Here is a 72,089-nt window from a genome sequence, read left to right on the forward strand (position 1 = left end):
TTTTACTCTCTAAAATATAAATTTAAAATTTAAAAAATCTAAATTACACCATTTATTAGTATACAAACCAACTTAGATTATTCGAATTGTCCATATCTTTAGAGGCAACGGAAAAAAAATACTTAACAGCACAAAAAAATCACATATACTTGATTTTCTCTATTTTTTTTATATTACTTTTTGCTTTAACAATTTCAAATGAAATTCTTTTCTATAAAATGCATGCATATTTTATTGTTATTGACTTATTATTATTATTATTATTATTGGTGTTATCATTAGAAAAGTTGACAACATAAATATATAATATTGATAATTTTTCATGACAATATTGCCCAACTATAAATAATTATGTATAAATAAAATTGTATGTACTTTACCTAAATATCTACAACTCTAAACACAATCAGTCTTTTGATCAATTAATTATTGTAATCTCAACCAAATAATTTTACATTCCTCCTCATCATACAGAATTTTAAAAATCTATCATAAAAGCTTTGTCTGACTACTAAATGCACAAAACTCAATGCATTCTCATTATTCATGGTTGACTAGTACTAATTCATTAAATTTTAAAAGAATTATAAATTCATTATTACACAAAATAAAAAGATAAAAAAAATTAAGAATTAATTTTTTTTTTTGCTGTCAAAAAATTAAATAAATAAATTAATAAAAAGAAATTGGTAAGAAAAAAGGATCTCAACTCTCAAGTCCGAACCAGCCAACCTGGTGCTGCTGCTGTTTTTGCAACTTACATTTTCTTCATCCACACCATGGGATCTGGATTTGGTGCTGCACCTCAACCTCAACCTCCACCGAGTTGACCAATCGGAACCTTCTAGAGCCCGCTACTTCAACGAGAGCTTCAACAACAGCTTCCTTCTTCTACTGTTACCGCTTACTTCTACTCCTAAACGACGATCCAACTCATTAAACGACAATCCAATCCATATCGATGGCGTATAGGAGGAGACCACAGCAAGGGTTTTCGAAGCCTTCTTCAACCTTCGAGTTCGACGACGACTCGTTTCGTAACCCACCGCAGCCACGCTCACCTTCATACTCTTCTGCTTCTTCTACTTCTGACCAAAACGACATCGATGCCGCTGCCTTTACCTCCTCTCCCTCTTCTCTCGCCGCGAAAGCGATTAGGGCTTCTTCGGCGCGACGCGATTCCTCGCTTTCTTCTGTGTACGGTCACTCCAATTTCTCACATAAAAGCAACAACAACAACAATAGCGTCAACGCTTCTTCCAATTCTCAACATCAATATAGTACCACCACTGCTCCCTCCCAATATAAGGTTTCTCTTTGATTATTATCATTTTTTTTCTGCTTTTTACTTTTTTTTTTTCGATTGCAAATTATTGTCATTCTTATGATTTACATCAATGTTCAGTGGATGCGGTCTGCAGAGTTTAATTAATAATAATTAATGCCTTTTATTCTGCTTGTATTCCTAAATTTTATTTTATTTTTTCAGTTATAGTGTAATTTAGCTATGAGATAGGATTCGATGTTTTTATTGGGAGAGATGGAACTTAGAAAGAGAAGAAAATGGCCAATAAAAAAGAGATAAAATTGAGAGAGAAATAGTCAAATAGTAGGCTTCAATTTCAAAAAAGGTGAGTGCTATTTCGCTTTGATAAGGTCTATTCAAGTCTTGTATTTACTAGCTGGAGGAGTTTTATCTATAGAAGTCCTACTTAGCTTGACCAGGTTAGTTGAACTCTAGTTGACTAAGGATAGAACTGATTTAGGATTGTAAGTGAAGAAAGAAAAATATCCTGCTAGTAAATGAAGATTCAGTGACTGAAACCTCTGGATTAGAAATAAGAAAGCTTGCAATATGGTCTGAAACTCTGAATAAATAGATTAGCAAATCTTCGTATGCCGGCCATAATTGTTAATGGAACACTGTAGGTCTGTGCAAGTGCGTTGGAGCAACAAGGGCCGCGTAATGGAAGAGGTATTGGTTGTAGGATGGATCCGTGTTGTCCTTGTGACTTGAGCCATTGTATGATTCATATGGAACTTTATAGATTTATTTTTATTCTTTTCTTAGTAAATTTTTTTGGGAGCATAAGGCATTGGGAGTATATGGCATTGAACTAGTGGCAATGTGAAAATGGAGATCAGCCTGGACCTGGAGGAGATAAGTTAAAGTGCAGTGGACTGTGGATATGAACTCTGTTATTTTGACTCCTTAAAAGACTTTATTACCAGCAATGTCTGGTCTTTTAGAGTGTAATATTTTTGTGTATGTCTGTATTTTTCTACTATGATTGTTTATGTCTGTAATACATTTGATGACTTCTTCCATTTAGATATTAGTCTACATGTTAAAGCTTCTGCCTGCTGTTTAGTTGCTTTGATGATGTCCACATAATTATAGTTCCAAGCTTGTCATGCTCAAAAAGCAGATGAAAATAACGGTAGATCTACCGAAAATATTATGCATTTTCTGTTTTTTTGAATATGTTATATCAATGCATTGAAGATTGAAGATGCTTGTTTAGCATATGCTTACATTCTCTTTGCTTCTCTTAAACTCACATTCTTTTGAGTGCACCATTCTGATTATTCAAAATGGTATTATTTGTAAATATAGGAGGCAAGAGCCTATGAATATACTTCCATGAAGAACCTGAATGAGTCCAAGAATGGATTTTGGGGTGCTCTGGCCAGGAAAGCCAAATCAATTATTGATGATGATAACATAACTCCACAATCTGAAGCACCAGGGGCGACAAGGTCACAAGTTCCTGGCATAGCGTCTCGGGGAAAGGTGTGCTTTGAATTACACTAGGGGCAAGATAACTCCTCATTATGGATCTTGGTTTATATTTTATACTACTGCAGCTTTGACTAGGCCTTTTCTGCACTAGGTGGGAATTAGCTATATGGATTAAACTATGTCATTACTTTGTATATTAAGCTGGGAAAAAATGTTTTTGTAGTTCAAGTTATGAACATGTAGTTGTAGTTGTTCATGAAACATAGGTGCATTGCATTTGGAAATGATCCACATCTTGCTTGTGATGAGATATATTAGAATTTAGACCACTAGAGGTTTGGCTTCAGAGTGCATGGAGAAAAAAGCTTCAAAGCTGTCTAAGCAGTACGTATGTCTAAAAGTGGTAAATCCATTAACTATTGGTACATCACTGAAGAGGGATCTACGCCATATTTTTGAAATTGAATTATTTTTATAATCTTTGCATTTGACTAGTAATTAGTAAAGTATTTACTATTTGAAATGTAAGATTGATACTATTTTCGTCGTCATTGTAGTTCCAAAATTCAAATCACTTGGAGGAAAGTAATCTCAAAAGGGATGGGCCAACATTTTTCAAGGGATTGGATGCTATCACATCTTCTCTTACTCAGATTGGTGGCACCATTGGTAAATCTCTGGAGGTGAGGTTTCAATATGGACATTTTTTTTTTCTAATGGATTATCTTTTCTTTGTAACGTGAGTATAAAGTATAAACATGAGATTATATCCTCCTAATGAGTGTGTTCATGATTCTGAATATCAATAAAAAGAGGCCCTCATTTCTTTTAAGGATATTCTTTGTGAACTTATTAGTCCTAATTTATATTTGCAGGAGGGTTTTACAAAAGTTGAGAATCGGACTTCAGATATCATTCAGGAAACTCGTAAGCATATCAGGAAAAAGCCTGGCAATTCCGTAGGACAGGATCAGGAAAGAAACCATTCTTCTAAGCTTCAGCAACCCCAGTTGCGGACCCAGATGTCACCAATGGAAACAAACCAAGAACTTCAATTGAAGGCTTCTCGCGACGTAAGGTGGCAACAACTGTATCACTTTTTGATGTGGTAAAAGTATTTGTGGGGTTAGGAGTTGTGGAATCTAAAGTTAAGATTCCATCTCCTAGTTGTTTACTCTTTAAATTTGATGCCCCTTTCATTCTTTCCTATGTTATTCTCTAAACCATAATGCATACTTATAATTATTGTAATGTAAATATCATGTGTATGAGAAATGTATATTAGTTTTTCAACAAGAAATGTGGATGTATATGTCAAATCGTTCCCAGGTTCTCAGCATAGTACCAGTTTGGTATCTTCACAAGGCATGATGAGCTTCTACAATTATTTTAATCTTCTGAACTGGATGCATTCTTTGCCTTTTGATTTTTTTCACAGGTTGCAATGGCAATGGCTGCCAAAGCAAAACTGCTTCTTCGGGAGTTGAAGACCGTCAAAGCTGATCTAGCTTTTGCAAAGGATCGATGTGCCCAGCTTGAGGAAGAAAATAAAATCCTCCGTGAGAACCGTGAAAGAGGAGACAACCATGACGATGATGATTTGGTATGCATTTATTTTCATTTCACAAATTCCCACTCAATTTATGTGTGTGCGGCTTTAGTTACCATTTACAATATGCTTATATGGATATGATGTTTTCTACCTAGTACCAAACTCTCTAATCCCCTGCTTGAGCCATGAGGATAACACTTCTTATATGTAATCTTCAAACCTCATAATGGGGACAGCCTCATACACTGGGTGGTGTTTTTTATACTTTATGACTAACTTAGAGTGCTTCTCTAGCAATTTGCATATTTTTCTGTTTTCACTTCTAGAATTATTTCTGGGTGATATTAGCTTCTTTTGTTAGACTAACTACAAATTTTTAGGAGCTTATAAAAAAAATTAAAATGGAAATGTGTACTTCTCTCTTGATTTAAATTTCGGTTAAGTTTAGGTCAGATTTCTGCTGGACCTGTGTCTTGACAGCTGTATATTGTGATACTTAATGTGCACAAATTGGGAAGAATCAAAATGATTGCAGCAAAAGGTCAGATAGAGTTAGGTGGGGCAATGATGTTACTGAGTGGAACTGAATATCTTAGTGAAATTGGTTATTCTTTTGAAGCTTGAGCTGACTCTCTGGATAAATACTTTAATAGTCCTGATGTATCAACTAAGAATGTCAGAATCCAATTAATCTCATGTCTTTATATATCTTCTAATATTATATAAAGGACTTTCCCCACTTGTTCTACATCCTCTCTAAACACATGATGAACAGGGAACCAAGTAACGTACCAAATTGATTTATTCAAATGAGGTCTTCCCTGATCAGGTTCTTACACCAATAGAAGTATAAAATTACAATTTTCTTCAATAAGTGGTTGTCTATGTGGATCAAACAATGCCATTGCAGTTTACAGTAAACTGTGTCTGTAGACAGCATATGTAAATATTAAATACTAGCTGGTGTTTTAACTCGTGAATTCCATTTCATGTTATGGATTGTATACTCTCATTTCGGAAAGTTTTCTCCATGTTCATGATCACATTTGTGTTTCAGATACGACTTCAACTTGAAACTCTTCTGGCTGAAAAAGCTCGCTTGGCCCATGATAACTCCGTTTATGCCCGTGAGAATCGTTTTCTAAGGGAGGTTGTTGAATATCACCAACTCACGATGCAGGATGTTGTCTACTTTGATGAGAGCAATGAGGAAGTTACTGAAGTTAACCCTCTGAACTTACCCCCAGTGCCTTCAGACACCAACATCAGCATGAGTTCAGAATTGGCAAGAGGCATCTCGTCAATCTCTGTAAAGGATGCAAAGATTTCAGAAGCTACTATAAAGGGCTCCAAAAGTTCTGAGGTGATTAAAAGTATTTCCTCAATTACAGGAAAGGATCCAAATTGACAATGAAATTCTTCTATTATTGTGGTTATGCACCTTTTTTCTCTTTTTGAAAATGCTTCTTTGATTTGTTATTATTTATATGCACCACTATTACAATATATATATCTTTGGGGGGACGTTCTAATGATGTAACTTTATACCTTATAATGTGCAACTTAAAAAGAAAAAAAAAAGGTTATTTTATTTGTTCTAAATTAGCAAGTGCTTGTATAGCAGTATTTTATGTTTGCCCTGAAAGTGTTTCTGTATATCCAATTCTGAGCAGTGTTTTTTACGAGTATAATGTATCAATTTCATGTTTGTGCATCTTGGTGTATACATGATGAGATTTATTATTTGCATTTATTTTTACTTCATACACTGACTTTGGTATACATGAATACATATCTCTGTACTTGAATGTGTTGTAGCCCCTGTGGGATCCGCATAGGATCATTTCCATGCCCCATTCATTCATTCAAGGATTAAAATGCAGTTGGTAAGGGACCAATGAGCTGGAATATGCATAACCAAAACACACTGAATTGAGTGGCAATATATATATAAGTATTTTATTAATAAAATACTATATGTTCATTAATAAAATACTCACATCTAGCAAGAGAATAATATATATATATTAATAAAATATTATATGTTTATTATTACCAATATGTCTTACTATTTTGTATTGATATTTTGTGTTCACGGGTTGGTGAATATAATTAAAAATAATGTGATGCATCTAAGTCTTTTTGTTAATCAAGTCTAATCAAATTGGTCTAATATCAATAAAAATCAGTTATAGATAGTATTACTTTAAGTCTGATTGTTTGATTTGGTTTATAAAAAGACTTGAATGTATAGTATTATTCTATAATTAAACTGCTATTTTCTTTTCTGTAACTAAGCTAGTGATTTTTTACTGTGTGTTGCTTCGTACGTGGATGATGTTGAAGGAGTTCTTAAGGTACCATCTATTTCAGTTAAGACAACCCACGGAAGATGCAAATTATTATAGGTGTTTGAAGTTTGAACTTTCACCAAATGAGATATAATTTTTTTGGAGAATATGCAAAAAAGAAGGAAACCTCAATTTCTCAATGGTGTAGTTTGTTGATGCAAGCTGACACAGTTATAAAGAATCTTGACGTTATAAAAAAAATTTGTATGTGAAAATAAAGAGCAGCCTTAAAACAATGATAACTCAGCATAAATAAAACAGTTAGGACCACAGTTGCCATGCATTGCATAGTTCAGGCTTATTAGTTATTATTAAGCGACACACTGTAGCAGTTTCACTTTTGTGACCTACTTTCTTCATTGGCTTTTTTTTATATGGAAGTAAAAATGGTGATATATTTTAATATTGTAATTTTTGGTGTTTTTTAGAAGTGTGGAAGATACATAAATCAGAGGGTCCAATTTCTATATTTTAAATTTTTTAATTTTTTTTAACAGAAATCTCTCGGTCCGATTTCTGTTCTCTCACAAATTTCTCGGTCCAATTTCACAAATTCTTTAGTCCGATTTCTGTATTCTCACAAATCGGACGGTCCAATTTCTATACTTTTCACAAATCGAACGGTCCGATTTTTGTTTATCTAATTAAACGGTTCCACATTTGAGAATAACACCCCATCAACTCATATTTTAAAACAACACCGTTGTTACTCCAATATCAAAAACAAAATATGTTCTTCCTTCTATGGCCACTTAAAAGAAAATACTAGGATAATATTACGGTAAAAAATGTTTTCTAATAAGTGAAGATCGTTTTTTTTATAAGAAAAAATGTTATAAAAAAAAACTAAAAGACCATGTGCAATGTACGTATTTTTTTATAAATTTAGTAAAAATATTAATTCTTTATTTAATTTTACTCTTCATCAAAGAAATTTCGAAAATATTGTTAGGTGTTTCTCATTTATTATGTGTTGTATTCATATTTAATAAAAAAATGTTAATCTAGAATACTTTTAATTTACTCAAGAGCTAAATTTTTAAGAATTATTCTCTTGTTAGATGTGAGTACACTTATATAGTATTTTATTAAACATATTCAAGAGATATAAAAAATCACTCATTAATTAGCTATTTATGCATAAATACAATAAAATTTCGAATAATAACTAATTTTTTATGTTAATAAAAATTTAATTATTTTAATAGTTAATTATTTTTCTAAAAATCTATTAAATATCTAAAATATACACAAACATATAATAATTAATTTTTAATATTTTTATATTTCATGCCCAATATCCCACCTTCAAGAACCCAGCTAAGCTGGTAGTTGTGGCATTGACTAATCTGCCTGCCATTAAATTACAGTTGCAATTAGGACCAGCTAATTCCATCTTTATGAAGGCACATGCTTTCTAGTTTCTAGTACCACCTTTTGTCTAGTGATCCCTGAACCCTAATTTGCAATAAATTTCCCAATACTGTATTACTCACTTTTCTTTGAGTGCGTGTTTGAAATCAATACAAACTGGAAATAGGTTTAATTTGAAAATTAAATCTTGTGTTTTTGAGTCTTGAAAATGAGTAATGATTAATCACCTAAAATTCTAGTGGGCTTTGATGACTTTGAAATCTCATCAAAATGGATTGGTTAATAATTAATTTGATTTTAAAATTTAGGAAAAGTATTGGTAAACAATGAAAATACTAAATAATGTGAACAATGGATATGTCGGATGTTCAATTTACTAGGTGTGCGGATGGTTATCCTAATATTAAGATTTAGGTGAATAATTTGGGAGTATAGTGTGTTTTTACTTTATTGGGTCAATTTTAGAGTCCATTATTCACATTGTTCACAAAAATCATTGTCTATCTAGCAAAGTCCTAAAATTTAAATACAAACCTAAAGAAATAAAAATATTTTTTATTTTAATAATTTTAAATACAAAGTAAAAGGTATTTTAAATATACTCTTTAAAAAATGTATTTTGAAATATAAGAATTGATTTTGAAATCAAATCAAATTTTGTTTTCATATAAAGATTTATCTTGTAAGTTGTAACCAACTTAACTCAAAGCAAATCCGTTTTTACTTTTTAGAATCAATCATTTCAAATACTAACACATAGATTTCTTAGGAGATCCTAGTATGTCTCTACTACAAATATTTTTCATAACTTGTCAAAAACATTAATCAATTCAATTAATTACACCATGAATAAGATATTCTCAGTTACTCCTACTCAGTTCGACTATTTTGAAAAATGAATTATGCTAGATAATATTCATTCAATAGACGTATATTTCATGCTCCAAAATCCACACAAAAAAATTTATAAATATAAGGGATAAGTACGATTTTGGTCCTTAACTTTGAGGGCCAGAATCGAAATCGTCCCTCTTGTAATTTTCGAATTAAAATCGTCATTAAAGTTTTTTTTCGTATTAAAATCGTCATTTTTAATAAATTTTTTTGTTTTATTCCTAAACTACCCCTATTCGTATTTTAATAATAAAAATTATAAAATTAAAAAAAAAAAAAAAAGAAAATGCGTAAAAACGCGCTGGGGGTGGAAGAAGAAAAGGGTATACGAAGGGGGAGGGGAGGGGAGGGGAGGGGAAGGGAAGAGGGGAAGGGGGACGGCGCCGGGGAGCCTCCGTGGTCACCGCCGTGACCTCATCGTCGCCGCCGCCTTCTCCAGAACTCTGATGATGATGACGATGAAGGGGGAAGGGAAGCCGCTGTCCCGCCGCCGCAGTCTCGCCGTTCCGCCGCTGCCTCTCTTCTGTCCAGATCTCTTCTTTGTGCTTTGAATTTTTGATTTGGCTTTGTATTTCTCTGTTTTGAATTTGTTAATTTGTTACTTGAGTTTCTGTTTCTCTATTTCTGTTTCTGTTTCTGTTTGGGGTGGGAGAAAGGGGAGGCGGAGAGGGGGGGGGGGAGTGACGCGGGGTGGGGGTGGGGGTGCTGGGAAGGGGAGACGGAGAGGGGGGGGGGTGACCGCGGGGTGGGGGGAAGGGAAACGGGGAGGGGGTGACGCGGTGGGGGTGGGGGTGACGGTGCTGGGAAGGGGAGACAGAGAGGGGGGTGACCGCGGGGTGGGGGGAAGGGAAAACGGGGAGGGGGTGACGCGGGGTGGGGGTGGGGGTGCTGGGAAGGGGAGGGAGAAAGGGGGGAGGGGGTCGGCGGCGGCGTTGGTGGTGATATTGGTGGTGCTGGTGGTGGTGTATGTTAGTGTTGGTGGAGGTTGTGGTGTTGGTGGTGGTGGTGGTGGAGGAAGTAATTATGTTGGTAGTGGTGAAGGTATTTTTGTCCAAAAAAAATAAAGAGGACGATTTTAATACGAAAAAAAACTTTAGTGACGATTTTAATTCGAAAATTACAAGAGGGACGATTTCGATTCTGGCCCTCAACGTTAGAGACCAAAATCGTACTTATCCCTAAATATAATAACAGCATAAAAAGTCAAAACTTTATTAAAAAAAAGTTATGAAAGGTTAAAGAAAAAAAGGAAAAAAAAAAGAAGATAAGATTACTTAAATATGATGACTAATACATGCTAGACACATTAATAAATGAGAGAACAAGATATTGTTAAAGAACAAAAAAAAAAAAAAAAAAAAAGCCTTGAAAGCATTAATAGAGTTGTAATCTTCAGCAATTTCTATAAATGAACATATCCTTAATCTGAATCTATTTATAACAGAGGATTGAATGAATTGTCTCTTTCATGCATATATCTGATTTTTCATATGATCTCTCTCAAAGTATTATATAATAAAAATAAATATTTAATTTTAATACTTCGTCAGTGTAAAATAATTTTATACGTACGTTTAATTATGTAATATCACGATAGAAAAAATGACTATTTTTTATATTGACTACATAAATAATTATCTAAAAAAATAAATACGATTGAATGATTAATACAATAACATTATGGAACACTTTGCAATAATAATAATAATTACTAAATTCATAATTCAATAATAATTTGAAATTAAAAAAATTATTATCTTAACTAATATTATATTCATAACTATTTTATATATTAAATAGTACTAATAGTAAAAAATGTAAAAAATAAATTAATATGGAAGCTTGCAATAACAATATTGACAATTAAATTCATAATATATTTGGTTATTTTGTTATGATTACCTCTTCCAAATATCCCTAAGAATAGTTCCTAATCCCACCGAATAACTTATAAAGAAATAAATAATAATGCAATGAAAATGAACCCAACACAAAAACAAAAACAGCAGAAGACAGGAACATGCTTAATTATGCTATGTACTTAATGTTATGTGTGCATGACACTATTTTGGCATCAAACTCACTTCCTCACTCTTCACCCTTCACTCCTCAGTCCTCACTCTTCCACCTAAATCCCCTCCTCAATCTAAGCTGAATATTATTTTTTGATTTTTTTTCCCAAATTGTTTTTATTCGTTTCCTTTTTCATCCATTTTCATTTTCTTAATTCTCATTTTTTTACCATTTTCCTTCAAAAACATCTTCTGCAACAAACAGAGCCTCTTTTTTGTTGTTTTCTTCTTCCTATGCTTCCTTGAATCCCAAAAACAACAGAATTTCAACATTCTCCCATCACCCATTTCACCAAATCAATTAATCAACCTTTTTCTCTTGAAAAAGATCTGATTTTTGTTGTTCTCTCTCTCTCTGTCTCTCTGTTCTTGAACTGAGCGAGTTCTTGTTCTTCCACCATTTCCTGCTGGATAAAGACAACAATGCTGAACCAATCTTTGGTCATTTTCTGCTCTGTAAAACTGTAAAGTTTTCAACTTTTTCCCTTCTCTTGCTTCGTCCTTTGTTTGTATTAGCTCTCTGGCTCTTCTTTCAATGTCAGATTCTTCTTTTTTCATTGTCATTATTAGCATTATTTAGGGTCCATTTTAGTGCTCAGATTCCAGCATTGGGGGTTGGGGTTTTTGGTTCAATTGTGAAAACTGTAACTGAAATGAGATCTTGATGAGGGTAATAACCAGTTTCATTTCAGTGTTCTTCACATTTCCATTTCTTCTCTTGATTCCACTCTCAACCCCTCAAGTTCTTCATGATTCGTCTAGCAGCAACAATGTAGCAACAATTTCACCAAGAACCCTTGATGCAATTCTTCAAGATTGTGCCTTTAAGGCACTAATTAGGCCAAAAACTGGGACACCCTATGATGCACAAGTCCCCAAGAATCTCTCTGGGGTTAGTGTCTCAGCATTGAGGCTAAGAAGTGGTAGTTTGAGGAATAGAGGCTTCAAATCCTACAAAGAATTTCAGATCCCAATTGGGGTTCTTGAACAACCCTATGTTAAAAGGCTTGTCTTGGTTTACCACAATTTGGGAAATTTATCTGAAAATTTTTACCCTTTACCTGGTTACTCATATTTGGCACCAGTTCTCGGCCTTTTAGCTTATAGTGGTGCCAATTTAACAGGTCAAGATTTGCCTGAACTCAATTTAGTTACTTCTGATAACTCAATTTTGATTAACTTCAAGGATGTGAAGAAATTTCCCATTGGTTTGGTTCCAAAATGTGTGTTCTTTGATCTACATGGTTCAGTTCAGTTTGATATTTTGTTACCTGGAAATGTTTGTTTCACAACAGAACAAGGGCACTTCTCAATTGTTGTTGAGAGCAGCAAGATTGCACCTTCACCGGAACCGGCTGCTGTCGCCGCTAACTTTGGCGACGAACACAATCATCATCATGGTGGGAACAAGGACATGTCTAAGGTTTGGATCATTGTTGCATCTGTGTTTGGAGGGTGCATTGTGTTCATCATATTGAGTTTGTTGACTGTTAGAGTTAAGAGAGCAAAGAGGAGCATGAGGATTCAGCAATTGGAATTTGCAGCTGAGAGCGATGAAACTTTGCATATGGCATCAATTGGTGGAACTAAAGCACCATTGGCTGTGGGAACTAGAACAAGGCCAATGATTGAAAATGATTACATTCCTTAGTTGATTTTTTGTAACTTTTTAGTGTCACATTCCTTTGTAGAATCATAAAATTTTTACCTTCATTGCAACCATTGATTTCTCATTGTTCATAGTGAGTTCAGATGTTTTAGGATCTCAGTTTGCTTGGTTTTATCAATTAGTATTGATTGGTTTGAATCTCATAATCTCAGCATACATTATATGACCAAAAGAAAGTTTCTATGGAATCATACATTCTGTTGTCTATTATCTTTGATTTTCAGATGAAATTTCCAATTTTTTTTTTGTTATAGATTCCTAACAATTTTTGGGTTCTTTTATTTTCTTGCCACAACTCTTCTTTCTCTCTTTTGATCAATTTAGGTGAAAATCTTTTAAAATAATTGTTTGTGGCCTTTGTTACCTAGTTTTGTATAACTGACATTACTTAAATAAGGAAAACTTGGGATAGGATTAGTGTGATTGATGTGATGTAAAAAATGATTTTTCATGCAGAAGTAAGAATATCTTAACTTTTCTTGTGTGTATTCTTTTCAATTAGAATATTTTGAATTGATGTGTATCATTTTTTGAAGAATGGGTTGATGACAATCACAAAAAGTTGATTTAGGTACAAAAGAGATCAATTGATGTATGAATTTATACTAAGTGACACATGTTATGAACTTATTGTTAATGTTGCAAGTGTGAGGAGTGTTGAAAGTTAGTCCCACATCAAAGAAAGTAAGGAAGAGTGAGAAGTTTATAAGATGAGAGACTCATTAATTTGACACCTTAAGGTTTTGAGTTGGATGTGGTGTTTTCTCATTTTATGTTCTTTCGCTTGATTCTTTCCTGAAGTCTCCCGATAGTTGAGAGCTCCCCACGGTTGATATCTCTCGGATATTATTTGTTTGGTGGGATGCAAACTTTTTATAAAATGGTTTATAAGTGCACACGAAATAGAAGGAATGATTGTTGTAATGTAAGAGTCGAATTGGTATTTGACGAAATTGTGATTTTTTAATTCATATGATATCTTCAACATATATGGAGTGTCATGCAAATGCAAGTTTAGTTCAGTGACAGACTACATTTCACATGTCATTGACGAATCTTTAAATACAAGACTAAATTAGCAATTAAACTAATCTAAAACTAAAATGTTCTGTTTAAAATATCAAAGATTAAAATAAATTATGTTTCTAAAGTTGTATATAATAATATAAATCTAAAAATCTATTTAATTTTGAATTGAATATAAAATCCACGTAAAAATAAATTTTGTATCTTGTCTAATAAATTAGTCTTTCATATGCTGCCAGCATAAGGAAATGCAACAATCAAAACTCTATTAATCTCAATGACAAATAAATGCTAATGAGCTATATTTCAATGGTATAGTCTTCTCTCCTCACTTAGAGGTCTTGGCTTCGAGTTTTATCCTTAACTTTGAAAAAAAAAAGTTCTTAATAAAGTATTAAATCTTATTATTCATTAATAATAATAAATATATATTGTATTTATGTTTTATTTTTATTAATAATTATTATTCATATATGTTATGTTATTTTATTTTTGTTATTTAAAAAAATTAGTTTAATAATATTTTAAAAATAGATAAGTTTAAAAGAATGAATTTTTTTTTATTAGAGTGAAAAAATAAGTTTTATTAATTTTTTTTTATAGAAATCAACTTTTTTTAATATATCTTTTTTGTGGATATATCTAATATTTGATCTTAAAATTTATTAGAAAAATATATATTAAAATATAAAATATATTAAAAATATATGAAATATATAAATTAATTTAGTAATTATTTTTTAGTGAGTATATAATAATTTTTATTCGAAAAAATTAACAGTAAAACCTAATAGTTTCAAACATTCATATCTTTCTTGATTTGGGATCATTATGTAATATTTTTTCATTAATCTTTTGGGTTCAACAACAATAAATACATAATATGTGGAAATATGGTTGGTGAACCATATATATATATAAAAGAAATGTTAAAAGGATGTTTTTAACTATCAGTTATTCATCAATATTTAAAAATATCAGACCAAATTCAAATAAAAAAAAATATGAATATTGAATCCAATCCAATAAATTTAGTGCTGATTGAATTAAAATTTAGTCATATCTAATTCGATTATCACCGCTAACTCCGAAAGACGCAGGTAAACAATATCATCAGACTTTTTCATTTATGGGCTTAATAGGCTCATGGGTTTGTGGCCTTTGGCCCATGGGCTCAAATAGGTTTAAAAGTAAGTATGAATGGGCAAAAGCGGGATTTGAGTGGGCTTATTAATATTAGTGGGTCGAAGATTGAAAAAGAAATAACAAACAAAAGAAGTTTAACATTAAGTTGTAACATGAGCTAACCTTGACCCTCTTGTAGTCTTGTCCCACGCGAAAATTTTAGCCTTAGACCCATTTACAAATTTGACCCTTAGAAGTTTAGAAAATACTAAAATAGAGGCCTTTGTATAGAACAGAACTAGTGTTAAACCCGTGCGATGCACGGGCTTATATTTAAATTTGATAAGTTAAATTAAAAATAATATTTTATAACCATATATTTTTTAAATTTAGTATAACACTATCATCGTCGTTATATAATAAACGTGTTAAATATGTTATTTTATCTTTATTCAAAGTAAAATATAAATAGAAGAGTTTGAAGTTTATAATATTCTTAAAGCATAAGGAGGGAGATATGAAAAAAATAAGAACATATATAACTGTAATAATAGCATGTTAATTTTACACTAAATTTTATATAAAAAGCTAATAAAAATTTATCGATCGATAATCTAGTATCTTACTAACTTCATTAGAAAAGCAATTGGCATAGGATGTTGGGCTCCTTGTTACACACTTCATTTCAAATCTGAAAAAAGAGTTATAGATAAATTAGTTATATCTATAGTAAATATTTGTACAAAAGTATAAATCATAACATGCTATTAAAATAAAAATAATATTATTCTTACCTAAATATTATTAAAAACCTCTTTGAACACAACATTTGTTGTTGATGACTTTGGATTGCCGTCTTCGTCTAGAATTAAAACCCTGAGGCCACTGCGACTCTTAACTCTTGACAAAGCAACATAAAGTTGTCCATGGGTGAACACTGATTTTGGCAAATAAAGCCCTACATGTGATAATGATTGACCCTGACTCTTGTTAATGGTCATTGCAAAGCATACTGTCAATGAAAATTGTCTCCGTTGGAACTTAAATGGCAATCCTGAATCTGAAGGGATCAAGTTCATTCTTGGAATGTACACTTTATCTCCAATATTTCTACCGGTCACTACCGTCGCTCCAATTACGTTGCTGCCAAGTTCGTTAACTATTAATCTTGTCCCGTTACATAAACCTGAAGTCTGGTCTATGTTTCGCAGTAGCATTACAGCGACTCCTGGCTTCAAAGTCAACTTGTGATTGGGTAGTCCCGAACATTTGATGTCATTTAGGAACTCTGGTGTGAACCACTCTTGTTGTACATCTTCATTCTCATCAGCTTGACATGTTGTGTCAGAGCTCAAATACTCCTTTTCCATCCCTGGAAAGATTGTCAAGACAAAATCGTTTACCTTCTCGACACTCTCAAGCGTGGGTGCAAGAATTGCCCTACTCTGAAAATACCTGTAATCTGACATATTTTGCAATAAATTTGGATATGCAAAGTCTACCAAATGAGGGAGAGGATCATCAGTAGTTGTAATCAATAGATCATTTAGAATTTCAACTTCTGATTCATCACCAACAACAGAGCCAATATTTCCATTTCTAACATCAAGTATCCAATTAGCAAATCTCTTCATTTCACCTTCATCTTGATCCGAAGAAGACATTAGAAGCCTCATATTCGTATGCAGTTTCAGAACCTTACAAAATGACCACAGATGGGATGAGTTAATAGCGGATGCCAATATATCGTGTCTACTTCCTTTCGGAATCACCGGAAGTATCTCATATAATAAATATCACCTGTACCCGGTGGAACATAATTTAACCCCCCGATAGAATACCCTCTTTTGCGTGGATGCCATTCCCTTGATTCTCTATCATAAACAAATTGATTTGGAAACTCAGCATACGTCAAAATTTGACCTGCTTCAAATTTTTTATTAGCTTCCATCCATGCTAAGAACATTGTACATTTTCCTTCCTCTTCTTCCACGATTTCTTCAAGATCATCATCATCTTTAAAGATGATATTTTGCTCTCCAGGCAAATGAAAGGTTAATCTCATCACTGAAGGCCACCTTTGATGAATATCATACGCTAAGGTTCTCCACACAGCCTCACATGCAGACAAATATCTGCAATCATAAAATTGTTTGATCTCATCAATAACCTGAGCATCCTCTCCACTGGAAACTTCCTTTGTAACTCCAACTGCTACCCTGTCTGGACCTTTATTCACGTACTTGAACAAATATTTGATAGCATTCGACTTGTTGCAGTACTCTACATTAACATGCGCTTGATAAGACATCAGCAGATATGCATTGTATGGAACCACATTCCTGTTATCCATATGGACTCCCTTCTTCTCAGTAACCACCCCTGTGTCTCGTCTTCTATATGATGGGTATCCACTATCATCGATAACTGTGTTTTTACTGAATGTCTTGGGATAATATTTGGTGCAATACCCATCTTTCATGCAAGGAGATTTTGAGAATGCTCTACCACATGGTCCATGAATCATATATGTAGATACAGCTCTAAACAATTTTGGGTGCTGAACAGGATCTACCAAATATATTATTCTAACCTAAAAACAAAAATGATAAAATAATCAATTTATTTTTTTATATGAAATCTACTTTAAGTTGTGCTTCGCTTTGTATTTTCTTTGTCTTTTAATATCAATTTTCTCTTCAATATAATCTTGCTTCTCTTTGGACTTCTTGCATCTTTCAATATATACCTAAAAATATTAAATAAATAAATTTTTTAACCAATTAAAAATATATATACATTATACATAATACATTTTTATTATCAAATTTTTTATATTATTAAAAAAAATAAAGTAGTACACATATGACAGCGATTGTTTTTGGTATACATGTCCATCAAAACATAGACACAGGAGTACACAGGAGTACATGTATGGTGTTTGTTTATTGAGATAAAAATGATGAAAGACATAGTCATACACAAACACCCATTAAAAACATGTATTTTGTGTCTCTCTAAAATAAAATGCTGAAACACTAATTTTTAACTTGAGACACTAATTTTTTTATAATTTTTTTCATGTCTAACTTACCAAATAGAATATGAAATTAGTGTCTTCTTATGTCTATGTAAAATCGCACAGGTTTTATTTTCAATGGCTGCTTTAATTTCTTTTTTATTCTCATTTATTTAGTTACTTAAACATATTTTACGGAAAATAATATATATTTTTCTACAAAAGTATCTTTTTTCAAAAAAAATATAAGTTTAATCTCACAATCAATAAATTCAACTTATAGTTAAAATCTTTTTTTTTTTATTTCCTTAAATAAAGAGATTGAAAATGAATAACTTATAAGTAAGAAGAGAGAAAAAGATGAAAGTACCTCTATTGTTGTACTGGGATAATCTAAAAAATAACAATGTAAAAGGAGTAAATAGAAAAAAATTATAAATGTGACAAATAAAAAAATTTAAATTTAAAAATCAAAACGGTTAAGAAGCCACTTAATTAGGAATTAGTATTAAAATTTTAAATTTCAAATTTTTAAATAGAGTTTCCTAATTAGCTAGTATAAATTTAAAATTTTTAAATAAACTTTTTTAATTAAACGTTTGCTATTCATTAAGAAAATAGGAATTTGTTAATTTAAAAATAATTTTTATTAGTTTCGTCATAAATAGTATCAATCCTATTATTTATCGGTAAAAATAAATAAAATTAAATATAATCTAAAAATTAATAACCTTATAAATTACGTAAATTTAGAAAAAAATACTTAAAAAAAGAGAAAAAGATGAAAGTACTTCTACAATCTAAAAGATAATAATAAAAATTTATAAATATGGCAAGTAAAAAAATTTAAATTTAAAAATCGAAATGGTTAAAAACTTAATTAGAAATTAGTATTAGAAATTCAAATTTAAAATTTTTAAATAAAATTTTTTAATTAGCTAATATAAATTTTAAATTTTTAAATAAATTTTTCTAATCAAACGTCCGTTGTCCGCTGTCCATTAGAAATATAGAAATTTGTAAATTTAAAAATGATTTTTTTTAGTTTTATCATAAACATTATTAACTTTATTATACTTTTTCTAAAATTTAAACAGTATTATATTTTTTTAAAATAGTATAAATAACTTCACATCTTAATAAGACTGATAATTCTATTTACAAATAACTTCAATTTATATTTAAAAAAATTCTAAATTCCAAACATAAAAATCGAAAAGAACCAAAAGAAAAATAACAACTCAAGAAAAGACAATGTTTCCACCAAAACAAACATATGCTTGGCATTATTCTATTAGATAGACTCTAAAAGGGATTCCAAAACATGTGCATCAAAATTCTCAAGTTTCTTTCTCAATCTTGATCTTCTTGCAAGTTGAGGTATCTCCTTCCACCTTCGAATCTTCCGACTCCGAGGATAGTCGCTTAGTTGGTGTAATAGCATTTTCCAACAATTCGGATTCATCATTGGCCGCAACTTCATTGGAATTCAAGCAACAAATTCTTTACAAAAAACCACGTTAAATTAAAGACTTCTTTCTAACCTTTGATTTTATCTCACTAATATTTTTTGAATAAAATTAAGATCTAATTTTGAGAGAACAAACAAAAAAAAATTATTTTTTGAACAAATACCTTAGCACCTTCTACTTTCTCCCCTTCAATGATTGAGGATGTCTTTGAAATTGGAAGCAAACCACCGATATAGTCAACATCCTAAAATTATAATTAATTATTATTTATAAATTAGATACTACTAATGACCAAGGAAGCAAAAAATAAATTAATTTTTAATAGAAAGTACACTTATATATACTCAAAATTTGAATAGGGTGAGCCTCTTTGAATTTATTTATGAGGTCCACATTATCAGTTATCTTCTTAACTTTATAAGAAGGTGAAAAATGTGGATTATCAGATATTTGAACTTGAACGATGAAGAGAAAGATCTTATCAATAGGAGTGGATCAAGTATCTCTACACAGCTCTTTCCCAAAACTTGTTTTGCCTCCTTGTCAAAGACTACATAACATGCATAGTCAGAATCATCAATGACATCAAGCTTTATTCGATACCTACTTAAAAAAGAAAATAACATAAAAAAAAGTTAAATATAGACTTATTCAATATCTAATCCAATATACATAGACTTTAATTTAAAAAAATAAATAAATAACCTTGGAGTCATGGATAAAAGGATATTAGTAGAAAACTTGCGTCTTCATCGAGCCAAACCATCTCAATTGAGTATGGCAATGGAGAATTTTTGTAACTTGATAGTGTCCATGACCGTATCACTCGTATACGTACACACAAATTGTCGATTGTAGGATTGATGTCAGCAATTTTGTGAATACCAGCCATTGGAATAAGTATGGAGATTTTGGATATATGTAAAAAAAGGGATTGATGTACTTTAAATTGTGGTGTTTTACATCTCTCATAACTTATCCTTTTATAGTTGCATCATAACTAAATTTTTTTAAATTTGGTTGACTTCAATTTAAAATTTAAAAAATAACAAACTAAGTAAAACAACCCAAACTTAAAATTTGAAAATAACAACCTAAATAAATAATAATTTAAAAATTCTAAACTAACGTAAATCTTTATTTATAGTAATATTAGTATGTAACAACCGAAGAATAATTAACGTAAATTTTTTTAAAACTCTAAATTTCTTTAAAAGAATTTATGTAGCTGCAATTTAAAAAAAATCAACAAAATTTTAAAAAATAATTCTAAAAAGAATTAACAGATTTTTAAAAGATAGTGTTAAAATATAAAAAAGAACTATCTAAGTAAAATCTAAATAAAATTTAAAAAATAATAACTTAAATAAAATAATTTGAAATTTAAAAAATAACAACCTAAGTAAAACAATCCAAACAAATAAAACAATTTAAAATTTAAAAAATAACAACCTAAGTAAAACAACCCAAACTTAAAATTTGAAAATAACAACCTAAGCAAATAATAATTTATAATTTATAAATATAAATCCAAAAATTTCTAGTGACGACACGTAAGCAAAAAAACTCCCAGACTCAACGTATGAGCGCCACGTCAGCAAATGAGCTTCCCATTTGTATACTATAAAGATTTAATTATTAATTATTTAATAATAGTGTTAAAGGGTTGAATTTCGAGAAAAGTCATAATACTTTCCATTGCCTGTGGGATTTCTGCCTGTAACCCACGTCAGCCAGGACAGAGAATCCCTATGGACATTTCTATTGGTATCATCCATATTGGAAAACTTCAAAACTTTATTAAATACTGCCCAATTTTACGATTAAGATTTAAATAATCTCTTCTTTTCTACTAATAAATATGCAAAGAACTGAATTGATTTATTAAATAATAAATACCTTAATTAATTAATCAAACCCGTGGGCGGGAACTGAAACTCACGAACCGGATCGTCATTCCCAACCGTCCGATTTGCTCCCACGAAATCCATGGGATGGTTGACACGTGGCGTTTATTACGAATACCAAGTCTTCTCAGCGCTACTTACAACTTCAAAACCAAAGCATAGTTTCCAATTTTCTTGTGCATTCCCTCCAAAACCGAATCATTTTGCTTCTTTCTCGGATCACACCACAACAATGGACGAAACCGCCACCGTCACCGCCGAAACCACAATTACCACCACCACCACCACTGTCAAGGGCGCCGCCGGAAGAAAAGGAGGCCAGAAGAAGAAAGCCGTTTCCAAGTCCATCAAAGCAGGCCTCCAATTCCCCGTCGGTCGCATTGCCAGGTACATGAAGAACGGCCGTTACTCTCAGCGGTTAGGCACTGGAGCTCCGATCTATCTCGCCGCCGTTCTCGAGTACCTCGCCGCCGAAGTACGTTTGGTTTTTCAATTCTGCATTGAATTAGCATTTACATTGATGAAATGAAAACGAATCTGTTATCGAATTTTGAATCTAGGTTTTGGAACTAGCTGGAAATGCTGCGAGGGATAACAAGAAAAATAGGATCAATCCGAGGCACGTGTTGCTGGCTGTGAGAAACGACGATGAGTTAGGGAAATTGTTGCAAGGCGTCACCATCGCTAGCGGCGGCGTGTTGCCGAATATCAACCCCGTTTTGTTGCCGAAGAAGAGTGGTGGTGCTGCCGCAGACAAATCTGCGGCCACCAAGTCTCCTTCTCGTAATTAGAAAAAAATATTAGGATTTAGGTTTAGCCGTTTAGGTGCTCCTTTTGTACAATACATTATCGTTTTTAGGGTTTGTTTTTTTGGTGTAGCTTTTTCAGTTACAGGTAACCAGCCTTAAGTCCTTAACTTTGGTTCAAATCTATTTTATTCTATTTTATATTTTAATATTTTATTTGTGTAAAGTTAAAATATCATCGGTGGTGGCTGGTTGAATGACTGAAGTTAACTAAACGCATGAATGGCTGGTTAAAATATCTTAAGCCCTTATACCTACCTTTGTACCTGACAGTGACAGAGGAGGCCTTGGCCACCGCCCCATGTATTTCCTAAGCAAGGTATTCTAAAGAGCAGAACTGAGGTACACGAGGTTAGAAAATTTGACTTTTGTTTTGTTGGTTTTATTTTAAAGTTAAGGCAATATTTTCAGGGCACCCAATTAAAATGAGAATGACCAAGCGATCAAGCAGATTTTGTAGAAATTTGACCTAACGAGGAGGATGACGGCTTATAAACCCTGCCATACCATCAAAGTTCAGACAATGGTCAACTTTTTGGTAGAGGAGGCCGGCAAACTTCCTGACCTCGAGCACACGGTAAAAGTTTCGTATTGACGGAGCGTCCAACCAAGCGTTTCACGGGGTAAGGATCACATTAGAAAACTCGAAAGGGGTGACTTATGAACAATTCATCAAATTTAAATTCTCAGTCTTCAATAATCAAGCAGAATATAAAGCTATAATTGGAGGCTTAATACTAGCAAAAGAGGTCGGAGTAACGAAGCTCAAAGTCAACCGTGACTCCCAAATCGTGACGGCCCAAGTAAACAGGACATATCAAGTTCGGACCCACTACTACAAAAGTACTTGAAAAAATTAAATAATTATGCAAGGGCTTTAAAGAGGTGATTGCCCAGCATGTGCCCAGGAAAAGGAATGATAGAGTGGACCTCTTATCGAAGTTGACTAGCACCAAGGCCAGAACGAAAAACCGATCTCTTATCCAAGGCTCGGTGAAGAAGCCATCGATGACCCTATGCGTAGCTCAATGCCAAGGGGAACCTCCATCCTGGATCGATCCAATCCAGCAGTTTCTCGAGAAAGATGAGCTTTCAGAAGACAAAGAATGAGCTAAGATCGTAAGAAGAGAGGCCGCCAAATATACGGCAGTGCAGGGTCAATTATATAAAAGAGGGTTCAGTCAACCCCTGCTGAAGTGCTTGTGACCCGAACAGACGAAATATGTCTTAAAAGAGGTACACGAAGAGTGTTATGGACACCACATTGGAGGGAAGTCTTTGGCCTGAAAACTCGTTAACGCCGGTTATTATTGGTCCACTATGATACGCCAGCAAATATGTGAAGAGGTGCCTCAAATGTCAAGAAAATGCAAACTTTCATAAGGCGCTGAGAGAAGAATTGAGCTCCATCATGGCCTCCCGACCTTTCTCCAGTGTGGAGTTGACCTGCTGAGCCCATTCCCGATGTCCCCAAGACAAGTCAAATACCTAGTTATGGCCATTGACTACTATATCAAGTGGGCAAAAGCAGAGCCTTTGGCAAATATATCGTTTATGAACTGTCGAAAATTCGCGTGAAGGCAGGTGGTCGCAAGGTTTAGAATCCCTGAGGTCGTGGTATTGGATAATGGAATGCACTCCTATAAGAAATTTGGAGAGTTTCTATCAGGCCTTGGCATAAAGTAAAAGTTCTCCTCTGTAGAGCACCTTTAGAGTAACGGGCAAGCAGAGACAACGAACAAAGTCATCTTGAATGGACTGAAGAAGCGTTTGGATAAAACAAAAGGTTCGTGGGCAGACGAGTTGGCCTTGGTCTTATGGCCTTATAGGACAACGCCACAATCTTTCACCGGAGAGACACCTCTCTGACTCACTTACGGCGTGGACGCCAAGATTCTGATCGAGATAGGAGAACCCAACGCATGGTTGCTATTGGGAGGAGGTGATGAGGTGACCAAAAAAGACATGGTAGATGAAACCAGGACAATGGCGCATTTGTCGGAAGCAACACTAAAGCAGAGGTTGGCACTACGTTACAGCTGCAAGGTTCATAACAGAAGATTCGAAGAGGGAGACCTGGTACTGCAACGGAACGCCATCGGTCCGCCGATCCCAGGGGAAGGGAAGATCTCCCCCAATTGGGAAGGACCTTATAGGGTGAAGGAAGTGTAAGGCAAATATGCATACAAGCTCGAGCGACTAAACAGGAAGGAGATACCGAGGATTTGGAATGCGGCAAACCTCAGAAGATTCTACTCCTAAGACTTAGATGGTCTCCTGACTACGTTCTAAATGCCGGTCACGATTCGGTTATTTTTCTTTCTCGTGTTCATTTCATACTTTGTGTTTATTTTTATTTACTTTATCTTGCAAGCCTACTTGTACTATCATGACATATGAAAGAAGGGGTACTCTTTTCCCTTACCGTTAGCACGAAACGATAACAAGAAATTTTGATGAGGCCCATTTTTGCAAACTAATTGTACTTTGTGTTAAACTTTATTGTTTCAAAATTATTACCAAGTTACGAGTATGGCTTCCCGTGACTGATCACCCTGGGAGCCCCATGCGCAAAGACACACAGATATCCATCGAGATACGGCAAAACGGCCAAATAAACAAACGATAGTGAATAACTGACGAATATCATACATGAAAATAAACCTACAAGTTTTAAGTACAAAGATCCCACAAATTGAGAGTTTAAAAAGGCAACGCACTGGCCCAACAACAAAAAAAATTTGAGAATTTCAAGCACAAAAGGGCAGCACATCGGCTCAATAACAAAAAAAAAAGGTTCAACATTACAAGTCTCATTACAAATTTTTCACTTTCTCGGCAGGTCGACGATCTAGCCATCCTTGATCATCTTTAAGGCACCTACAGTAGAAGTGTCGAGGTCGGGGGCAAGCAACGAAACTTAGGCCTTGATTGCCTCCTCAGTAGTAGCTATGGCATCCCGGGCGTCCTTGATGATCTCCTTGTTTTTCTTCTTCATGTTGGTGGCCTCCAGGCGCAGAGTCCGCCGACCTTACGGCCTCGGTTATCTCCTTCTCCAGCTCCTTCACCTTGGTGTCTATCGCAACGGCCTGACCTTGTGCATCGTTGAGTTGCTTGGAGAGGGAGAGATCCCGGTCAAGGAGGCACTCGATCTCATCGCCGCTTCCTTCAACTTCTTCTCAGCTTCGCTCAACTTGGTCCCCATGGTCTCTTCCTCAGCTTTCAACTTCGAAACTTCATGCTGGGCCATCTTGTACTTCCCTTCTAATACCTGTCACAAGGCCAAGACTGGATCAACCTTCCTCGAGATGGCGGTAGCTCAGAAAAGGCTCTGATACGTCCACCTAGCTTGGGCGGCCAGGTCCTCATCCCGAAAGAAGTTCTCAGTGCTCGACAGTAGCTAGGAGTTGATGAAGAAGCCCGCGTCGAAGTTTTTCTCCATTACAGAAAGAACTTGTCCCGGACTGGAGCTTGATTTCCTTTTCTTGGCATTGGGGATCATGAGCACTTCTGGATCCTCATCCTAAGCACTCGAAGACTGTTCAACCCCCGCCACTTTGCCATGGTCAACTTCACCACCAACACTGTGTCTAGGAGGTGTGTAACACCCTACCACACAAAGCTTTACGCTTAAGTCATAAAACAGAGGTGGTGTGGTATTACGACCTCTAAAATAAAATGAGTATATATATAGTAGAAGAATTATAATATGCTAGGAGCCTTGAAAAATAGATGAAATAAAAATTGCGAAATAAAAGCGCAAGTTCAAGGAACGAGTTAACTTGCGTGCTAAGAAAACTATATCCATCAAACATAAGATTGTAAAAATAGGAATAGAGTGCCAAAGATACAAAATAACAAGCTCCTAACTCAGCCTGCGAAGTCAAGACTGGCCGGAGAATATTTACACACACACACACACACACACACACACACACACACACACACACACACACACACACACACACACACATATATACACAACCAAAACCCAAATATACATAAACAAAATCTTGCCTCTCCATAAACCTCTAAGAGGATCAAGAGAATAAGTTATGCGGAGAGAAAACTAAGTACATATATATACATCACTATACAGCAAAACTACCCAGTAACCACTTCGCTTCAAGAGTCCAGACGCCTAACGAGACGCCTCTCGACCTGCATCTGAAAAACAACAACATCGTATGAAATGAGAACCAGAGGTTCTCAGTATGGTAAAGGTGTCACACACATAATATATAAGGTCCTGGGAATGCCAGAGGCAATCCTAGAATGTCGACACTCAGATTATAGAGCTTAAAGTATTAAACAGGAGCCATAAAAGGTGATTTTCTAAGAATATTTAATCCTAACTTAACTTAACCTTAAAATCTAAGTCCCATACTGCCATTCCTCCATACCTCCAACTCCATCATGCATTTTCACAGACAAATAAACAGATAAAGGCAAGCACAAGAAGGTTACAGTTACTGCAGATAACAAATACACATTTAACATGGCAAGTACACATAGGCACACCTAATTAAAGCACAAGCAAGTAATTCAAGTATTATGCATATGATGCATGCCTGTCCTATGGCTGATGAGGCTCATCTGTTGGTTATCCAGCCAACCCGACAAGTCTGAATTGTCCTTAGACTGTCCCCCGACATGCATCCCCAAGAGTCTATGCATATCTTTTTCTCAAATAATCAATATTGCTCAATGGGGGTAACATTTCCGGGGATTTATATAGTGTCCGGTCACACTTACGTCGTAGGGTCAACAGAGTATCGAGTTTTCAACCTGGTACACGTGGTGGCAAGCCACGGCACTTAATCTAGAAAATCTCGTATCTCAGATCATTCAAATTCATAAGCCATGTAAATAATTCAATTATAATTCACCAACATCCACATCATTCTCAATCGCATCTCATTCATCATCATACATCAATCATATTCAATCCTTATCCTTCATTATCACACCTCCCATTGCGTCCATCAATAGTTCCAATTCAAAACATAATTCATTCCTTTCTAAATAAATCAAACTTAAAACATACTCATTTTCTTAATAACTCAAAATCAAACCCTATAACCTTTGAATCTAAATCTTTTCAAATAATCATCTAAACAAAATCTCTAATTTTTATAAAATTTCGGCAGCATTTGCTCTAAAACTCGGACTTTGCCACCCTTTTCGGGTCCAAACCTACATTCTTTTCAATTCAACATACCCTTCCTCATCATCATAACAGTCACCATAATAAATCTACCTCAGATCAACAATTATACTCATACAATATTCAAATCCAACAACCAAAATTCAGCTAAGGATCATAGTTCACTAATCCTAGGCTTCTAACACAAAATACCTCATTATCACAACAACCTCCACAATAGTTATACCTCAAATCAATAATTCACCAAATCATTAGTTAATCAACAAGCACCAAACCAACCATGTTCATCAACAATAACATTCAACCATAATTCTCTCCAAATTAACATAACAACATTCACCATCCAAAATTAATAACTAATTATCTAATAAACTTCAACCAAATATATTCATCGACAAATTACTAAACATTAAACATATACCTGCATTCCAACTTATCCTATGGTCATCTAGCCTAAGTTTTCACAGAACATTATATATTAAATGCAAGAAACCTAAACCATACCTTAGCCGATTCCCAAGTATTATTCCAAGACAATTTTCCTAAAAGAACACAGCCCTCAAAACCTCAACTAATCCGCTTCCTCCAAGTTCCAGTATTTACAATTTCGAGCTCCAATTATTTATTCACAACCTAATACACATTTATAACACATATATATCCAATTTAATACTCAAAGCTCAAATCCAATGAAATTAAAATAGAATTATCATATCCTCACCTTACCCAAGCTTCACATAAGCAAGTGTGAATGTTTTCCTCAAGCTAATTGGATCCCAAAACATCAGAAATCAAAGAAATTCAACCTTCCCATTAAAAATTCGAAAATTAACAAGCACCAAACCAACCATGTTTATCAACAATAACATTCAACCATAATTCTCTCCAAATTAACATAACAACATTCACCATCCAAAATTAATAACTAATTATCTAATAAACTTCAACCAAATATATTCATCGACAAATTACTAAACATTAAACATACACCGGCATTCCAACTTATCCTATGGTCATCTAGCCTAATTTTTCACAGAACATTATATATTAAATGCAAGAAACCTAAACCATACCTTAGCCGATTTCCAAGTATTATTTCCAATTTTCCTAAAAGAATACAGCCCTCAAAATCTCAACTAATCCGCTAATTCCTCCAAGTTCCAGTATTCACAATTTCGAGCTCCAATTATTTATTCACAACCCAATACACATTTATAACACATATATATCCAATTTAATACTCAAAGCTCAATTCCAATGAAATTAAAATAGAATTATCATATTCTCACCTTACCCAAGCTTCACATAAGCAAGTGTGAATGTTTTTTCTCAAACTAATTGGATCCTAAAACATCAGAAATCAAAGAAATTCAACCTTCCCGTTAAAAATTCAAAAATTGGGGGAAATGAAGGCTGAGTGTAAAATAACGAGTTACCTATGAAATTGTTTCGGTAGAAACATAGAGCTTGACGCGGTGAATGCGTGGCCGCAAACGGTGCGGCGATCGGAGTTCGAACGGAGAAGTTACGGGAGTTGGAAATTAACGTAAGGGTTATGGGATATTTCTCGTTTCTCTTCTCCCTGGAAGCATTTCATGTACTACAGGTGAAATGAAGAAGAAAGGGGCTTTCGGGCTCTTTTAATGTGTTGGTCCGGTTGGACCGACAGGCCGGTTCGAGTCTGGTTCAACCGGTTCGGCCCGTTCGGTCTATTTTTAGACCGTTTTCTTCGAAATTAGTGTCAAAATTCTTGTTTCGATGAGCTCTACCCTAATTTGATATAATATTCTTGTTTTTAATCTTCCTTATTAAAAACTAATTTATTGACTAATTATCTACTAATTTAACGGGGTTTGCAAGGTGGCCCAGGCGGAGGCTAAGATTAAACCTCCGGCTTGTCGGCTTGAGGGATCTCAGCTTGAGGAGTTGGGAAACCAAAGTGGCCACATCCCCAGGAAATAAGTGAGTTATAAGGCGACTGAGCAAAGTGATCCCGACAGCCATCCTAACTACAAAAAAAAAAAAAGAAAACTAAGTTAAGAATTAAGTCACCAATAAAATAGCAGTATACAAATCAGGACATCGGGAGAATAACAGAAAGAAGAATGAATTTACCTACGCAATCCCGACCGGCTTTTCGGTCACCCATAAGGGGATGAGGATTAAGGGGATTGGAACCAAATATTTCCAACAAGACATCGACAATCTACTGGTACTGTCGACCCAAACCATCATAGGTCATTTATCAGGTAGTTGGAGCCGACACCAAAGCTCCAAAAAATTGGAATATGCATCTCCCCTTCAAGGGTAAGCCAGAAGGGATGGTGACCTCGAGCTGGCCGTACTTTGAAAAAAACCTCTTTAAAGCCATGAAAAGAATCTTTAAAGAGGTTGAAGATTTTCCAGTTCTGCACAGCCCAGAAAAAGAACTACCCCTTTTTATGGTTGCCCTCTCGAGAAGGGTTCGTGATTAGGAAGAAGAATAGGAAGACTTCAACGGTGGCCGGGAGCTCCAAGTACTTGCAAACCATTTCAAAGCACCGGATGACAACCCATCTGTTCGGATGAAGTTGCGAGGAAGCAACGTCACACTGATTTAAGAGAGCCAAGATAAAGGGAGAAAAAGGAAACCGAACACCCAGGATGGCGAACATGAGTTTGTACACCCACATCTAGTAAGGGACGCGAGGAGCGTCAAGGTTAAGTTGGCAGACGTATTTCCGGGGGCTCGACACCAAGAGTTCGTAATTTGCCTCCTCGGGGCCACCTCCGCACAGCGCTCCTGAGTCACGGAGCTCTTGTAACTCCTCCGCAGTTACCCTGGAGGATGTGCTCATGACATCGGTGGTACTGATGAAGAGATTTTTGTGTGGTTTAGAATTTCACAAATGAATTCTCGTTGCAAGTATAGTTTCTAAACCAACAATAATTCTTTCATACAAAAATTTGGTTGTCACTTGATGACATGTCATCATGTCATGTTTTTCTATGCTCTTTCATACAAGAAATTGATGATTTGTGCTTAAATATTAAATGCTTTGGTGCTTAAATGGTATATTTCTTTGATCTTTTGATTTGATAAACTTTGTAGGAAATAAGAAGAAAAAGAAGCAAAGAAGCACAAAATAAGCTAAAAAGGAGAAAAAAAGAGTTTTGGGGCACACTTTGAAGTTGGAGCACACTTTGGAGCCTTAGGCCATGCTTTTAAAAGTGGCCCATGACCAAATCAAGGAAGCTTGACAATCAGCACTCACAAAGCTCGGTTAACTAAGTTAACCTAGCTTTATCGTGAAAAAAATTCAGCTTGGAAGCAAGATTTTTCGCTAAGTTAAACTTGGGCGTTCACAGCATGACCATGCCTCCTTCAAAGGGCCATAACTTGAGCTACAGACGTCCAATTGATGTGCTTCCAGTTGTGTTGGAAAGCTGACATTCAGAACTTTTCAACGATATATAGAAATCCATATTTGGCATGAAATTGAGGTACAAGTGAAAGGCATCTTTAAGGACAAAAAAAAGCAAAAATAGACCAAAGTGGCTTCACCAAGATTCGAAGAGGGAGCCTCACTCTAAAGCAAAGGGGCGCTTCTAATAGCACTCACTTAGTGAGCACATCGCTCACTTAGAGAGCATTGTTGTGCTCTCTCCCAAAGAAAATGCAAGGAAATTGGGCAAGAGTGCAACCACCAAGACTCGAACATGGGAGCTCCACCAAAAACAAAGGGATGCTGCGCTCCTTCACTTAACCGAGCGCTACTCTCCCTTACACAAGGCTTGGCACACAACCAATTTGGCAAGGCAAACAAGGCAATGCTGCGCTCTCCTTGTCAACCGAGCCGTGCCCTGGGAGGTGTCCCACACCTCAAACCAACTTGAACTAAGCAACCTTGACCCATGCTCTAAACCAATTGAACCAAGGCCAACCGGACCCATCTCTCTCTTCAAATCCAAAGCAAGCAAAGCCCACATCATCACTCAAAGGCATAAGAACAAGTTAGAATAGGAATTTCATTTAATTGTAATTTGTTTTTAATTTCAATTTTATTTTTATTTTTGTAAAGCCTATATAAGGCATCATTTTCATTTTTGAAAAAAGGCTGGCTCCACTAGGGAGCATTAGGAGTAGAGAGCTCTCTCTTTTAGTTTTCCTTTTTGAATTTGAATTTTGGATTGAGATTGAAGGAATTCTATTTCATTCTTGATCTGAAACTTCTCTTTGTTCTTCTTCTGCATAATCTTAGTGAATTGAGAATTGAATCTGAAATTTCATTTACTGCTTCCATCTTTCTTTCTTCTGCAAATTGTTTTCTGCTGGATCAAGGAAGGAATTGAGATCTAGACTTATTTTCTAGTCTCATTGATCCCCTGAGATCTCCACTTGTCTTTTTGGATTTCACAATTGAGTTGAGTTTTCTTGCTGTTTTGAATTTTTCAAGCAATTTTCCTTTTCTGTTTAGATCTATTGCAAGTTATTGCATCTTTTACTTCTCTGTTTGATTGCTATTTACACTTTCTTGTTTGATTTCTTGAATCCCAGCTCCCAAAATCCTTTTATTCTTCCTGCAATTTAAATTTCCAGTTGCTTGATCTATTGCTTTCTTTAATTTCCATCTCCCACTCCCCTTTACATTCACTGCAATTTACATTTCTTGTCATTTAAGTTTCTGCAATTTACATTTCTTGCTCTTTAAGTTTCTGTCTAATTTACTTTCTGCACTTTAAAATTCTCTTGTCATTTACTTTCTGCTGCATCAATTAACACAATTCACTCAATGTTAGCTTGACTAAACTAATCACCCACTAAAGTTGCTTGATCTATCAATCCCTGTGGAATTGACCTCACTCTAAGTGAGTTATTACTAATTTATGCGACCCGGTACACTTGCTAGTGAGTTTTGTGTTGGAATCTACGTTTCCAACCCATCATCACTAAAACAAACCCCTATAAAATAAACGAAGTATTCAAATCTCGGGTCGTTCTCCCTAGGAATTGCAATAAAGTGTTCTTGTTATTGGCTATGAGGTATATTTTGGGGTTTTAGATAAGAAACAAGAAAAGTAAATTGCAAAGGAAATCAAATGACAAAAAGAGGTCTTGGCAAGGTTTGGTGATCAAGGATCTCTATCCTTATCACTAACCACAACATGATAATTGCAAGGATCAATCCCATTAAGTCATCCTCTAACAAGTAAAGGAAAGTCAAATGAGCTATATCAATCCAAGTCCATAAGTCTTAGCCACTCACTAATTGAATTAATGAAAGCTAGAGTCAATGGCTACCAATTATCAATCACTTGGACAGTACTGACTCAAGAATTCCTAAGTTACCTTCCCAAGCCAAGAGGAGAAAAATCTATTCTAAAATCCAACCAAGCATTTTGTCAAGCACTTGGAAGGCATAAAAGGAAATCATAGTAAAATTGCAAGAAAAGTAAATCTACACTACTCAATTGCAAGGAAATTAACAACAACAATTCAATTAAGCAATAAAGGAACATGAAACATGAAATTGCATTAAAGGAAAATGGAAGAACAAAAGTGCATCAACATAAAAGTAGAGAATTACAAGAATTAAAGTACAAAACTAGATAGAGGAAATGTAGAGGAATAAGAATTGATAAAGGAAAAGTAAATCAAAGTATGAAATTAACCTAGATCTAAGAAATCCTAATCTAACCTAATCCTAATTCTAGAGAGAAGATATAGCTTCTCTCTCTAGAAACTAACTTTCCCTCCAAAACTAAACTAAACTAAACTAATGTGATGTCATATGTTGATTCCCCTTCAATTCTTGGGTTAAATAGCATCAGAGATGAGCTGGATTTGGGCCTGGGAAGCCCATAAATTGTCCCCAGTGGATTCACTTTAAGTGGGTCACGTGCGAGCACCGACGCGTGCGCGTGGGTCACGCGTACACGTCGCCTGACAAATTGCTATCCATGCGTACGCGTCATGTACGCGTACGCGTCGCCTTACAACATCACTTTCCACGTGTGCGCGTCTGCTGCGCGTGGGCGTCGATCTCAGCATCCCAAATCCTTGTTTCTTCATGAGTTCTCCACTTGCATGCTTTTTCTCTTCATCCCTTTGATCCATTCCTAGCCTTTCCATCCCGGATTCACTAACAAACATATCAAGGCATCTAATGGAATCAAAGATGAATCAAATTTAGCTAATTAAGGCCTAAAAAGCATGTTTTCACACTTAAGCACAAATTAGGAGACAATCATAAAATCATGCTATTTCATTGAATAAATGTGGGTAAAAGGTCATAAAATCTCCTAAATTAAGCACAAGATAAACCCTAAAAATGGGGTTTATCAGGTACACCAAGCGTAACGATTCATAGAGGGTCACTGCGCCATACCTACAGTGGGGGCACCACTTAAATTGTGAGGTCAGGAGAAGGTTCTAATCCAAAACTAAGTTATTATACAATTAAACCAAAATCATTTTACACTAAATCATTCTAGCCTAAACCACCAAAGGGAACCTATGGAACCCCCCTGAAAGCTAACAAAGCTAGTTTCATATCCAAAAGGTAACAGCCAGGGACAACCGATGAGAACCTGAAGCCCATCCCACGGACTTGTGACCCGGTCGTACGATAAAACGTCCATCACGTGACACGATCTCCTTGAAGGAGATTTGGACACTGGTGGAAGCTTCTAGTGCTGTGCACGAGCAAGAGGGCCCACCCTGATGAATGGGGATAAAGGAAAGGGACATTTTTCTCTCCTCAGATACGTCACTATTACTCTAATGAACTGCGTTATCGTACAGATGCTTACTTTGGCATCGGAATGTCCTTGCAGGTGGCTCCACCTGCCGACCTACCAATTACTGCTGGTACCACATCTTATCTCAGTTGGACAGACAACTTAGTTTGACATTGTCTTGATGTGATGCACATTGAAAAAAATGTGTTTGACAATATCATGCATACAGTAATAGGCAATGAGCGAATAAATGACAACGATAAGGTTAGGTTAGAATTAGTGGGCATTTGCAGGTGAGCATATTTGAACTTAAAGAGACTTGATAACGGATGATACGTTAAACCAAAGGCGGTGTTCTCTCTAATGAAAGAGCAGAGACAAAATATTTGTAAGTGGATTAAAGGGTTAAGGTTTTCTGATGGTTATACCTTTAACTTGGGCAGGTGTGCAAATGTGTCACAGGGTTGGCTTGTTGGGTTAAAGAGTCATGATTGTCATGTCTTCATGGAGTCTTTGCTTCTTGTCGCGTTTAGAGAACTTCCAACCAACATCTGGGAACCCTTCACAGAAATAAGTGAGTTCTTTAGGAAGTTATGTGCTACGAAACTAAGCATTAATGACCTTACAGTCATGGGTAAGAACATTTCCATCATAATTTGTAAGCTAGAAAGTATATTTCCTCCATCTTTTTATGACGTTATGGAACACTTAGTATTCCACCTACCATACGAAGCTATGAAGCACGGACACTTCCTTGATTTGTCATTTTCTTGTGTCGGACACATTTCAAACATGACACACATCGACACTTGTTCGACTTGCGTGTCTTCTATGTCCAACTGTGCCTTGATAAAAAAAAATTCTTCTCCGAACACGCCTAAATACCATCACGTATTAGCATGTCCAGTTTTATTTTTAACATGTATTCTTGAAATGAGTTTGGAAATAGTATATATTATTAATTATTAAAATAAAATATATTTTAAATAATTTATATAATTAAAAAATATTAAAAATAATTAAAAAATTAATTTATATTTTAATATCAATAAAATACTAAAATATCATTACAATATATCTAAAAGGTACTTTATATTTTATATATATGCCGTGTCCTCGTGTCTTATAAGAATTTTAAATTCACGTATCTGCGTGTCTTATGTCTGTGTCGTGCATGTCCTGTGTTCGTGTTCGTGTCCATGCATCCTAGGTAAGAAGGAATACTAAGTGGGCCGGTCTAATTTAGGTGGACGTCCCCATTTGAGATGATGATTAGTTCATTCTATTTTCAGTCTCATATTGAGTCACAAAGAACAAGGATTGCAAGGATCAATGAGAGGAGAGAATTCTCATCAATCAGAACAACATACCCAATATTTTTGCTGGAAGGAGCCGCAATGGATGTGAGCAGTGACTGCTGGTTAGAGCAGAAAGAAATTGATGCTGCACATTTGCATGTGTTGCTTAACTGTGCCAAATTTCACCCTACTTCATGCGAGTTTTTTAAGTCTTGGTAAATACTACAACTAGTAAGATACTAACTTCTTAATATAATTAAAACTTCTTTATCTATGATGAATCATATAAGTTATTCCAAGAGACAAATCCTGATAACTCATTAAAATTTTTTCATGTTGGTTAGAATACGTCAGTGTGCAGCTAACTGACACAACAGATTCGAAACTAGTTTTACTTAGTTGGGGCCTAATGAATAAGGGCACTAGCTACCCAATGGACACTGTTAATGGATATTGGTTCCATGCCTTACAGTGATCAATAGGAAAGAAAATAGACAACACCGAAGTTTGGATTTGTGGGATTCAGGCAGGGGTCACTCTGATTAGTTTGGTGTATTACACAATATAATTGAATTAGAGTATTTTTGTCACATTACGTACAAGGTGTGCGTATTTTAATGTGAATGGTATGATCCGAGTTTGCGATACGGAACACGAAAGCACAAAGACTACGATATCACTGAAGTTATCATAACCAGGAAATATAGGCACTATGGTTCTTTTATTTTACCATAAAATGCACGACAGGTATACTATTTGCCTTATCTGAGTTCATACAAGTCTAGTTGGGTGGTTGTGGTTAAGACTAAGCCAAGAGGTCGCATCGAGTCTGATGATAAGACAGAGAGTCAAGAACCTTACCAGATTGATGACCTAACTCCTACGAAAATGGTGATTGATATCGGTGAGCTGATCACCCTTGGTCTATTGTTATGGATGATGATATCATTGACCTTGGAAATAGATGCCAACACACTTCCACCAAAGGAACACGATCTTCAAAAAGAAGACGGAGTCGATGGCGACGAAGAAGAGAAAGACAAGTTCGATGATAATCAGAAAACTACCTCGATAGAGGAGGATGGTGAACTAGAGGAAGAAGATGATGAATGTGAATAGAATTAATGTAAATATAGTTCTGTGATATGTATTTCTTTAAGAAAATTTGCGGAGAATGTAATATAGTTAATTAGATTTGTTTCAGATATTTCAATTTCAAGTCATTATGTATCTTTGATTTAAATTTTTGATATTTTACATCTGGTTTAAGATACTATTTCAATTATTAATTATCATGGGTATATTATGTAACACCCTACCACACAGAGCTTTACTCTTAAGCCGTAAAACAGAGGTGGTGTGGTATTACGACCTTTAAAATAAAATATATACATAATAATATTAAAAAGGACATAGTATACGAGGAGCCTTGAAAAACGGATAAAGCAAAATTGCAAAATGAAAAGTGCAATGCTCACGAAGTAAGATTACTTGCGTGAGAAGAAAACTAAAGTTTATAAGCATAATTAAATAGAGAGTAGGAATAGAGGGTCAAGAATACAAAATAACAAGCTCCTAACTCGACCTGCATCTGAAAAATAACAGCATAGTATGGGATGAGAATCGAAAGTTCTCAGCATGGTAAAGGTGTCACGCAGATAAGATATAAAGTCATGGAAATGCCAGAGGCAATCCTAGAATGCCGACACTTATATTATAAAGCTTAAGGTACTAAAACAGAAACTTTAACGGGTGGTCTTCTAAGATTTCAGCCTAACCAAACCTTAAACTAGATTAAGCTCCCTAACTTCCCCGCCTTTCCTCTAATCCTCCAACACTAGTGATACTACACAGACAAACAAGCAAGCAAGGGCAAACACAACTAGTATACAAATACTGCAATTAGCAAATATAACAATTAACATAATAATTCACTTAGGCATTCTCAATTAATGCACAACAAGCAAAGCAAACAAAATGCACATGATGTATGCCTATCCTATGGCTGATGAGTCTCATTTGTCGGTTGTCAAGCCAACCCGACAAGTCTGGCTTCTAAACCCTGGACTGTCCCCCGTTGCGCATCCCATGAGTCTATGCATAACTTTTTCTTTTTTTATTCATAATTCATACATATATAAAACTTTTCTCAATGGGGGTCAACCTTTCCAAGAATTTATAAGTGCCCGGTCACCTCTTACGACGTAAGGTCAACAAAATATCGAGTCTCAACCTAGAACACGTGGTGGCAAGCCACGGTACTTTACCTAGAAAAACTCGTGTCTCAGATAATTGAGTGCATAAGCCAAATAATATTCATAATCATTTGTAATTATTGCATAATCATATCATTTAAGCCATGGTACCATATACACTCCAAATATACCCATTTTCATATATAATTAATCACTTTTTCAACTTTGCTTCACCCCCAAGTTACCTCCATTTCCTAGCTTCACCTTATTACTAGGCTTACTACCATAATCTAGGGTTAAAAGAATAAAAATAGAGGTTTAGAGATTCAAAATTAAGATTTAAAACACAAAAACTCATTTGCTGAAAATAGGGGCGTCGCGTACGCAAGCACCTTGCTCGCGTACGCGTCCCCCTTGCTCGCGTACGCAAGATACCCACCCCGAATGGGTTGGTCGCGTCGCGTGCAAGTGGTCGCGTACGCATGCACCACCTCGCGTACGCAAAATGCCCAACCCGAATGGAATGGATGCATCGCGTGTGGTGGTCACGTACGCGAGTTATGCAGAGCTAGAAAAATGTTTAAGTTGCAAAATTTTCAGTTTTGCCCTCCAAACTTCTGATGCGCATAAATTTTTTGTTTTAAAACGTTTTTTATCCGTTTTTTCAAACGGTGTAAACTTCACGGACCTAATTTTCATTTAAAACTAGTTTGAAACAATTTGGGAGTCCGAAAGCCGATTTATGGCTCGCCAAAGTTCGGCCAAAAATCAGTTTTACACAAAAACTTTCAAACCTCAATTTTCATTAAAACCAAACTCAAATCCAAACTTCTATACCTACATTCAGCTCAACAATATATCAAAGCACACCAACACAACACTAAATTCTTCACATCACACCACTTTCAATCATACTTCGTTATTACACAATTTCAATCTAAATTCCTCATTTTACATCAACAACATTATCATCCGCTTACTCAATATATATAATCATATCATTCTATCATTCATCACCAACTCATCAATTAACATACTATTACCATCATAAACAACAATCATCCAATACATATTCAATTCACATCATAATCATCATCAAGGGTGCTAAGCATTGAACATTTTCATGCATTCCAACCTATCATATGGTCATCTAGCCTAGGTTTTCACAGAACATTATATATTAAATACATGAAACCTAAACCATACCTTGGCCGATTTCCATGTATACCCTATGGCAACCCACTTAGCCTAAAAGCAAGTCCTCAGTACCAAGAATTCAGCTCTAGCACTAACCAAGCTTTCACTCAAGCTTCCAACACATGCAATAGCTTCATATCACATATACATACACACCTAACACATTTCATAACATACACATATACAAAATTCAATACCCACATACTAAATCAATGAATTCCCTATGTTTAATGATTCTTACTGTACCCACGGACCAAACGAATCAAGACCAGCAAGCCCCGCAAGCTAAATCGAACCTATAGTATCAAAGCCAACAAATTCTCAACATGTATGCTCAAAATTTTTAAAATCAAAGGGGTAGAGCAACTGGAGTGAGAATGAGGCTTACTTATAAAATTGTTCTGATAGATTTGTAGAGCTCGATGCAGTAGTTACGTGGCTGCAAATGGTGTGGCAATCGAAACTTGGAGTGAGGAGATATGGTGGTTGGAAGGTGAGGTTAGGGTTGGAAGCTCTTCTTCCTCCTTTCCCTTTCTTGTGCAGCGTGGATATGAAATTGGGGAAGAAGAAGATGCTGAGCCTTAAGTTAATGAGGCCTAGGTTGGGCCTTTGGGCCCAGTTCGATCAGTTTGATCCGTTTGGGCCAAATTCTTTAAAATTAGTGTTGAAATTTTTATTTTAATTAGTTCTATTTTATTTTACTATAAAATTTACATTTTAATCTTCTTTACTAAAAGTTAATTTATCGATTAATTATTCGCTAATTTTGCGGGATTTACACATTACAAATAGACAACAAAAGATTATTTTAAAAATATAAAAAGACTACCCTCAGGGTATTCCAATGGTAACAACCCAACTATTTTTTTAAAAAAAATTTAAAAATTGTTTCTTGTCAGATTATTAAAAATTTATATCTTTTTAGTAATTATTAAAAATATTTATACATAAATATAACAAAGAATAATATAATAGGAATAATAATTAGAATGCCTAATTCATATTCTAATTATCCTTATAAGACTTAAATGAGTAAAAATTTTAAATATATATTTTTTTAAAGACATAAAAAAGATAAAAATACAAAACTTTTTTTATTTAAAAATTAGAAGGGTAAATTAGGATTCTTAATTATTTTTATATAAACTAAATCGATTAGTTAAGAATAAACTTCAAAAATATTAATGAAAACATAATATATATATGATGTAAAACAAAAAAGGCGAGAAACAAATTCATGACTCATGAGAGAATGTTCACTACTTGAACCAAAACTCAAAAATAATACATAAATAGAAAATAGATAGATAGATAGATAGATTTAGAAAAATTATATTGTTATCTCAATTATTATTATTACAAGTATAATAACTCATGCCATGCACGTGATAAAACTAAAATTATAATTTTAAATTATTCTATTAAAATTAATTTGAATTATAATAATTTAATTTATAAATAAATAATATGATGTGCATTGTTCGTATTTTTTTAAATATAGTATTAAATGTATTAACTCGAATGTAGCTATTAAGTGTATAAAAATTATGTTTGAATTATGAATTCTCTAAATGAAATTATCCCGTTTAAAATGTTTAAATTATGATTTCAATCATAAATTATAATTATGATTTAAAATTTTTTTGATATAATATTATATTTTTTTTTCATTTTACTATTAATATGTTGATATTGCAAGTCTAAATTACAGTATTTTACTTAATCTTGACTGAAAAAGAAAATAGTTATGTGTTTCTATCATTTAATTTATTTAATACACAATGTGCTAACACTAACGATATTTAAAAAATATATATATTGATAAAAATAGATATAATATAATTACAAATATAATATAAATAAATAAAATATATAAATAAATGCGAAACCAATATGTTTACTAAAGTCTTTGTTAAATTTTATAAATTAGAGAATAAATTATGTATTTGGTTGCTTAGTGATCACATAGATGATCAAGTAATTGGATTGTAAATTGATCTCATAGTGTATATCTTATTTTTTTCTCATTTTTGAATGAAAGCGAGAATTAAGGGAGTAAGTAGTAATATATAAAGAAAAAAAATTTGCACCACAACACATAATTATAACCTAAAGAAATATTCATATTAAAATTTTACATACTGAAAATCATGAAGATCAATCACAATGTACTAGTCACTTCTCTCTATTTTTGACCATGATATGAATTTTTCTTTTCTAGTCAAGAATCTAATAACATCTAATTGAACAAAAAAATTGAATTAAAAATACCAAATTAAGGACAAATGAGTGAATAATATAAAAAATTATAACTTCGAACATGTATAAAATAAAAATAATTTACTGATTTATTTTATATTAAACGATAAAATTAACAATAGTATATTAATAAAAGGATATACCTTTAAAAAAAGTCACAATACAATTTCGAATATTTTCATAAATAAACTGTTAAAATTTTTGTTATCGATAAAATGATGCTATTATACAATTTTTTGGCAAAACTTAAAATCAAAAGGAAAATAATTTTATGTGGGTTAATATAAATTAATTACGTACCAAATAAGTAGAATCATTCATTTGTTTGTTTTAATATATCAGCATGAGAAAGCAAATTAAAATGATTATCTAGAATTTTACGATCATCGACCAAATGTACTATACCTGACTCCATCTTAAAAGATATTTTGCACGTGTGTACAGTCAGAAGATATATTCCGCTTGATTTCTCGATCTCAAAATTTGAGAAGACATAGACTTTCTTTTCTACCAATTCATTCTCAAATATTTTTGTCAAATAATTCTTGATTGAACAATGAATTTTATCATATTGCAAAACAAATTAAATATAAAAGCTATTAGCATTTACAAAGTTATTAAAAAGAATTGTCTTTGACTTGATTGAACAATGAATTTTATCGTATTGCAAAATAAATTAAGTATAAAAGATATTAGCATTTACAAAGCTATTAAAAAGAATTGTCTTTGACTTGTGAAATGGTGTATTTATAAAATTAACTTAAAATATGAACTACAAATATTTATAAGAATTTAATTTTGATGCACTGACAGTGTAAAGTAGTTTTACACGTGTATCCAATTACGTAATGACACATCAATAAAAATAAATACATTTCACATTGACCGCGTGAATGGTCATCCAAAAGAATGGATGTGATTGCACGACTATGTAAAACGCTTTACCCTGTCAGTGCATCAAAATTAAACTCTATTTATAAATTGACTTAGCATTACTTGAAAAAAATTAGTAAATGAATCAATTAATCTTATCATCTATTAGAACTATTTCTATGTAAACCGTCTTACTCTTGTCAAACTTGAATGGAACTTTTTATAGCCTTATAATTCTTGTCTTTATTTTTCATACTTTCTCTTCGTATAATCTACTATAGGAGATACTATTAATAGGATCGTAGTCAATAGTCATTAGGTATGAAAAAAAATAGAATAAAGGCTATGTGAAAATTATAAATTTTTTACATAATAAACATGAAAGAAAATTTACTACTTATTATATATACTAATAATATGTCAATAATTTTAAAAATTTATTAATAATACTAATAGTTTAAAGATAATTTTATTATAGTTATAATAAATTTAGTTATTACTCTAAATAAATAAAATAAATAATATATTTGAAAACTAAAGAAAAAAAGATTAGCGGTAATCATGTTTAGAATGTTTCCATATTTTTTTTCATTTTTTTTGCTTGTTATTCTTTCACTGCAATGTTAGATCAAAGAAACTCTAAATTTGAAATATAATAATAAATATGTCATGTAATGAAAAAATAACAAACAATATATATATTTATTTTTGATATTGTCCAAAATTAAATTGAAATGATGTTCAAAGTCTTAATACCGTAATTGAGGTATAATTAATACCTAAAATTTTAATAAGTAAATACCTAAAATAAGTTAATTAAAGGGCAATTTACGTTATTAAATTGTTACACCCTCAATATTACGCAAATGCATTGTTTCTAAATCCAATACGCAAATACATTGATTCACAATTCTATATAAACCGCTACTGGTAGTAACGATTTACAGGTGTGCATAAACCGCTACAACCAGCTGCGGTTTACGTGTGTGCGTGTGTGAGGGTAAACCGCTGCTGGTAGCAACGGTTTACGTGTGTGGGTGTGTGAGTGTAAACCGCTGCAGGCAGCAGCGGTTTACGTGTGTGTGTGAGTGTAAACCGCTATAGGCTATAGCGGTTTACATGTAGTGTGTCTATTTTAAACAAAAAATTGACAATTAGATGATAAAATCTAAAGTTGTTCAGTCAACAATTAGATGATAAAATAATATATAGATACAATGACGGAACTAGGCAAAATATTAAAGAATAACCAAAAATTAATTTTATAATAAAATAAAATAAAAAAAATTTAAAAAAATAAAAATAAAATTTATATATAATTTATATGAAAAAAATTAAAAGTTAAAGGGATTATTGTCCCCTTTCTCAGTCTGAGATTCTGCTTCCAAATAGATGAAAAAGAAATCAAAATAAAACCAAAAAAAATTAACAAAAAATGTTAACTGAAAAAGTTAAAATTAATTTTCAATATATATATAGTTTCGTCTTCTTATATTGTAATTAAAATATAAATATTATACCAAATAATTTCATTGAAAATTAAATAAACAAAAGTCACATGTATATATTTTTCAAAAAATAATGTAAATTGTACTATCTTCTAAGAATTAATGGAGGTCATATATAGTTCAGTTAGAGAGTAAATTACACCAAAAAAAAAAACAAAAAACACTGTTTTAATATATTATGTGTATGATACACTATATATCTCCCTATTTTTATGTACTCACGTATCTTTTTATTTTGTATATGTTTGATTAAAAATATTATTTATATACTAAAATAAATTACTAAAATTAATTATTATATATTTATATATATTATTTAATTTATTTTTAATATCAGAATTTTTTGTTTGTCTATTTTTTTTTTTTAAAGACAAACATGACTTCTATGTTTTAACTCTTGTTCACTGGAAATAACTAAGTGTAGTTTTTACGTTCTGTTCAATTATTAAATTAAAAAATAATTTTAAAAAATATTATTTTTTGCTAATTTTGCCATTCGATTTTATTTGTAATAAAAAAAATCAAGAATAATTATCAGAATTTTTGTATTTTTTTCATAGCCATGTTTTATAAATAAATAATTTTTTGTACTATTATTTTTAGTATTCTTTTATAAGTTTTGATTTTTTTAATCAATTTTTCATTTATTTTGTTTGTTCATAGTAATATGTTTTTTTAGAATTTTTTTTTATATTCTCTAATGCATATTGTTATATTTTTGTACCGGAATTTTTAGTACTCATTATCCATATAAAATTTTTAATTATTTCTATTAATACATATTCTTTTGTATGGAACTTAGTTTTGTATGGAACTTAGTTAATTTTTATTTAATTTTGTATAATTTGACTATATAGGCAGCACATTACACGTAAACCGTTGTAGCTTATAGCGGTTTACACTCACACACGCACACACGTAAACCGCTGCTGCCAGCAGCGGTTTACCCTCACACACGCACACAACCGTAGCTGGTTGTAGCGGTTTATGCACATCTGTAAACTGCTACTGCCAGTAGTGGTTTATATAGAATTGTAAATCAATGTATTTACGTATTAGATTTGAAAACAATGCATTTGCGTAATATTGAGGATGAAACAATTTAATAACGTAAATTGCCCTTAATTAAATAACAACAATTAATACCTAAATTATTGAAAATGAATTTTTAATAAATGTGAGGAATAAAAATAAAAAAAATTAATAAATAATATTAGTGTTTAAATGAAAGAGTTGATAAAGAATAATAATTATAAGTAAAAATAGTATTTTTATTTTGGAAAAAAAACACATAAGAAATTGTTTAATAATCCGTGTCATGTATATGATAATAAATTGTTCAATAATTCGTACTATGTACGTGATAAGTTTGAAATTATAATTTTAAATTATTTTATTAAAATTAATTTAAATTGTAGTAATTGCATTTATTTTTTCTTAATCTAGTGTTATGTGTATCAACTCTAATATAGTTATTAATGGTTTTTGTTAATCTACTTTTTTTCTCTAAATTTATGATTTAAAATAACAATTATAAATATTAATAATTAAACAAATTATTATATTATAATTATTTACGTTTTATTCCCAAAATTAAAAACATACTATTTCTTTTTTATTTAATGGTTTTTTATTTATACTACCAGTATATATTAATCGATTAGTCAATGATTTTTTATTCGTAGAATATATTTATTTATTTTATTTAAATAATTTTAAATCTTTCCTTATTTAAGTACACATATATTAAGTCACATATATTAATTATTTTTTGATTTTTTGATTATAAATAATTTTTTTAGCCTACAATAATTATACTGATTTTGTTATTCCATTAATATTATCATATGCGTAATAATATTCATAAATCATACTAATTTTCGTATTTATTTATATATATATATCAATTGTTTAGTTAATAGTTTTTTTATTTTTAGAATTTATTTATTATTTTAAATAATTCTAAATACTTCTTTATGTAGTTTATATATATATATATATATATATATATATATATATATATAATTAATTGTATATAAATATATTTAAATCATATATATTAATTAATTGTTTATCATAATTAATTTTTTTTGAGTCTACAATCATTCAATAATTTTTTTATTCTTTATTATTAATGTCATCGTAGATGTAATTTTTATAAATTATAATAATTTCTTTATTTATCTATACATATATTAATTTTGTTAAATAATTCTAAATATTTGTTTGTTTATATATATATATATATATATATATATATATATATATATATATTAATTCTACATATAAAAATTTAAGTCACATATGCTAATTATTTTTTTGTTATGATTATTTATATATACATATATATATATATATATATATATATATATATACAATCGAGTAATAATTTTTTATTTTTTATATCCATGCATATTCCCCAATCCCTTTTCATATGTATGATTAACAATTTTTTTTAAATGGTGATATTTTAATTTTTTTCTTTCACGTATTTTTATATATTAGCAAGAAAGCAAAATCACGTATTGTGACTCTTTTTTCTTTTTCACGCCTTAATCTTAATTAATCAATCTTGTGTTCAAAACAGATGTTAGTTAATTTTAATTAAATTTTTAATCATTCTAATTTATTGATAAATTACATTTCTCTTAATAATTGCATTACTAATCTGAAATATAAAAAAAAGGTGATACATATGTCAAAAAAGAAAACAAACTTAAAAAAAATCATATTAAAAAGTTTAAAAATAACATATCCATAAAGAATAGTCATAATATATAAATTGAGACAATAATTTAAATTTCTCTAAAACTAATTTAATCAACTACCAATATTAGAACTAAATTATTTAAATAATATTTAATCTATTCTAATCCTTAGATACGTATAGATTAGAGTCATTCTCGTAACAATTAACCGAAATAACATCATAAGATCAAATACTTAGAATCGGTACAAATTCAGACTATCTTCTTGTTAAAATTGTCAAATTAAATTGACTTTTATTCTCTTCAATGGCATTGCATTAATGCACCAAAAGACCGGTAGTTTCTGAAGAAAATACAATATGTTATAAAATTATTTTTAATACAAAAAGTTTAAGAGAAAAAAAATTTAAATATAGTACCAATCTTTGAATTGCATCTTTAAGGTTGGCACTAATTTTTCAAAATTGAACCTAAATTGAGGAAATTCGATCTCATTATATGCTCCACTTCGAATATTTTTGGACATAACGTAGAAAACGTAGAGGGGATGTGACTTGAACTTGACCTACAAAGCTCCTTAGAAACAATTGTCCAATCAAAAAAGAATAACAGATTAGAAAAAAAATGCTTTGATTCTTAGACTTAGACTCACTAACCACAAAAAAATACTATATATAGCCTTTAGTAGTACAAAAATAATTATAGAAATTAATTATTGCAATATCAATTTACCACTATGAATGTTAGTATCATATTTATAGCAATTAGAATTATAAATTTATGTTTAACTTTTTATATAATTATAATTAAGATATTTTTTAAATCAGTATAATTATGCATTATTTATTAAATGCTAATTGTAATATAATTCTAATAAATATATTTTTTAAAATAAATTTAGAAGAGAGAATAGTGCCTTTATTTTGAAAAGAAAATAAATTTATGAGAAATTAACACTTTACTTTCATTAGTTGGGGGAAAATCTAATTTTAGTATATTAAGTAGATTATTTTATATAATTATAATAAAGATATTTTTCTAAATTGGTATAATCATGTATTATTCATTAAATGCTAATTGTAATATAATTATAATAAAGATATTTTTCTAAAAATAATTTTAGAAGAGAGAATAGTGCTTTCATTACATGAGAATAGTACTTTCTAAAAATAAAGATCTTTTCTTAAATTAGTATAATCATGCATTATTCATTAAATGCTAATTGTAATATAATTATAATAAAGATATTTTTCTAAAAATAATTTTAGAAGAGAGAAGAGTGCTTTAATTACATGAAAATAGTACTTTCTAAAAATAAAGATATGTTCCTAAATTAGTATAATTATGTATTATTCATTAAATATTAATTATAATATAATTATAATAAATATATTTTTTATAAAATAATTTAGAATAGAGAATAGAAAAATTCATTTTGGAAGGAAAAGGGAGTCATGAGAGATCGACACATCACTTTCATTAGTTGGGGAAAAACCCAATTTTAGTATATTAATAAGTAGAAGTAGATAGAAAATAGATAGATAGATAGATTCAGAAAAATTATATTGTTATATCAATTATTATTATTATTGTTATTATTACATTTGTCATTATTCGAAATACAAGGTCAAATAAGAATTTAATTTTAGTTTGACACATTTTGAAAGAAATTAATGCATTCAAGATAAAATGCGAATACATTTGTAACTTTTTTTTTAATGTTTGATATTTTAAATATATACTTTACTAATTTTGCCATGATTTTGATTATTGAAAATTTATTTTACTAGGCAAGGATATTATTCTAGTCAACCTAAATTAATTTTGATATAAATATTATATAACTTTTATTAATTTAATTTTTAAAGGTAAAATCTTATTTATTTATTATATAAATTTACAAATTTTACACATTAATTATGTATCAAATCGATCATATTTAATCAACTCGGCCTGTTCATGAGTTTATGTGCACTTCTTTAAGAAATGAATCCTCTCCAGTTTTTTAAACACTTGAGAGAATAAAGTGTGATCTCTCACCTTTAATTCTACAAGTGAGATCAAAATTAAAAAAAAAAAAGAGAACAATGAAAGATGAAATTAAATACTGAATACCATCCAGTTTTTATTCCACTGGAGAGGATCCACTCCCCCTATTTATACCTAGTAAATTAAGTTGTCTATTATACTCAGCTTTCTTTTATCTTTTTTCTCTGTACAAAGTCTCTATCTCGTTTTGACAAAAATATATTTCAATTAACAAACAATTTTTTAACTATAAGATGACTTTCAAAAATGCTCTTTTGATTCTTGGAATTTTAGCTGTGATTACTCTAATCCCTTCGGAGGTTCTAGCTCGGGACTTACCAGCATCATCAAATACTCTACAAGGAGGTTTGTTTTAGCATTTGTTATATATATATATATCATAAAAAATAATATTTATAGCATACGATATTTTCTTTTCAATAATGATTGTATTTCTCATGTTATAAATTAAAAATGATTCAACATGCTTTCCGAACTTTCATATTTCTAAAAAAGTGTCATTATTATTGTCTATCTGCAGCTAATACAATGGAAGAAATAAATCAAATTAATGGACCAAATGGGTTAGGAAGGCATGTTATTGACTTGGATGGTGGAAAATACAACATCGATATCAGATGTACCAGAATTTGTGGCGGATTGGGATTTATTTATTGTTGCTAATGACACACAAGTGAAAGACTATGTTAAATCTTGTGTCTAGTATCTATGAGAATAAAAATAAAATAAAATGGATTATGTTTATGTATACCCTATACCTAAACTTTAATCTGGTATACCATAGGTTGAATTAATTAATAGCTATGTGCTTATTAGTTTGCAAAAATTATGTAACTGGATCTATAAGAATTGCATAAATAATATTTTTTTTATCCAATTTGTTTCATTTTATATTTTTTATGTTTTATTTTATTTAATTTTCTCTTTTAAATATGATAGATGTAAATCGTAAAAATTTATATTTTTAAAAAGAATTTAATTTTGATATACTATCATTGTAAAGTAGTTTTACACATGCATCTAATTACGTAATGTCATATCAGTAAAAATTACATTGACTACATAAATAGTCATCTAAAAAAATAAATGTGATTGTATGACTGTGCAGTGTATCAAAATTAAACTCTTCTAGCAAGCCCTCAGTTTATACTATACTTTGTTGAGGCTTTATATGATTTTTTTTAAAAGTTCCTTTTTTATATTAAAAAAATTAAATTCTATCTATTTAAAATAATTTGAAGTATTTTATTCAATATTTTATACTGACTATAATTTTTTATTTTTTTTTAAACTGTATTTAGTATTTTTATTTTGTAAATTTTGTAAGTTCTTATTTTTTAATAAAAAAATGATAATATTTTTTTATATTTTATATTTTCCATTATATTTTCATTGTCCTTGATATTATTTTGCATGTAATTTATAAAATATTTATTTTTTATTGTATATAAATTTTTTTTAAATTAAGTTTAGAATTAATTTTTTGGTGCTATTTATTAAAATTTATTTATTTATATTTTTATTATTCACACTACAACAAGAACGGAGATTAGCGGCGGTAAAAATGCCGATTTGCGGCGGTTTTAAACCGTCGCTAGCCGCTAAACATAACACCAACGACGATACAAACACAGCGCATAAGGGGGCAGGGATGACATTTTGCGGCGGTTTTCAGCAACAGTCGAAACAATCGCAGCAAATCAATTATTTTGCATCGGTTGGTATAAATCGCCGCTATATCACCAAGAGAGATTTAGCCATCTTATTTGTGACATATTTTAACCGTCACTATTTACTTCCTGTGTTTTATATGGTTTTATTTGCAAAACCGCCGCTAATTGTTTATGCGTACTTTTTCTTTTATAAATTCTAAAATTTTATTTTGATTTATTTTATTAACCTGGGAGTATTTTTTAATTGTATGGAGTATTTTTTTATTTTAAAAATCTTTTCGTTCCCCTCTAAAATTCTATCACTACAAGAAAATAGAGTTATTTTAACACTTTATTTTTTAACATCATAATTAAATGTCAAAATTAATATATATTTTTAACAAATATTACAAATGTCAAATTTTTTATGTTTTCTTGATGAATAATTTGACCGTAGAAAATTACTCCTCAATTTTGATACTCATTTGTTTTCAATTTACTCCACTATTTTTCTTCTTCTTTGGGCTCTGTTAATTTTGACATCACACTGCTCTCAGTTTAGGATTATACTACTCATTCTTTATCTTCAAAATCTCAATTTATTCTTTAGTTTCAAGATCTCATTTCATTCTTTGTTAAAATTTTTTGTTGAAAATATTTTATAGTCAATAAGTGTAAAAAAAAATAGTATTTTTGACAATTAATAAGTATCACAGAAAATATGTTCTCAAAATTTTCTAAAAAATTATTTTTGACAGCCAATATTTATCAAAATAAGATTTAAATTTTTTTCACAATCACTTATATGTTAAAAATACTATTTTTGACAAAATTTTTATTAACATATTTTCATAGTTAAAATAGTGTCAAAATTTGTTTTTTTGACAAATTTTAATTTTCTTTTACACATTATAACCCTAAAAAATAATCTATATTGTTGTAGTGTATATTGCAGGCAAAAAACTCAAGAATATTTAACTGCAAAAAAAAAAAAAAAACTAACACATTTATTGTAATATCAATAAAGTATTTCAATAGTCACCCAAAAAAGTAAAGTATTTGGCTAATAATTAATGCTGCATAGTAACATAAACAAAACATATACTGAAAAATAAATTATCACATATATTCTAATTTCTATTTTCCGTCATGTCCATCCAAAGAATTCATTCGTGCAGCGATGTCTGGTGGCAGCTTCCCACCTTATTGTTGGACTACATAACTTAGCACACTCTCTAATATATTATTAGATAGTGTTAGTAAAAAAAGACTTAATAACTTTGAAATGATTTAATGTGGGTATTTGAATTGAGTTCTTACTATTTACATCGACTTTTAAAAAAATAGGAGAGAGAGAGTAGAAAAATTATATTCTAGATATAATAATAGAAATTATTGAATCATGGGAATTGATATTTTGAATAATAAGTATAGGGTTGGAAGGAAAATTTGATGATGTTTTCAAATTGATTTTCTCACATTCATCCATTTAAGAAAATAATATACGTATTCATCTTATTTAATTTACAGAATTTCTATTTTAGCTATTTTATTTAAAATTACACCGTTGCAATACAACTTGTTAACTTTTCAAGTAGGATCGAATAAATCATATATGAATATGTAATAAAAATTTATATATTTTTTTAGTAATTATTAAAAATATTTATACAAAAATATAATATAGAATAATACGATATGAGTAATAATTAGACTACCTAATTCATCTCCTAATTATTCTATTAATACTAAAATGAGTTAAAATTTTAAATATATATTATTTTTTAAAAACATAAAAAGGATAAAAATGCAAAACTTTATTTATTTAGAAATTAGAAAGATAAGTTAGGACTCTTACTTATTTTTAATAAACTAAATAGATTAGTAAAAAATAAACTTAAAAAATATTAATAAAAACATAAATTAAATAAATACTTTTCATGCCATATAGATATATACACTAATATATTATATTCCGTATATCATACATACGATATTAAAACAAAAAACGTGAGAAAAATAAATTCATGAGAGAATGTTACTTCACTTAAACCAAAACTCACAAATAATATATAAATAGATAGATTCAGAAAAATTATATTGTTATATAAATTATTCATTATTATTATTATTTTAACATTTGTCCCTATTCAAAATAAAAGGTCAAATGAGAACGAATTTAATTTTAGTTTGACACATTTGGAAAGAAATAAATGCATTAAATAAAATGTGAATGCATTTATAACAGCTTTTAATGTTTGATATTTTAAATAAGGATAAAATATATTTTTTATCCCTAAAGTTTGATAAAAATTTTAAAAATATTCCTAAATTTTATTTTGTTTTAATTTTATCCTAAAAGTTTTTTATTTGCATCAAATATACCCTTGACGGCTAATTTTTTAAAGAGTAAAGTATCGTTTTTGTCCCAATGTTTGGGGTAAGTCCTATTTGTGTCCCTAACATTTAAATCGTTCTATTTGTATCCTTAACGTTTATAAAAGTGATTTAATATTATCCTACTATTAATTATACTAACAAATCAGATTATATTTTTCAATTATTCTCACTTAAATGTATTCATTCTCAATTAAGTCTCACTTGGATGTATTCGATTTTAATATTATACCCACTAGTTGTCTTTAGATTCAATTATGTCCCTAGAAAAGTGAATTATGTAAATGTTATAGAAATTAGTTTTAACATTTGATGAGCTATTTTTCGGAGTATATCATTGATTCTATCCCAGACATTTGTATTCTAATTTCAAGAAGAGATTTTTAAAACTCAAACTAAAGCGCTCATGATGTGTAATTGACAGCAGGATAACATTGAATCACTTTTACAAACGTTAGAGATACAAATAGGACAATTTAAACGTTAGGGACACAAATAGAATTTACTCCAAACGTTGTGAACAAAAACGATACTTTACTCTTTTTTAAAAAATTTAAGACCAATTCAACAACTTAGAAGTATTTTTGAAACTTTTGCTAAATTTTAAGGACAAAAAGTATACTTTACCTTTTAAATAAAATAATACTATACATTTAAATTTTTGTATGAATCAAGTCAAACTAAGTTAAGGAATAAAATTTAAAATAATACTAATCATAATTAATTTTTATTATGTTAGACCAACTTAGGAGATTTAGTTAACAAAAAAATTTAGATATGTAATATTATTCTTTTAAATATATACTTTACTAGGCAAGGATATTTGTAATTTTGTTTAACATATTTATATCTAAGGGGTTTAATATCCAGCCTAAATTTAAAATATATTTTTTATTTAAATTTATTATTTTTATCTGGTGTAATTTTTGAAACAACTTCGAATATACTCGATACATCTAAAAGTCGTATTTTACAAATAAAATGTATATTTTACAGTAAAATTAATAATAGAATATTATATTTTTATATATCAATTATTATTTTTTATTTTATATAATATTATTTTTACTTTAAAATAATTTATTTTAATATAAATGTTATATAACTTTTAATTATTAAACTTAATTTTAAAGATATATAAAGTTAAAAAATTATAGACATTAATTATATATAGGGTCAATTCAGTTTAACAACCCAGTTCCCTATTTATACCTAGTAAGTTAAGTTATCTACTACTCTGCTACCTTTTATCTTTCTTTTCTATACAAAATAAAGCTCTATTTCCTTTTTGCAACTAAAAGATGGCTTTCAAGAATGCTATTTTGATTCTTGCAATTTTAGCCATGATTGTTATAATCCCTTCCGAGATTCTGGCTCGGGACTTTCCAGCAAAAGCTTGTCCTCCACCAGCAGGAGAAGGTTTGTAAATATTTATAAATGGCTTTTAATTACTTGTTAACTTTAAATTCTTCTTTTTGAACTATTTTCAGAACTGTAAAAAATTATGTTCCTGACAGTTAAATTTTTAAAAGGTTTAGGACTAATAATTTAATAATAAATTAATAATGCATGACAACTATATCTGATTTACTCGTATTGAAAGTTGTTCTTATAGAATTATTATTGAATTAGGATTTGTTTGGATGAACTTCTAAAAAAATATCTTTTTTCGAGTTATCTTTTTTTAAAAGATCTTATGAAAAAGTAAAAGTAATTTTATGTTTGGATATCTCATGCAAAAAAATCTTTTTATCTATCAATTATGTTTAGGTATAAAATATAAAAGTACTTTTTTGTTTATTTATTACATGAAAAACATCTTTTTTTAAGGAAAAAATATCTTTTAAAAAAAAGATGTAAATTACAGCTTCTCAAAAAAATGTTTTTTTTATTTTTCTAGTACTTTTACTTTTACTACTAGAAATTTGCCAAACACGTTAAAAAATAAAAAAAAAAAATCTTTTTTCATTGAAATGAAAAAAGATCTTTTTTTATTCAAATAATGACGCCTAAACAAGCACTTAGTCTTAAATCATTTCAAAAATTAGCCATCAAAAATATATTTTATACAAATCAAAAATTTTCGTAACAAAATTAAAATGAATAAAAATATTGTTAAAATTTTAACAAATTTTAAGGATAAAAAATATACTTTATCCTTCGGTTAAAAAAATGTCATTGTGTTCGTGCAGCTAATACAATAGAAGATATAAATCAAATTGGTGGAGCAGATGGGTTAGGAAGGCGTGTTACTGTCTTGCAGGGTGGAAACAACCCGGACTGTCGCAATCTTTGTTGTTTTATGGGACACAATGTATGTTGCTAATGACATACAACTGAAAGATGTAAATTTAATAATTTATTACATCTGTCTAAGTTAAATATTGTAAAAATTATGTAAGAAAAAAGAAATAAAATAATGTATACCATATGCTAGACTTTAATTTGGTATACCATAGATTGAATAATAATCAATAGCTATGTGCGTGGCTGGCTAAAATTATGTAATTAGACCTATCAAAATTATATAAATATTATTTTTTCTTTTATCTAATTTGTTTAATTTTACAATTTTTTTATGTTTCAATTTATTTTGTTTTTTCTTTTAAACACGATGCATGTAAAACTATAAATAGTAAAAAATATATATATTTAAAAAATACTGATAAAAATTCCAAATTAATTTGATGATAATCAAATATTATTAAAATAATAAATTACAAAATTATTAGTTTGATCTTAAATTAACATTTATTAATTAATAATTTTTGTTGTGCAGATTTATTTTGGACCGAAAAGGGCAAGCCCAATATGATTGAATACAGTCTTCTTTGTGCAAAATTATTATATGAATTATGACTGAATTGTTATACTTGTTGGGGGAGGAAAACTTTTTTAAGCCCAACAAAATGGTTGGTCCGAAATTAAAAAGGAATTAGGGCCAATGTTTAAGCTACTCATTTAACTTGATGGAATCCAATTTTTTATGAAATGGTTATATGCTTTCAATGGATTCCACTCTCTTCATTTGATGGAATTCAAAATTTGATTAAATGTAGTTAATGCAGACATTAGTAATATGAGAGAGAAAGTTTGAAATTGATGTGATTGCTATTAGGTGAATGTTATGGTGCCTATTACTTTGTACCTAAGTTACTAAAAAAGGTAAATAAATAATATTTAATAAAATTTATATGATTTACTTTTTATTTTAAACATTTTATTTTTTACTTTAAAAGGGAAGTTAGGCAATTTAAGCACCATAACAAAGACACTATAGAACTCACCTTACTATTATTGCTTCACATGTTACTATGAAAGAGGAAAGTGGATTTTTATTAAGTGTGATTGGTTTTATTTCCTTTGAAAGCATTCACTCTCTTCTCTCTCTTCTCTCATCAGTTTCGGTCACTTCACAGCAAATATGGAAGAAACCACAAGCTATCAGAAGAAGGTAGATGAAGCTAGGCTCAACTATGGAGCCATAGTGATAATGGCATCAAGAAAAATAAAATCAAAAGTATGATGTGGCTGAGATCTTTGCCACAAAAGATAAGATGTGGTGAAGTGATCTCAAGCTCTCCATAACCAAAAATGGAGAAAATCCATTTCGGTCAGAAGAAGAAGATCCCTTGGAAGTATGACTCGTCTCTACCTTTGCTCAACCACTACAGGAGTTAGCTACTATAGCTACGTGGAGGATGAGGCAGAGGATAAGGGCAGGAGGAGCTGTCAAGCATCAAGAACTCATCAAGGGCTAGGAATCCTTCTTGGGGAGCAAGTCAAGATAGAAGGCTCGGATTGATGAAACTTGGTGAGAAGGAAAGACACAGAGGTAATTACATGTTGGTCATAGCATTCGGTTTTCTCTCTCCTCTCTCTGGCCGAACCGATTTTTGCATGAAGAAGAAGAAGTTGACTCGGTTCAACAGTTTCAACCTTGGAGGCTTCCCCTTCTATAAATAAGGGAGAACAGATAGGGTTTGAAGCAAGGAGTTAAGAGTGCAAAGCACAGAGTTCTCATAGCTACCCAAATTAACAGAAATTCTTCTCCTTCAATGTTTTCATTCTATAATTTTTCTGTTTAATTTTGTCTGTCTTGAGTCTCATGAAAAAAGGCAAACAGTGAGGTTTGTAAGAAAAAGTCATAGAGCGGAAAAAGACAAAGTATACAAAATTAAAAGAAAAAGCCATAGATGTCCTAGAGGTCCTTTGTACATCTGTGTTGTGTTTCATGATTCTGTGGGAATTTTCTTGCAAGTTGGGTTAGCACTTAGCAGTTGAAAGATTGGTAGGTGACCAAGTCAAGTTTAGGATTGGGGATAGATTTTGGACTTGTCCCAGATAGGAAGGATAGTTCCTAGGGAGAATTGGTGTCTGTAATCTGTTTGATTATAGTGAAATTCCATCATTGTTGTGATGGAGACTGGATGTAGGCTGCACTGCACTTAGCAGCTGAACCAGGATACTTTTGGGTGTGATTTTCTCTCTCTACTCTACTCAAATTATGATTTTGTTCGAAGGAGACAAAATTGAAAAATATCTCCTCATTGGTTATGAGACAAAAAGAAAAAGTCTCTTGACCAGTGACGAGACAAAAAACAGAAATATTTCCTGAAGCGTTTTAAAAGGACAGCAAGTCTTACTCAGCAAAAAGGGGCTAAGATTCAACCCCCCATTCTCTTAGCCACTGATAACCATCAAACACAAATACTCATAGTCAATATATAATAGGTTTAATTACTCTGTTGGTTCATATAGTTTCGCGAAATTTTTAATTAGGTCTCTATACTTTTTTTCCTTTTAATTGAGTCCTTACACTAAATTTTTTTAATTGGTCCCTACACTTTTTTTTCTCTTTTATTTGGGTTTCTATACCAATTTTTTTTAGTTGGATCCCTTAAAATTAAGTCAATTACTGCCAAGAGGGATCTCATTAAAAAAAAAAATATTGGTGCAGGGATCCAATTAAAAGAAAAAAAAAGTATAAAAACCTAATTAAAAATTTCACAAAACTATAGGGACCAAAGAGTAATTAAACCTATATAATAAGCTAAACGGATATGTTAAGACCAACAGGTGTAGAATGTGGATCATGTGACATAAGGCTAGGTATATCACTGAAAACATATAAAATACGGACACTTTTTTATTTGTCGTGTTTGTGTGTCAGATACATTTTGGATACGATACTTATTGACACTTGTCCGATATGTGTATTTTTACGTCCAATCGTGTCTTAATAAAAAGTAAAAAATTTTTCTACAAATACACTAGGATACACTTAAATATCATCACTTGTCAGCGTGTATAATCTTATTCTTAACATGTATTCTTAAAATAAATTTAGAAATAGTATATATTATATTATTGATTATTAAAATAAAAATATTTTAAATATTTTATATAATTAAATATTTTAGAAATAGGTATACCATCAAGAGATTGACATAAATCAACGTGCTAGCAACTAATAAGGTAACTTGTATATTGTGTGACTTAGTGGAAGAGGATGAAGATCATTTCTTTATTCATTGTAATTATACACTATGTTTGTGGACGAAAGCTTTGGAGAGAGGTGGAGTGAGTTGGGTCAGTCCAAAAGAGGTGAGAGTCTTTTTTTAGTTTTGGTGTGATCAACCAAGTGTAAGAGGTGTTAAGAGAAGGTGGATAAACTTGTAATTTGCAATTAAAAAATCTTTCAAAAATAAAATTATTAATTCGGAGGAGGCATAGAATATTATTCTAAATTATTTGAAAGAGTGGAAGTCAATTAGCAAAAAAGAAAATAGTTAGATGAATAATTCAGAAGTAGAGAGGCTATCAGTTGAAAGTGGGAGGTTGTGGGAAATATAATTTAGGGGTTTTTTCTTCTCTATCCTCACTAATTATTTTGTTATATTATAACGTTCACAATTTACCTTCAATGTGACTCATATTCATTAACTACTCCTCACTCAATTTTAGGATTTTTCTTCTCTATCCTCAATAATTAATACCCAATTTTAGGGGGTTTTTTTCTCTATCCTCACTAATCATTTTATTATATTATAACTTTTAACAATGAGTAAAGTATCGTTTTTGTCCTCAACGTTTGGGGTAAGTCTTATTTGTGTCCCTAACGTTTAAATTGTCCTATTTGTATCCTTAACGTTTATAAAAGTGATTCAATGTTATCCTACTATCAATTATACTAACAAATCAGATTATATTTTTCAATTATTCTCACTTGGATGTATTTATTCTCAATTAGGTCTCACTTGGATGTGTTCGATTTTAATATTATACCCACTATTTGTGTTTAGATTTAATTATGTCCCTAGAAAAGTGAATTATGTAAATGTTGTAGGAGTTAGTTTCAACATTTGATGAGCTATTTTTCGGAGTAGATCATCGATTCTATCCCAGACATTTGTATTCTAACTTCAAGAAGAGATTTTTAAAACTCAAACTAAAGCGCTCATGATGTGTATTGATGGCAGGATAACATTGAATCATTTTTACAAACGTTAGGGATACAAATAGGACGATTTAAACGTTAGGGACACAAATAGGATTTACCCCAAACGTTGGGGACAAAAACGATACTTTACTCTTTAACAATTTACCAACCACCAAACCGTCTGTAAAAAGTATTAATTATTTATTTAAATTAAAATTTTAATTATTATAACGTTAAGAATTTTTCCTTTATTATTATTATTATTATAATAATTAAATTAGGTTGGTTTAATAGTTAGTTCACTAGTTTACTTAAACAGATGTTAAGAATTCGAATTCTGCTTTGTGCATAGAGTAATCATATTTTATAATTAAAAATGAGGAATGTTAGGGAGACAGTAACTTTTGTGATTTGTAGCCATCAAATAGCCATCAATGATGATTTTAATGATATGAGATTTCATCCAATGGTTCACTTTTTTTTTTCTGGCCAAAATTTAACAAAGTTGCTGGCTCCCTAGACTTTTTCATTAAAAAATATATTTTTAAGTAAAATTAGTGTACCCAACTCAGCCTATTCATAAGCTAATTTAATGTGCACCCCTATTTATACTTAGTAAGTTAAGGTGTCTACCACACTGTTTTCTTTTGTTTTTTCTTCCTAAACAAAGTCTCTATCTCTTTTTCTCAAAAATATATTTCAACAAGCTATTTTCAATTATAAGATGACTTATAAGAATGTTCTTTTGATCCTTGGAATTTTAACCGTGATTGTTCTAAGTCCTTCGGAGATTCTAGCTCGGGACTTACCAGCAACAGAATATACCCAAGGACCAGGTTTGTTTTAGCATTTATATATGACATAAAAATTGTTTATAAAGGACTTTTACTTGTTAACTCTAAATTTCTCTTTTTGAATTATCTTCAGAAGTGACGAAAAATATATATTTTATTATTGGGTTAATCACCAAAAACGTGCATGAATTATCTAATATTAAATATGTATTTCTCAAAAAATACATTAGACATTGAATTTTGATGCAATTTTTTATAAGTATAATTAAAAAATAAGATATTATTATTCAAACGCTAACAAAAATATACTCAAATTTTGCTATCGACAAAAATGCCATTAAATAATTTAAAAACGGGATAAAATTATCTAATATTAAATATGTATTTTTCAAAAAATACATTAGACATTAAATTTTGATGCAATTTTTTACAAGTATGATTAAAAAAATGATATATTATTATTCTTAAAATTTGGTGATTTTTTGTGATATTTTATTAACAAAAAATCACTAAATTTTAAGGATAAAAATATCTCATTTTTTTAATCGTATTTATAAAAAAGTTAATCAAAATTCAATTTCGAAGGCATTTTTTGAAAATACATATTTATTGTTGAACATTTTTATCGCATTTTTAAATTATTTGAGGGCATTTTTGTCAATAACAAAATTTGAATGCATTTTTGTTCAGCGTTTGAGTAATTCGAAAACGTTTTTGAAAGTTAACCCTTCATTATTTCATTATCAATCCATATTTTTATAGCATATGACATTTTCTTTTCAAATATGATTGTATTTCTCATGTTATCAATCTTCCGAACTTGCATATTTCTAAAAAATGTATCATTGTCTACCTGCAGTTTATAAAATAGAAGAAATAGGTCAAATTGCTGGACCAACTGGGTTAGGAAGAGATGTCAATGACTTGGATGGTGGAAAATACAACATTAGTCAATGTAAACGTCTTTGTTGTGCTGTAATAGGATTCTGTTTTTGTTGCTAATGGCATACAAATGAAAGATGTGAATTTGTTACATCTGTCTATGTTAAATCTTATAACTGCCATATGAGAATAAAGGAATAAAATGTATACCATAGGTAGAATAATAATCAATAGCTCTGTGCGTAGCTTGCAAAGATTATGTAACTGGATCTATTTGGTTGATGTGGTAAGGTTTTTGAAATTGCATTTTCTTTCATAAACAGGGCTTCTCTCTATGTTTTGTATTTTATTTTTAACTTTTCAAATTTATTTGATTTGTTGCCCTAATGAAGAATTATAATCCAAGCAATATAGTCTACAACTGTATACTAAGATTTTTTTTTTTTTAGAATTTTATCCTAAAAATAAAATTTATTCAAGACTTAGTTGACTTCTAATCCGATCCGCTAAATTAAATTAAATTAAGAATTAATGATAAAATGAGTCTCTAACATATTACGTATTATCGATTTAATTTTTAAAAGATAATAATGGGAATGAGTTTGTCTTAATTTTTTTTTTACTAATAACTTTATATTAACATCTAATTAGGGTGACAAACAAACTACAATCTGGGAGTCAACTTGTTTTTTTCCCATTAATTCTCCTCACAATTTTATTTCTATTATAAACATTGTACACTAAATTTATTATTTTTCTATATTTTTTCTTATTTTAATATTACCGATTATTCGATCATTGGTGAATTAGGATCGAGTTTTTTTCAGGGTCACTACCCATGCATTTTGACCAATCGGTAGCTATCATCTACTTAATTTATTAAAATTGAATTTTCTTCTTAACTAATGAAAGTGAGGTGTCATCTCCTTATGAGTTCATTTTTCTTTCAAAATGAAAATATTATTTTTTAATATATTTATATTTATATTTATTATTTACCAATTTTTTAATTTTTATTTCTCATATTTGTTAAAGATTTCTTTCTAATTATTGTCATTTAATTTACTCATTTTAGGTATTAATTATTAATAAGTCTCCATAATTATTTTTCAACTATTAGTATTATTAATATATTAGTATATTTTTTGAAATATTAGAGGTGAGATATCAATTTCTCATTAACTTTTTTTTCTAAAATAAAAATACTATTTTCAATATATTTATATTTAGTCTCTTCTCCATCTATTTTAAAAAATATTTTTTTATAATTATATAAAAATTAATATTTGATACATTATTATACAAGGTGTCAATCATTAAATATTTTTAATTATTCTAATTATTATATTAATTTATATAATTCTAATTCTCAATCATTATATAAGTTGATATACACGTTGATACAAGTTGATACTAATTATTATATTGATTGTTTAATACTAATTATCAATTATTAATATTTTTTAATTATTATTTTTAATCAAGCATAATTAGTGGCAAATTGATACATATATTAATGGTGACAAATTGATACCCATATCAAATAATAATAATAATAATAATAATAATAATAATAATAATAATAATAATAATAATAATAATAATAGAAAAGGTATAAACAGCACATATGTTATATTTTAAAAAAGCAAAACATATTTTTAAAAGGATTAAGATATCAATAATTAAAAATAAAAAAATAAATATAAATTTATAATTTTAATTGCCATAAATATGATACTAACGTTGATAGTGGTAAATTGATATTGATATCAATGATTAATTTCTATAATTATTTTTGTACTACTAAAAGCTATATAGTGTTTCTTTTGCGGTTCGTGAAATGAGATTGAATTTTCTCAATTTAGGTTCAGTTTTGGAAATTTTGTGTCAAAGTTGAAGATGCAATTTCAAAGATTGGTATTATATTTAAATAATCTTCTCTTAAGCTTTTTGTATTAAAAATAATTTTATAACATATGATGTTTTTTTGAGAAATTATTAGCCTTTTGGTGCATCAATGCAATGCCATTGAAGAGAATAAAAGTCAATTTAGTTTGACAATTTTAACAAAAAAATTGTCTGAATTTGTATGGATTCTAAATGTTCGATCTTATGATGTTATTTCGGTTGGTTGTTATTACGAGAATGACTATAATCTATACGTATCTAAGGACTAGAATAGATTAATATTATTTAAATAATTTAGTTCTAATATTAGTATTTAATTAAATTAATTTTTAAAAAATTTAAATTATTTCAATTTATATATTATGACTATTTTTTGGATATGTTATTTTTAAATATTTTAATATAAAATTTCTTTCTTTTTTCGATTTTTAAATTTATTTTCTTTCTTGGATATATGTATCACCTTTTTTGTTGTATTTTATATTAGTAATACAATTATTAAGAGAAGTATAATTCAGCAATAGATTAGAGTGATTAAAAATTTAATTATATTGTGTGGATACAAGATTGATTAATTAAGATTAAGGCGTGAAAAAGAAAAGTCACAATACGCAAAAATAGGAAAATAAGTGAAAATTGTTAATATATGAAAATTGTTAATATTTAAAAGAATAAAATATATTTTTTGTCTTTGAAGTTTGATAAAAATTTTAAAAATACTCTTAAGTTTTATTTTGTTTTAATTTTGTTCTAAAAGTTTTCGATTTGATCAAATATACCCGAACGACTAATTTTTCAAAAAATTTAATACCGATTCAACAACAATTTCATACTAATAACCTCTTAACACAAGTAAATCAAGCATAATTTTCATGCATTATTGTTAGATTGGTCTTAAATTTTTCAAAAATTTAGCCGTCAAGAGTATATTTAATGCAAATTGAAAACTTTTGGGACAAAATTGAAACAAAATAAAACTTAAGAATATTTTTAAAATTTTTACCAAATTTTAAGGACAAAAAATATAGTATACCCTATTTAAAACTTAATTCTTAGAGAAGGAAAAATTAAAGAAACTTAAATTTCATATAAGGGGATATATATATATTGTTGCTGCGTGAATAACCGACTCCAAAGTATAGCTCATTGTCCTGATGTTTGGACTCGCTTTTCTTTGACAAGATACGTCGGTTTTCTCCAAAAACGGCGGCGGTGGACACCTGTAAAACACTCCAATGCTCAAGTTAGTAAGAGTAGAAAATAAATATGAAGTTAACCTAGTGAGTCACTTGTATTTATAAAGTTGTTGTGTTTGGGACGGTTATAAATATTTTCAAAACTGGTTTGTAGAGTTTTAGCTAATTATCTTGTAACTGTATTTTAGTGACCTTGTTTAGAGAGATTTGCGGAGAGATTCCTGTGCAGATTTGAGTTGGCATGTAGTCATTTGATTTATAGGATAAATCTGTTAGGAGAGCAAAACACGTACTCCATATACTTCTCACGCGTCCGCGTCACCCATCTTTTACCCAACCCACGCGATTGCGTCAATCACGCGACCGCGTCGAACCCATTTCACCCTAGTCACGCGATCGCGTGCCCCACGCGTTCGCGTGGATTTGAATCCACTAATCCCAAGTCACGCGAACCCTAACCTCATCACGTCGCCCATACCCCCCTTCTCCTTCTCTTCTCTGCAACCCCTCCCTCCTCTGCCACCCAACCACCAACACTTCCAGCTACCACCGCCGACCACCGTGCCATCCCCACCACCGTACCCCATCGCCGAAAACCACCCTATCTCTCCTTCTCTTCTTTCTTTTCTTCCTCCACCACTCCCAACCTTCCCTCTCACCCACCGCCGCCCTCCTCCGCCACTGTCCCCCACCGCGGCCAACCTCCGACCGCCGTAACCCACAACCTTCACCCCCTTCTTCCTTCCTCTACCACCTCACCCAACCCAAACCCCAATCCCCAACCCGCCCCTGCTCCACCACCGCGCCGCCGTGCTCCCTCCCAGCGCCGCCGCGTCACCACCATCATCTCTCTGCCCTCATCTCTGTTCCATACATTTGTCCTTCTACACACCAGGTTCCACCATACTGCGATTCCTCTTTTCGATTTCTTAGTTAGTTTTTCAATTTTTGTTCAGAATCGGATAGTTAGAGATGCATGTTTGTAGTGGATTTTAGGTGGTTAGGTATCTAGGATGTGGTTAGTGGATTTAGGCCTGATAATTGCGCTGTTCTTGCTACTTGTTTTATCTATTTCGCAATTCTGATTTTGCTGTGATGCTCATACTGTTCATATGTTGTTCTTTCATGTTTCATGTTGCTGTTAAGACTGTTCTTTACTGTTCCTACTGTTTGTGACTCTTTGCATCAATATTTTTTTTCATATGAACTGTTTTTCTCGCTGTTTATTACTCGGGAACACCCAATTTTAGCCAGAATGCTGCCCGATTTTCTGCAAATTATTTTCATGTATTGAGTTTGGAAATTTCATATTTTTCCTTACCTGGCTACAACCAAACCATTTCATGACTGCCCGGGCTAGCATTCTTATTCCTTTTGATACCCTAGTTAATAACTTGCACTATTGATGATTTCATGTTAGTTTTGCAACTTTTCTATCCTTATGAATTATCATCAATAACCTGATATTTTTGCTTGATTATGAGTTGATTATTCTTTAAATTTGTGAATTTAGTGTTACATAGGAAACATTTATCATGCCACTTACCTTAACTTCCTTTTTACTAACTCACTACTTTCACTTTCTAACTTTCTTTTCACCTATTACCCACTTTTAACTCTCTAACTTCTCTTTTTGTCTTTTAACTAACTACTTTAACTTTCTAACTCAAGGCATGATTATTGTTTTTCCTAATTAACATGAATTCTACCTATATTATATTTTGGATTGTGATTTTTCATCTCCGATTTTTTAACTCACATACAGTCCAAAATGTACATATATTCAACTCATTTCATAATTCTACTGCTCGTTTGCCTTTATGCTTAAATTGCTATAAATCTTATTTGCCTACTTGTTTTCCTGCTTTTGTCCTTTAATTATATCCTGGAATCTCTACTTTTCAGGATGTCTGACCCTTAGCGCAAAGGAAAAGGCAAAGCAACCACTGGCAAACGAAAAAGAGGCGAATCCTCTATGTCCATCCTGGACATTTTGCATGATGACTCCTGGCGGAAAAAGCACTTTACCCCGCAGGAGAAGGCTGACCAGCTCCTTACTGCGAATGATCCAGTTAAATTTGCAAACAGATACTGTGAGCTAAAGTATCCAGTGTTTGCCACTTCCAGGAACCTGTACCTGGAGAGAACTTTAAAAATTTTAGAAGAACTACAGCAGTACACCTCCGAACAGATAAAACAAAGAGGCTGGTTCTTCTTGGGGAGAAACTTGACAGAGGTCAATGCTTCCTAGGTCAGAGAGTTTTACTGCAACTATTTCAAGACTTTCCTAGATGCAGTGCACCTCAGAGGGAAACAGATTTTGGTCACTGAGGAAGCCATTGAGGACATCCTCCACCTTCAGCCTAAATCAGATCAACCTAACGGTTACCAAAAGGTTGAGGCGGATATGCGCTTTATGAGATTTGACTGGGATGCTGTCAAGCAGAGAATAGGCCTTGATCCTACTGTCCCATGGGTCATGGGAAAGAACACAGTGATGCCTAAGGGAATCAAGCTGATTTACCTGAATGATGAGGCTCGGCTCTGGCACTAGATTCTGAGCAACTATATGATGCCGAACACTCATGAGACAGAGCCGCCCGCTGCTATGATCACCCTCATCTGGTGTGTGATGGAGGGTAAGGACCTGTATCTTCCACGATTCATCCGGTATTACATGGCTAGGGTCCATGTTAGAGGCACCCTCCCTTTTCCTTATCTGGTCACCCAGCTAGGCCGTCGAGCTGACGTGCCTTGGGAGCTTGCTGATGAGAAGCCACCTGCTGCGGACTGCAAGAAGATTATCCCTCACAGCAGGAAGTTTCAGGCTTTAGGCCACAGACCCTCATTCCTCACCACTTCTGATGAGACAACCACACCTTCAGCTGCCCCTTCTTCATCGAACACTGCACCAGCTACCACTACTGCCCCTCCACCTGCCTCAGATCCCATTTACCACCTCGTGCACCGCCTATTTCAGCAGCTAGACCAGATGGAGCGCCGCAACCAGCGGCATTATGAAAGATCTGAGCGTCGCAACAAGCGACGCTATGAGCACCTCAAGTTGATGATCCGATCCAGCGGCGACATCCTCTCCGAGCCTGACACACCATCAGAGCCATCTGAGGAGGAGGCGGACGAGCATGAGGAGGAGACACATGCACAGAGAGAGGCAGAGCAGGCAGGACCAGAGCAGGCTGTGCCACAGCATGTGGAGCCACACCAGATCCAGGCCGCAGACCCAGAGATTCCTCTACAGTTAGCACCTCCACTGCAGCAGACAGATCCTCATACACTTATCCAGTCTGCAGACCTTCAGGCTTCCACAGAGACACCAGCAGCCCATCCTTCCGGTGATGGCACTTCTTCACACCCAACTTGAGTGAGCATTGAAGACGATGCTATATTTTAAGTGTGGAGAGGTCGCCATCCCTGGCCTATCTTTTTTGTCTTTGAAGTTTGATAAAAATTTTAAAATACTCTTAAGTTTTATTTTGTTCTAAAAGTTTTCGATTTGATCAAATATACCCGGACAACTAATTTTTCAAAAAATTTAATACTGATTCAACAACAATTTCATACTAATAATCTCTTAACACAAGTAAATCAAGCATAATTTTCATGCATTATTGTTAGATTGGTCTTAAATTTTTCAAAAATTTAGCCGTCTAGAGTATATTTAATGCAAATTAAAAATTTTTGGGACAAAATTGAAACAAAATAAAACTTAAGAGTATTTTTAAAATTTTTACCAAATTTTAAGGATAAAAAATATAATTTACCCTATTTAAAACTTAATTCTTAGAGAAGGAAAAATTAAAGAAACTTAAATTTCATATAAGGGGATATATATATTGTTGCTGCGTGAATAACCGACTCCAAAGTATAGCTCATTGTCCTGATGTTTGGACTCGCTTTTCTTTGACAAGATACGTCGATTTTCTCTAAGAACGGCGGCGGGTGGGCACCTGTAAAGACACTCAAATGCTCAAGTTAGTAAGAGTAGAAAATAAATATGAAGTTAACCTAGTGAGTCATTTGTATTTATAAAGTTGTTGTGTTTGGGACGGTTATAAATATTTCCAAAACTGGTTTGTAGAGTTTTAGCTAATTATCTCGTAACTATATTTTAGTGACCTTGTTGAGAGAGATTTACGGAGAGATTGCTGTGCCGATTTGAGTTGACACGTAGTCATTTGATTTTATAGGATAAGTCTGTTAGGAGAGCAAAACACGTACTCCATATACTTCTGATGCAGCGCAATGTTTAAGCAGATTTTGATTTATAATTTTACCTAAACCGAGTTATAGCCAACAAAATATATATATATATACGCCCCATAAACGGGGCGGACCGGCCCGCCCCGCCAACTAAAATGGGTTCAAAATGCTAGCCCTCCCCACTTTATGGTGGATTGGCGGATTGGCGGGCTAGCTCGCTTGACTCTTTTTTTTTTTAAAAAAAATAAAATTCATTAAAATTAACCAAAAAATAATAATTAAAAAATAAATACGAATAAAAAATAGTCAAATTATAATATAATTTTTTTACTATTTTTTTAATTTTGAACTTCAATAAAATTGTTCAAAATAATATTTGTCAAGAATCATCTTTATTTTAAAAAATAAGTCACATAATTTGAACATATATACGAAATTGTAAAATAAAATAAATAAAGTAATAACTAAAAGAAGAATAAAAACAAAAAATGAAAAAAAAGTGTTTAAAAATTTTATAATTATTAGTTTTATAATAGTAATCACTCTTTTATTTAATAAAAAAAGAAAAATAAAAATCTTCGATTCGGTGGACCAGCCAACCCCGCCCTGTCAAAACCCGTCAATTTGGCAGTGCGAGTTTGGAGAATTTTTTTAATTTGGCGGACTCTAAATCCTAGTCCGACCCGCTTTTTTTAGCGAGTTTAGCAGATTGGCCCGACGGACTCGACCCGTTTTGCCACCCCTAGTGGATAAAGAGAAAAAATGGCTATCAAAACAGAATTCCGTAATGACTCCATTAATGAAAATATCACCATCTTTGAAATGCTTCAGCAGTTAGACAAGTTTGAGCTTTAAAAGAATTTTTCAACGGAAGAAAGAAAAAAAAAGCAACCCCATCAACATTCTATATAATTATGAATGCATTTTGATTTTATGTTGAATTAGCAGTTTTAATCAAATAAAATAAGAGGAGAAGCATAGTTATTGCACACTATTCATTATATATGGTGGTATATCTCACTTTCGAAGGAATTGTGTATATCTCACTTTAGAAGGAATTGAGCTTGTCTTTTTATTTTTAGAAAAAATGTATACTTCGACGAGAAAAAAAATACAGATAGTAAATATATGCAAAAGTACTTCGACACTCAAATTAGTATAAGAAGTATATATGAAAATAGTAAAATAATTCAAATCTTAAGATTTTTTTTTTTAAAATAAAAGATAACTTACATAGAAATTATATTATAAATGACATTAATGTTAAGACTGTTTGATAATTAAATTAGTCATTGTAGTCATTAAATTTGTTTGTTACAACTTAAAATTAAAATAAATAAAACTAAGTTACTACTCATTATGTACAATAAACGGATTAAGTTATTCAGGGTTAAGTTGTCGAGTTTTAACTTAAGTAATGGATTAAGTTTAATTAACCAAATATTAAATTAAATTTATAAAAGTTGAAATAAAATGAACAAACAAAAATTATCAAATTTATTATTTGTGACTTTATTTAATATTTTTTATAATAAATAAATATGAAATAAAACAAGTTTAAGATATTTTTTGTTTTTTTAGTATTATTGTAAAATAAATAACTTTAAAAATACATATAGCTTAATGCAAAAGGATTTGAATTATTTGACAAAAGAATAATAAAAACAAGTGAACCGAGTATGAATAATTAGAATATTTTTAACATAGTGATATACTCCGATTATTAAATTATCAAATAATAATAATAAATAATGAATTATAGCTTAGATAATATTAGTCTTTTTATACTTATCTAAAAATCATAGACTCATAAATTCAAATTTTACTCTTAATTTAAAAAAAAAAATCAATAATAATAACAAAATAAAAGGTCAAATGAAAATTTTATTTTAGTTGGGCACATTCTAAAAGAAATTAATGCATTCTAAATAAAATGAGAGTACGTTTCTAACTTATCTTCAACGTTTGATATTTTAAATATATACCTTACTATTTTGCTTTTACTTTGATTCTTGGAAAATTGTTTCACTTGGCAAGGATAACATGCTGGTCAACCTAAATTAATTTTTTGGATATTTGTAACTTTGTTTACCATATTTATATTTAGATTGTTTAATATTTGAGATATTTTAGTTAGATTTAGATTTGTCATTCTTATCTGATGTAATTTTTGGAATATCTTTAGATATATTCAATACATTTCAAAATTATACTTTATAACTAAAATGTATAGTTTGCAATAAAATTAGTAAAAAATATTATATTTTTATAGATCAATTAAATTTTTTATATTATATGATATTATAATTATTTTAAATTAATTTATTTTGATATAAATGTTATATAACTTTTAATTATTAAATTCACTTTTTAAAGATAAAATTGTATTCATTTATCATATAAATTTACAAAATTAGTATATGCTAATTATATATCGAATTGACCATTTTAACCCCGCTAGTCCAATTCATAACTGATGTGCACCCCTATATATATACTTCAAAAGTTAAGGTGTCTACCACATACTGCTTTCTTTTATTTTTGTTTTTATACAAAGTACTCTCTTATCTCTTTTTTAGCAAAAATATATTTCAACTAGAAGATGGCTTTCAAGAACGCTCTTTTGATCCTTGCAATTTTAGCCGTGATTGTTTTAATCCCTTCAGAGGTTCTAGCTCTGGACTTACCAGCAAAAAGATGTACTGCAGGAACAGGTTTGTTTTAGCATATATATATATATATATATATATATATATATATATATATATATATATATATATATATATAGTTTAATTTTGATGTACTGATAATGATCATTTACACAGTCAATATAAAAGGTAATTATTTTTTTTAACATGACGTTATGTGATTGAATACACGTGCTGATAATGCATCAAAATTAAATTCTTATATATAATTCATAAAAAATTGTTTATGAAAGGCTTTTACTTATGCCAATGAGTTATAGTTCAAATGGCATAGACTCCTCATACTCAATTAAGAGGTTGCGAGTTCGAATCATATATTTTTGCCAATGAGTAATAGCTCAAATGACATAGTCTCCCCATACTCAATTAAGAGGTTGCGGGTTCGAGTCTTATATCTTTTGGTAAAAAAAAAAAAGGACATAATTTCATTATTTCATTATCAAGTATCTATATTTGTAGCATATGATATGGTATTTTCTTTTCAATTGTATTTCTTATGTTATAAATTACAAATTATAATTCAACATGTTTTCGAAACTTCCATATTTAATTTCTAAAAATGTATCATTTGTCTACTTGCAGTTTATAAAATAGAAAAAATAAGTCAAATTGCTGGACCACCAGTTGGGTCAGGAAACTTGGATGGTGGAAACTTCGACATTCAATGTCGCAATCTTTGTTGTGTGCTGGGATACACTGTATGTTGCTAATAGCATACAAGTGAAAGACGTTAATTTGTTACATCTTTGCTATGTTAAATCTTCAAACTAGTATATGAGAATAAAGGAATAAAATGTATACCATATGCCTACACTTTAATTTGGTATATCGTAGGTTGAATAATAATCAACAGCTATGTACATAGCTAATAGCTTGCAAAAATGATGTAACTGGACCTATCAGAGTTACATGAATAATATTTTTCTTTTATCCATTTGTTTCATTTTATATCTTTTTATGTTTCATTTTATTTTGTTTTCTCCTTTAAATATGGTGGGTGTAAATCGTAAGAAATTATAAATTTAAAAATCACAAATAATCATGCTTAATGTATAAAAATAAACTACTATTTTTATTTATGAAAGATTAAGACGTAACATTTTTAACTGTAAAAAACGGAAATTAAAATTATTCCCATGAAAAATTAATTCCGTATGACAAAACTATATGTGAATCGTGTGACACATGTAAATCCTGTGAAATTAATAATTAATTAGCCAATAAATAAATTATTATTTAAAAAATTAGAAAAATTAATTTTATAATTTAGAAGAGTAAAAATATAAAAAATACGAATTTTGACGCTAATTTTAAAAATTTTGACATAAAATTGAGCTAACAGACCAAACCAAACGAACCAGGACTCAAGTAGGCCCAAGCCCATAATCTAATCCACGTTTAAAACTTTGATTCAACCTTTCCTCCCCTTTAAAAATTCAAAAATTTCACTGATTGAGAGGAGAAGAAGTAGATGAAACACAGTACCGTAACCCTTGTTTCCAATTTTAATTGCATGTAACTTTTAATTCGGAGTTCCGATTAACGAGCTGTCAGTGATCACGTGTTCGTCTCAAAATTTTTTTCAATTATATCTGAAGAAAGTGGTAAGAAATTTGCATTTATTGTTCAGTTATTCCTCTCCTAAATTTTGTGGATTTTGAGTTTAGGTATTGAGGAATTGAATGATTTTGATGGTTTAGATGAATTTTAGTAGCAGATAATCATTGGGTTTTGTCCAATTAATCCGTGGGTAAGATTGTGTTCTTGTTGATTTGAAGTTCAATTGGGCGGTTTGAAACGAAATCTGGGTGATTAAATTTGAGCAATTGACGTTTAGAAGCTTAGAGCTTGTGAAAGGAGAGATTTTTGAGGTGTTCTGAGTTTAAGGGGGAATCGGCCAAGGTA

General features: G+C 31.1%; 4 protein-coding genes and 4 long non-coding RNA genes across 8 annotated transcripts; 7 read left to right on the plus strand and 1 right to left on the minus strand.

Annotated features, from left to right (window-relative positions):
* The first annotated feature begins 528 nt into the window (after positions 1–528).
* LOC112719850 (uncharacterized) lies at positions 529–5,904 on the plus strand. The gene is made up of 6 exons (XM_025770569.3): positions 529–1,309; positions 2,618–2,794; positions 3,301–3,426; positions 3,619–3,816; positions 4,182–4,346; positions 5,353–5,904. Exons 1-6 carry the CDS (start codon positions 962–964, stop codon positions 5,701–5,703), a joined length of 1,365 nt encoding a protein of 454 aa, XP_025626354.1. The 5' UTR covers positions 529–961; the 3' UTR covers positions 5,704–5,904.
* A 4,997-nt stretch (positions 5,905–10,901) lies between these two features.
* Positions 10,902–12,862, plus strand: LOC112719852 (uncharacterized). Its single transcript, XM_025770570.3, has one exon. It carries the CDS (start codon positions 11,651–11,653, stop codon positions 12,635–12,637), a length of 987 nt encoding a protein of 328 aa, XP_025626355.1. The 5' UTR covers positions 10,902–11,650; the 3' UTR covers positions 12,638–12,862.
* Positions 12,863–15,491: 2,629 nt separating this feature from the next.
* On the minus strand, positions 15,492–17,333 carry LOC140176446 (uncharacterized). The gene is made up of 3 exons (XM_072207819.1): positions 16,778–17,333; positions 16,210–16,304; positions 15,492–15,497 (listed from the first exon to the last, which is right to left on the minus strand). The coding sequence occupies exons 1-3, from the start codon at positions 17,331–17,333 to the stop codon at positions 15,492–15,494; spliced, it is 657 nt and encodes a 218-aa protein (XP_072063920.1).
* A 4,027-nt stretch (positions 17,334–21,360) lies between these two features.
* Positions 21,361–22,176, plus strand: LOC112719853 (histone H2A-III). Its single transcript, XM_025770571.3, has 2 exons — positions 21,361–21,679; positions 21,765–22,176. The coding sequence occupies exons 1-2, from the start codon at positions 21,437–21,439 to the stop codon at positions 21,993–21,995; spliced, it is 474 nt and encodes a 157-aa protein (XP_025626356.2). The 5' UTR covers positions 21,361–21,436; the 3' UTR covers positions 21,996–22,176.
* A 25,950-nt stretch (positions 22,177–48,126) lies between these two features.
* Positions 48,127–48,861, plus strand: LOC112723729 (uncharacterized). The gene is made up of 2 exons (XR_003163144.3): positions 48,127–48,329; positions 48,505–48,861. It is a non-coding gene; the product is annotated as an uncharacterized lncRNA (long non-coding RNA).
* Positions 48,862–53,274: 4,413 nt separating this feature from the next.
* On the plus strand, positions 53,275–54,582 carry LOC140176477 (uncharacterized). The gene is made up of 2 exons (XR_011868079.1): positions 53,275–53,452; positions 54,226–54,582. It is a non-coding gene; the product is annotated as an uncharacterized lncRNA (long non-coding RNA).
* Positions 54,583–59,111: 4,529 nt separating this feature from the next.
* Positions 59,112–60,471, plus strand: LOC112723730 (uncharacterized). Its single transcript, XR_003163145.2, has 2 exons — positions 59,112–59,311; positions 60,129–60,471. It is a non-coding gene; the product is annotated as an uncharacterized lncRNA (long non-coding RNA).
* Positions 60,472–70,015: 9,544 nt separating this feature from the next.
* Positions 70,016–71,118, plus strand: LOC140176478 (uncharacterized). The gene is made up of 2 exons (XR_011868080.1): positions 70,016–70,190; positions 70,767–71,118. It is a non-coding gene; the product is annotated as an uncharacterized lncRNA (long non-coding RNA).
* The last annotated feature ends 971 nt before the right edge of the window (positions 71,119–72,089 follow it).

The sequence above is a fragment of the Arachis hypogaea genome, chromosome 11, assembly GCF_003086295.3.
Source record: "Arachis hypogaea cultivar Tifrunner chromosome 11, arahy.Tifrunner.gnm2.J5K5, whole genome shotgun sequence".
Taxonomy (NCBI): Eukaryota; Viridiplantae; Streptophyta; class Magnoliopsida; order Fabales; family Fabaceae; genus Arachis; species Arachis hypogaea.

Coding starts and splice junctions, on each gene's coding strand:
- LOC112719850 (XM_025770569.3), top strand. CDS start 962: ATGGCGTATAGGAGGAGACCACAGCAAGGGTTTTCGAAGCCTTCTTCA. Junction 1,310..2,617: donor CTGCTCCCTCCCAATATAAG/GTTTCTCTTTGA, acceptor TTGTAAATATAG/GAGGCAAGAGCCTATGAATA. Junction 3,817..4,181: donor AATTGAAGGCTTCTCGCGAC/GTAAGGTGGCAA, acceptor TTTTTTTCACAG/GTTGCAATGGCAATGGCTGC.
- LOC112719852 (XM_025770570.3), top strand. CDS start 11,651: ATGAGGGTAATAACCAGTTTCATTTCAGTGTTCTTCACATTTCCATTT.
- LOC140176446 (XM_072207819.1), bottom strand. CDS start 17,333: ATGATTCATGGACCATGTGGTAGAGCATTCTCAAAATCTCCTTGCATG. Junction 16,305..16,777: donor GGAAGAAGAGGAAGGAAAAT/GTACAATGTTCT, acceptor CTCATTTGGTAG/ACTTTGCATATCCAAATTTA.
- LOC112719853 (XM_025770571.3), top strand. CDS start 21,437: ATGGACGAAACCGCCACCGTCACCGCCGAAACCACAATTACCACCACC. Junction 21,680..21,764: donor TCGAGTACCTCGCCGCCGAA/GTACGTTTGGTT, acceptor TTTTGAATCTAG/GTTTTGGAACTAGCTGGAAA.